The sequence below is a fragment of the Macaca fascicularis genome, chromosome 10, assembly GCF_037993035.2.
Source record: "Macaca fascicularis isolate 582-1 chromosome 10, T2T-MFA8v1.1".
Lineage (NCBI taxonomy): Eukaryota > Metazoa > Chordata > Mammalia > Primates > Cercopithecidae > Macaca > Macaca fascicularis.
The window spans coordinates 16,072,913-16,143,323 of record NC_088384.1 but is presented as its reverse complement, the minus strand read 5'-3'; the positions used below and the strand labels follow the sequence as shown (position 1 = coordinate 16,143,323).

The window sequence follows — 70,411 nt, the reverse complement described above, 5'->3', positions numbered from 1 at the left end:
AGGTATTCATGGGGCTGGTATGTGAGTCTGAGCCAGGCAGGGAACAGTTTGCAAATGAAGCTCAGCTGGGAGACTGGGAGCAGGGTCTTTGGATCTGGAGGCCCCTCTCTGAGGCCTGGCAGTGCTTGCTCTCTCAACAGGCCTCAGCCTCTACTGGAGGCACATCTGTGAAGTGATCAAATTCAGGATTACAGGAGTGTGCCAGTCCCAGGGAGGGGCAGAGAGCCCTCCAGGTTCCATGGGGACTCCCAGGGCAGGTGTCTTCCCACCCCGTGCCCTGCAAGAGAGCAGGCAGTAAAGCTTTTAGCTCAACTGCACCTTCATTGTATCATGAATGGTGGTTGATATCAGCAAGAGAATGATTCATGCGTCTTGTAGTTTCTGAAAGATCTAGAAGGCATAAAGTCCCGGCTTAGGACACATCCTAAGAATATGCTGGAAGGGAGTCAGAAACTCATGGGCCTTGTACGTTTTCTCCAAAATTGAGCCAGGATCCTGGGGGAGGAGTGGGATTAACAAAGATCACAGGACTTACTGGGGTGGAACGTGGCTGAGACAGCAAGGACAAGGCACATTTGATAGAAAACAAAAAGTGACTGGATGAAAAAATGACTCCCTGGATGTCTGTGGTTCACCCCAGAATAAGCCGGTTTTTTTCTGTAACCTGATGAACCTGTATATTCGCAGACGTTTTGGTCAAAACTGAAGGTTACAAGACAGAAACAAAGCAAAAGGATCTATTTCTGTTGTCTTTTGTGATATAACAAAGCATCCCAAAACTTTTTTTTTGGAGATGGAGTCGCACTCTGTGGCCCAGGCTAGAGAGTAATGGCATGATCTCGGCTCACTGCAACCTCCACCTCCTGGGTTCAAGCGATTCTCTTGCTTCAGCCTCCCAAGTAGCTGAGACTACAGGCATGCGCCACCACTTCCAGCTAATTTTTGTATTTTTAGTAGAGATGGGGTTTCGCCATGTTGGCCAGGCTGATCCTGAACTCCTGACCTCAGATGATCCACCCACCTTGGCCTCCCCAAGTGCTGGGATTACAGGCATGAGCCACTGCACTAGGCCAGCATTTCAAAACTTCATGGTGTAAAACAATATTTTTATGATTTCCCGTGATTCTGTGGTAAGCTGGGCAAGTCTCCTGCTCCACATGATCATGGCTGGACATGCAGGCAGCTGCATTCAGTTGGTAGCTAGAAGGTTCTAGAAGGGCAGTCAGTTCTCCATATGGCCTTTCTTGCCACATGGTCTTTCCCTCGGGCAGGACAGCCTGAACTTCCTTACATGGTGGTGGCTGGACTCTGAGAGTGAAAGCAGAAGCTTCCAGGAACCCTGTCCTTTTTTTTTTTTCTTTTTTTGAGATGGGGTCCAGCTCTGTTGCCCAGGCTGGAGTGCAGGGATACAACCGTAGATCACTGCAGCCTGAAACTCCTAGGCTCAAGTAATCTTCCCACCTCAGCCTTCTGAGCAGGTAGTACTACAGGTACACACTATCACAACCAGTTAATTTTAAAAAATCTTTTTTTTTTTTAGAGATGGAGTCTTGCTTTATTGCCCAGGCTGATGTCAAACGCATGGACTGAAATGATCTCCTACCTCAGCCTCCCAAAGTGCTGGGATGACAGTTATGAGCCACTTTGCCCAGTCACTTCCAGGATTCTTGGGACCCAGGCCTGGAACTGATACAGCCTCAGCCTCACTTTTGCCACATTCTATTAGTTAAAGCATGTCCCACATTATCTCAGACTCCAGTGCAGAGAAAATAAACTCCATCTCTTGGGAGGCGTCGTCAGTGGCCATATTTGCCGACAAACTTCCGTTGGAAGTTGATGGGATCGTGGAGCCTAGAAAAAAAGTAAGATGTGAATGACACAAGTTTGACCTATGCACAACTTCATGGACACACACTTGGTGCCTAAAGTGAAGCTCATCATACATCAGCTTGGGGCTTAAACCAGTGTTCGGTGCAGCTGACTCTGCCCCTCTTCCACTATGCTGCTTTCCTCTTCATCAAACAACTCCATCAACTGGAGACCACTAAAAGGAAAGAGAAATACACCAAGGCCACAGTCATTAGCATCCTGGAACATTGGATTCTATTTCTGGCGGATCAGAGGTAGTTGGCAAACCTCTGCCCCCGTCTCCCCAGCTCAGCACTCTGAGGTAATGAGCCCACTGTATTATGTGGCATTAGCAGAAGTGCTGGATGCTGATCAAGAGAGGAAATAGACTCCTGTCCTCCATCATCAGCAGCCTGCACCTGGGGCTTGGGGTTCAGCTGTGGCCTCAGGGAAGGCAGCTCCTATACATTGAGGGCCTACTGTGTGCCAAGTGCTGTGCTAGGTGCATCTGGCCTCTGCTTTTTTCTCAAGCCTCATCTTGCACTCTATTCCCTCTCTCTGATTTCCAACTAATCTGGTTCTATTTCAGTGTTTTCAAACAGGCTGGTCTTTCTCTTCCAGGTCTTTGTATGTACTGTCCCCATTGCCCGATGCACTCTCCCTGTCTCTTAGCTGGGTTAACTTGAATGCATCCTCAGACCTTAGGCTCTCTGCTTTCTCTGCTGGGCTGAAGGCTTCTCTGGGGTAGTGCCACCCCCTCCCCCCGCGAAGTACTGCTTGGCTCCCAGCCCAGTGTTCTGTAAGTATTTGTTGAATGACTGAATGACTCCTCACAACAGCCTGCTTTGACAGATGAGGCAACTGAGGCTCAGAGAGAACTAGCTTGTCCAAGGCCAAGATGAGGTGAGAGGCAGAGTCAGGATTTGAACCTGGTCTGTGTGGTGGCCAAGCTTGTGCCCTTTCGACTACACGTGACACTCAGACGTAAACGAAGGAGGGCATGATGGTGATGGGGAGTGGGGAGAAAGTATCTGAGAAAGAGGCAAGAGCAAAGGCACCTCTGTCCCATTGCTTCCAGGTAGTAACACCAGAAATGGAGGTGGAACCTGGGGCTGAGCTACCAAGTCACACAGAGTTCGGCTAAGCCTCTGGGAGCCTGGTCTCCCAGTGTCTCTTAGACTGATGGCTTACAGGTGCCTGCTCTGTAGACAACAGGGGTAAGGCTGGCAGCTCAGCTGCTGCCAGAATCCGGAGGGTTGTGCTAACTCCCAGGGTCTTTGGTGCCCTCTGGTTAAAGGGGCCCACAGAAGATTCCAGGTCAGAAACAGGAGGTGTTACCACCAGGGAGCTGCATGGGAGGTGATTCCTGTAGCAGAGAGAGCACTGACTCCAGAGTCCAAAAAACAGACTAAGAATCCCAACTCCACCAATTATTGCTGAGTGACATTTGCCCAGTTACTCGAATTGTCTGAGCCTCAGTCTCCTTGTCTGGAAAATGGGGATAATAAGACACTCCTCAGACAGTTGTTGAGAAAGTTAAATGAGTTAACTTTGTAGCAGTCTGAGAACAGGGCCTGCCTCCCCAGCTGGAGCCTGGCACAAGGAGAGCAGTTGGTAAATGTTAGGCTAGAAGGCCTATTGTTCCTCCATTGCCATGGAACCTTTGCTGCTTCAGCTTCTCTCCCACATAATAGTTTGCTCTGCATGTTTCCCAGGGCTGTTGGAAGGATCAGATGTGATAGAGGATGGAGGAGACACCTGTCAAATCCTGTCTGAAGGGGGAAAGCTGAAGGAAGTTGTGTTGCCTTTGTGTCTCCATTTGGACCACACCGGGCCCGGGCCAAGGGACCCAACAAGCACCTAAAAAGGAGCAAAAGGTCCATGGGCTTGAGAGAGGATGATGACAACAATGATGATGGCTATGATGATGATGCTGATGATGATGGTGGTGATGATGGTAATAATGATGGTGATGATGGTGATGGTGACAGTAATGATGGTGATGATGATGATGGTGGTGGTGATGGTGGTAATGGTGGTGATGATAACGGTGACAATGGTGATGATGGGAATAATGGGGATGATGACGGTGATGATGATGATGGTGACGATGGTGATGGTGGTGATGATGGTGAGATTGATGATGGTGATGATGATGGTGATGATGGTGATGATGATGATGGTGGTGATGGTGATGGTGATGATGGTGATGATGATGGTGATGATAGTGATGATGATGACAGTGATGATGATGATGGTGGTGATGGTGATGATGGGAGTGACAATGTGATGATGGTGATGATGGCGGTGATGATGGTGAGGATGATGATGGTGGTGATGATGGTGGCGATGATGGTGATGATGACAGTGATGATGATGATGGTGGTGATGGTGGTGGTAATGGTGGTGATGATAATGGTGACAATGGTGATGATGGGAATAATGGGATGATGATGCTGATGATGATGATGATGGTGACGATGGTGATGATGGTGGTGATGATGGTGAGATTGATGGTGATGATGATGACAGTGATGATGATGATAGTGATGATGTGATGGTGGTGATGATGGTGATGATGATGATGATGGTGACGATGATGGTGATGATGGTGATGATGATGGCAGTGATGATGATGGTGATGATGGAAGTGATGATGGTGATGATGATGGTGATGATGATGGTGGTGATGATGGTGAGGATGATGATGGTGATGATGGTGATGGTGGTGGTGATGATTGTGGTGATGGTGATGATGGTGGTGATGATGATGATGATGATGATGGTGATGATGATGACAGTGATGATGATGATGATGGTGGTGATGGTGATGATGGGAGTGATGGTGTGATGATGGTGATGATGGTGGTGATGATGGTGAGGATGATGATGGTGATGATGATGACGGTGATGATTATGGTGATGATGGCAATGGTGATGATGAGGATGATGGTGATAGAGATGCTAATGATGGTGATATGACATTGGATGGAGGGATGCAGGCCAAGCCTTAAGAAGACAACAGGGCATCGTAAAAAGAGATCAAAGGGTAGTTGTTCAAACATCCAAATATCTTTAAGTCCAGGCTCTGCCTTTTACTAGTCAAGTGACTTTGGGCAAGTTGTGGAACATCTCTGAGTGTCAGGTCTGCCACCTGTAAAACAGAAAAAAGAACCCTGCCTTGCATGCTTCACAGGTAGCCTCCATGGGGATCACAAGCATTTTCATACACACAGGCAGCTGTGGTTGCTGCTGCTGTATCTGAGAGCAGATCCTAGCCCAGGCAGCTGTTGTTATCAAGCAGACTTAGTTCAAGCTCTGTTACTTCCTTGCTCAGGTGTTGTCAGCCTTAGTTTTTTCATCTACAAATGACTCTAATAATGCCTCTCCACATAGGGTTGTGGTCTGGCTAAAATAGGTCCATGTAGTTACAGGGACCCACCTAGTGCCTGCAAAGAGTGGGGGCTCCATGAATGGTCCTCATTATGATTGCAAGCCTCTGGTCCACTCTGGCTCTTTCTCTCCTGGCTGCCCACTCAGCTTGGCCCAATCTGGTTGATCACAGTCATCACAGTTCCCTGCAAAAATATTCTGTGGTGAATTCTCAAGGACTGAGATGAGGTCACAAAGGGCTGCCCTGTATGGTTGTGTAGGTTGCTTACTGCTCAAGGGCACTCAGCTGAGGAAATAGCTTGGCCTTTCCCCTCAAAGCTGAGAGCTTTATTTATTTATTTATTTATTTATTTATTTATTTTGGAGATGGAGTCTCGCTCTGTCGCCCAGGCTGGAGTGCAGTGGCAGGATCTCAGCTCACTGCAAGCTTCGCCTCCTGGGTTTACGCCATTCTCCTGCCTCAGCCTCCCAAGTAGCTGGGACTACAGGCGCCCGCCACCTTGCCCGGCTACTTTTTTGTATTTTTTAGTAGAGACAGGGTTTCACTGTGTTAGCCAGGATGGTCTCAATCTCCTGACCTCGTGATCCGCCTGTCTCAGCCTCCCGAAGTGCTGGGATTACAGGCTTGAGCCACCTCGCCCGGTCAGCTGAGAGCTTTAAAGAGGGGCTGCCTCTGCCCAGAAAAGGAATCTTTCTTTTATTTGCATAAAAACAACATATGGGCTGGAAGGCACCTGAATCACCCATGGTGGGATTAAACCAGCTTGGAAATGTAGACTCGGATGGATCTCAGACAGCACCCAACATTCTTGTTGGACAGAAGAAGAAACTGACCACTATTTATTCATTCATCCAAATTTTACTGCACACTAAGTGACAAGTACCACCTCTCCTCTCAAGAGGGCAAGGACACCATGACAGATTATTACATGCTTTTCAAACCCATTTGGATATTGATTCTGGACATCAAAAGTTTACATAGAAAGCTCTGGCCGATGCAGTGGCTCACACCTGTAATCTCAACACATTGGGAGGCCGAGGCAGGAAGCTTGCTTGAGCCCAGGAATTTGAGACCAGCCTGGGCAACAGAGCAAGACCCTGTCTCTACAAAAAAATTACAAATTCGCTGGGTGTGATGATGCGTGCCTGTAGGCCTAGGTATTCAGGAGGCTGAGGCGGGAGGATCACTTGAGCCCAGCAGGTCGAGGCTGCAGTGAGCCATGATCATGACACTGCACTCCAGTGTGAGCTACAGAGCAAGACCCTGTCTCCAAAAAGAAAAAGAAAAAGAAAAAAAAGAGCTTACATAGCAAGTTCAGAGAGTAAAAGATGATGCATTATCCAAATCTATTGGAACCCCAAGTTTCAGATCTGAGTACCAAGAGTTCAGACAGTGAGGGTTTAATCCAAAAGCAAGAGATTTCTGTAAGGCAGCTCCATGGAGCACAGAAGAGAGAGCAACCAAGATTTCCCAGAGGCAGGAATACTTGATGGAAGGAAAACTAGGAGTCTGCTGGCAATCCAGAGACGAGCGGCCCCTCAGGCACAGGCTCTGGCATGTGCAAAGATCTGGGGTACAGAGAGCCTTGCAAGCTCAGGGAACTACAAGTCAGTCTCTTTGGCTGGAGCATAAAGGAGAGGAGGAAGAATGCTTGGCAATGAGGGTCAGAGAGGTTAAGCAGCCCATTCAAGGGTCACACAGCAAACTTCTGTTTAGCTGGGATTAGAACCCAGGCTCTTGACTGAGTTGGGGCTTGCTCAGATCATTGGGCTCAGTAGGTGGGCGGAGAGGCAGCAGGAGGCAGAAATGGTCAGATCCAGGGAAGGGGGCAGGGTGTGGCTGGTTCAGTTGTGCTCCTGTTGACCTTTGGCTTGGGGGGACACCTCTCCTCTCATGTCATTGTCAGTCTGCCTTCGGGGATGTTGGGCGAGGCCCTGAATGTCGGATGAGGTACCAGCCTGTTCCGGCTATGTGCCCTCTGTACTGACTGGCACCTGACCCAGTGCCCCAGTCCAGCTGAGCTTATGCAGCTGATGACCCATTGTCCTCTGCTGAAGTTCAAGGCTGGCACAGGTGCCCGGGCCTGCCAAGGCAAGAGACTCAGTTAGGGATAGTGTAGTCTGGGATGGTGCATTCAGCAGGAAGGAGCGCTGTGCTTGGGTCAATTTCTGGGTTCTGGGTCTAGCCTGTCATGAGCATGTGTTGAACTCGGTCGAGCCACAAACCACCTCTTTGTCTACAAAACAGGAAGGTTGGGCCACATGACCTCTATGGTATTGCCAACTTCAGTCTTTTGGTCAGTGGTTCTCAAACTTTGGCGTGCATCAGAATCACCAGGAGGGCTGGTTAAAACCGGGTGGCCTGGCCTCACTCCCAAAGCTTCAGGTTCATGGGCCTAGGGTGAGGCCTGAGAGTCTGCATTTTCAACAAGTCCCAGATGATGCTGATGCTACTGGTCTAGGGACCACACTTGGAGAATTACTGCTCTAGCAACCCTGGGTGCACATTAGAATTACTTAGGGGAGCTTTAAACCATGTGGTGATGAAACCCAACCCCAGAGCAATTAAATCAGCATCTCTGAGTGGGGAGCCTGGGCTCTGATATCTTTTAAAAGCTCCTCTAGGTGATTCTAATGTGCCGCCAGCGTTAGGAACTGCTGTTCTAGAAAAGCAGCCTGATGTGTGCCTTTTTTCCTGTTGGAATAATTTCTCTTGGACCCCAGCTCAGCCTCTCATTAGCTGCCTGGTTGTGAATAGTCCCTGAACCTCAGTTTCCCCTTCTGTAGGTGGGGCTGTTAGGAGGACTAAATGAAACTCTGCCTCACTGTGTCTGTCCGCCTTTCCCGGTGTCCAAGGAGAGCTTGTACGTTTCTTCTGCTCTGAGACTGTTTGGCTGAACACAATTCAATAAGCATTTATTAAAAACTTACAATGTGTGAGATGCTGCTCTTAATGATGTGGGAATACAAGGATGAATCAGGCTCGGTCCCCACTCAAAAGTGCTCACATGCTAATGGGGGTGACGAGGCATGTGTCCAAAATATGAGGAAGGATGTAACACCGGCTATTGAGGAAGTAATCATGGTGAAGGCCACTATGTGTGAAGCACTTCACAGTTTATTTTAATCCTCCCAACAACTCCATGAGGCAGCTACTTTTGTAACACCCACTTTTTTTTTTTTTTTTTGAGACGGAGTCTCGCTCTGTTGCCCAGGCTGGGGTGCAGTGGCACGATCTCCACTCACTGCAAACTCCAACCCCTGGGTTCACGCCATTCTCCTGCCTCAGCCTCCCATGTAGCTGGGACTACAGGCGCCCGCCACTGCGCCTGGCTAATATTTTGTATTTTTAGTAGAGACGGGGTTTCACTGTGTTAGCCAGGATGGTCTCGATCTCCTGACCTCGTGATCTGCCCTTCTCGGCCTCCCAAAGTGCTGGGATTACAGTCGTGAGCCACTGCGCCTGGCTGTAAGACCCACCTTTACAGGCCAAGAAACTGAGGCTTAAAGAGAGGACCAGTTACCCACAGCACGAGAGCCAGGCTTTGGTGCTGTGGGAACCCAGAGGAGGAGATTCACACCGTTAGAAAGGCTGGGAGTAAGTTTTGTGGGGAGAGGTGTGGACACAGTGCTTTGAAGAATGTGTAGGAGTTTGATGTGTAAATATAGAGAAAAGGGTATCCCTGATAAGAAACCAGCATACACAAGCCCAGAGGAGGGAAAGCCTGGCTTCTTTAGAGACCTGGAAGTGATCTGATTTTGCTGGAATGTAGGTTGGGTACAGGGCATGGTGAGAATCACGTCCTGGTTGGAGGCCTTGTATGCTAGGATAAGGAATTTAGATTTTTAGGTTTTATGTCTTTTTTTTTTTTTTTTTTTGAGACAGAGTCTTGCCCTGTCGCCCAGGCTGGAGCACAGTGACACAATCTCGGCTCACTGCAACCTCTACCTCCTGGGTACAATCAATTCTCATGTCCCAGCCTCCCGAGTAGCTGGAATTACAGGAGCACGCCACCATACCTGGGTAATTTTTATATTTTTAGTATAAAATTATTATATTTTATATTTTTAGTAATAGGGTTTTGCCAACATAGGCCAGGCTTGTCTCAAACTATTGGCCTCAAGTGATTCTCCCATATTGGCCTCCCAAAGTGCTGGGATTATAGGCGTGAGCCACTGTACCTGGCCCAAGATTTTATATCTTAAGCAATGGGGAGCCCTTGAAAATTCTTGAACAGGAAGTGGCAGTTTTAGAACAGGGTTAAAATGGTCTCAGGTTATATGGGAGAGAGAGGGTGACAGGGAGCCCAGGGAACGAAGGGAGAGCTATGGCAAAGGATCTGATGGGGGATGGTGAGGCAAGTGGGCTGTGGGGAGCAGGGAAGGGGAAAATAGGCACATGTGGGAAGTGCGCTGTTGCCACGAAAAGCTTCCTTGGGCATCAGTTGATCCCTTATGTGTACTTGCTTATTGACTGAGCCATACCATACTGGGAGTGGGGGAGGGCAGGAGCAGAACACAGACGCTGGGGCAAGTGGACCTCCCAGGTTTCTCACTCCACATGCAGCTCCCCTCGCGACAGTGATATGGTCAGTGGGGTATGACCCATTCTGTTTTACAACTCTGCAGAATCTGGGAGCAATGGGTTCCTGGGCTGCCTGCCACATTTCCGTGATGGGGGTGGCAGAGCTGGCCCAGCGACCTGAGTCCTCCTGACCCCAGCCTTCCAGATGAAGCGTGCCACCCTGCTCACCTCCCACTGCCAAGTTCACTGCCAGCTCAAGGCTCACAGTCTTTGTGTGTCATGCCCAGCACAAACCCTCCTGGACTGAAGCCAGTTCCCAGAGGCAAACTCTGGATGTGGAAAATGCACCGGGCTGCGATCCTGCCACTTGCCACCAGGTAACCTTGGGCACATCCCCTTAGCCCCTCTGTGGCCTAAATTGGGGCATTAAACACAATCAGGTAGTACAGGTACTGCACCCTCCACCTCCACCTGCCCCATCCTCTCTGGTTAACTTTCCTGGAGAATCTCAAGATGTCACAGAGACAAGCAAAGCAAGTCACTTTCCATATTCAAAATCCCAGGCCATTTTAGTACTTCTGTCATTCTGCGGACCCATCAATATTATACCCATTTTGGAGATGGCACAACCAGGACCCAGAGACTTTTCATGACTGGCCCAAGGTCAGACATCTAGGTAGTTACTGAGACAGGACTTGAATGCCAATCTTTCAGCCAATGGAGCTGGCCCCTCAGGTGCCCTCCCAGACCCCTGCTGCCTTTCATGAGATAGGGAGGCCAGGTCTGGGGTGGGGGTGAGGCTGGCAGACATCCCTGAGGTCCAGGGGTCTGGAACTGAGGGACACAGACACAGCATCGCATTCCTTTGCTGTATCACACAATGAGAACATTCTCTTTTAAGCCTCCTGATACGTGAAGGAGAAAGTCTCTGTTAGGTGCTAATGGGTATTTAACACCTCTCCAAATCTTGCCAATCTCCCTTTTTCACTGAGGGCACATCTCAAGCCTTGGCAGACCACAGTTTCCAGCTAGAATTTAATAACCTTGCTTTGTTTTCACTGTGCTTATTTTAACTCTTACTTTCTATTTATGGCAAGTGATACTGGTTTCCCATTTAAGGCAGTGATATAATGATTCTCTAAAAAAAATGTGTTTAAGGGGTGGGGAAAGTGGATCTGGTATTTAAAAAAATATATTAAGTAATAAGTGATGTGGAGATATGGCCCAGTGAGAAGGTCCGATGTCTGGCCTAGGTCAAGCCCCTCATTTAAAGGTGGGAAGGGAGAATGCAGACAAGAGAGGCAATGCTCAAGGCACCTGGTGTGTCCCCGGGCAGTGCTCTCTGCGACTCGCATGCCTCGAAGACCTCTGGCCACTAAGCCAAGGTGACTCCCCGCCCCCCTGGGCGACACGTGCATGGCCCATGTGCCAGTCCGCAGGGTCCCGTGGGCACTGTGACCTCGGGAGGGAGGCGGCGGCTGGGACAAACAGGTTGGACACCTGGGAGGGCACCCGGGGACTTCTGCGAAGGAGGAGGGCACTGGAGCCGTGGCGCCCTCGGCCTGGCCGGGCGCAAGCCGCTGGGGACCCCGGCCAAGTGGGCAGGCGGCCGGACTCCATGAGGGTCACCTGCGGCCGGGCAGGGCGTGCGTGTGAGCGCGTGCGCAGACGTCAGCCTCCGAGGCCCGTGCCGGCTTCTGGGCAAGGTGCGCGCGCCCAGCGGCCCCGGCCCCACGCGCCGGGACACGCGGAACCGCAGACTGCGGCGCCCCTCAGGCTGCGAACGGGGTGGGCGGGGCCGGGCCGCGGGACCCGCCTCCCATTGGCCGGGCGCCGGGGCGGGGCGGGGCGCCGGGGTGGGGCGGGGCGAGCCGGCTCTGGAGAGCAGACGCTGAAGCTGGGCTGCGGGAGGCGCTGCTCGCTGGGGGCCGAAGGAGCAGGTGGGCGACTCTTGCAGGGGCGCGGGAGGGCGCCGCTGGTACCGCCATCAGGAGCCTGAGGTTCTGCCACCTTTCGGAGGGATCAGCGACCTCTTCACCCTGCGGGTGACAGTGGGGCATCTGCCTGCGAGAGGGGGAAGGAGGGAGAACCCAGGGCCACACACAAAGTTCTCCTCATCTGGGGACAGGAGGAGGTGAAGGAGGAGGAGGAGCTGGGTTGGTGCTAACTTGGAGCTGCGAAACCTTGGGGCGGCGTTCAAGGCCCCCTCCCACACGTGCGCAGAGCAGAGCAGAGCGCCCTGCTCCTCCTTCAGCTGCTGGCGTCGCCGCGCGGGGAGAAAGAAGCCGTCGCTCCAGCGCGGGGAGAGCTGCACAGACGCGGGCAGAGGAGGAGGCCGCGGCCGAGCCCCGCAGCCCGATACCCCCGATCCGAGCGACCTCCTTTGGAGCAGGCGGAGAAGGTGGCATAGGCGACCAGGAGGTTTCGCCCACCCGGGACACGCACCCACAGTCACCTCCAAAGGATCCCCCTCCCCGAGTCTCTAGAGGCTGCTCCTTCATCACCGGAGTCGCCCCTACCTCTCCGCTCCCAACCCCAGAGCCGCAGGCGGGGACCCCCGGATCGGACGTCCCCAAGCCTCCGGGCACCTGGCTCAGCAGGAGGCTCCCGGCTCGGGGCAGGGCAGGGCCGGCGGCGGCGAGCCGGAGCCCGCCCCCTGCCCGGGCCCCGCCGAGCCCTCGGAGCCCACCCATGGGGCACCTGCCCCTTGCGCCTCCTTGCCCGGCCGCGCCCAGCCCGGCGTCCCGAGCCGCGCAGGGGAGGATCCCCGCGCAGTGACCCGGGAGTCACCACAGAGTCTGGGAGGCTCGGCGGCTGGAGCAGCAGGCGGCTCCCCGCAGCTCTCAGCGCTTCCAGGCAGCTCTCCCAGCCGTGCCAGAGGCCGGGCCCGCCACTCCCAGGTAGGAGACACCCCAGTAGAGCTGGGGATCTGGGGGAAGTGGAGCAGCCGGGAAGAAAGGGTAGAGGCTTGGAGGAGGAAAGCTCAGTGATTCCTTAGATGACCAGAGAAAGTGAAATTGATTGAGCACCTACTGTGTGCCGGGATCGTCTGGCAACTTTACATACCCGGAGAAAATTAAATTCGTTGAGCACCTACTATATGTGTCAAACTGGGTGCTATACCCTTTACTTATCCCAGGAAAGAAAGATTTATTGAGCTTCTACTATGTTCTAGTTTTGGTGCCAGAGGCTTTCCATTTAAAGAGCTAGAGTAATAGCCCATTTAAATAGGAGGAAACCGGGGCTCAGGGAAGACGAGTCAACTTCCCCAAACACTCCTGTCCCCCTTCTGGAGCTGGCTGCAGCCTGCATACCTGGAGGTGGGGAAGGAAGATTAAGAAGTGCCTTCCTTATCCAGAGTTCTTGAGCTTTTTCTGGGTTGGTGCTGAGTGAGTTTCCTGAATGATCCCCTTCCCAGGAGGGGTTTCCTGTAACTTAGCTGTCTTAGAGGGCCCAGAAGGCAGCTCTGGAGGCCTCTCTGTGCCCTCCCCTCCTCTTGTCCCCAGCACTGGGAGGATGACAAGGGATGTTGTCCAAGACCTCATGGAAGGTGGGAAGCCAGGCTGGGAGGGAGCAGCCAGGTCAGGAGCTGGTGACTCAGGCCTCCCGTGGTGTCAGAGACAAGATGGGTTCCCTGCAAGACCTGCGCCTGCATTCCAGTCCAGCCTCACTGGGCAGCCCCACGGCTGCCAAGATAAAGTGCCACGAAGAAGAGAACCCAGCATGTGTTCAGGTTTGCTGTGGCTCAGGAGCTGGGTCAGCCTCCAGACTTATTGGAAGCCCAGGGCCACACAGGGAGTTTGTTTCTTACCATTAACAGAGGAATAATCTGAGCCCCAGGGAGCCAAGTCATTTGCCCAGGGCTGCCGGGCTGATGAGAGGCAGAGCTGGCCTGCCGGAAGCAGATGCCTGCCTACCTTCTACCACCTGAGCTGCCAAGGGTGGTGGGGTTGGCTTTGCCAAGCCCCTGGACTCTCAGAGCGGCAGCTGGAGGCCAGTGACGGCAATGTGCGTGTCCAGAGAGGCTGAGTGTGCGCTGATGGAGGAGGCATGGGGGGTGGAGGAGGGGCAGTGCAGTGAAACAGGCTCTGGGGCATACACCGGGAGAACACGTCCAGACTCTTGTCCCGCTGCCTGTGCCTGTGTGACTCTTTCATCTTCCAGGCAGGCCCTGGGGGACAGGCTTAAGGGAGAAGAAGTGTTGAATCCACAGGTGCACTTGCTCGGAGGTGGCTGGCAGGGTTGGGGGAGAATCCTGGGAGGTGCCTGCCCCCTTTCCGCTCTGCTGCCTACAGGGAGAGAAGGAGTGAGAATATAATATGTCTCAGGGGTCATCCCCCAGCATGACGCCAGCTGAGGCTTCACTGAGATAGACAGTGTTTTGGAAAAGACCGGTTTTGGCCAGGAGTGGGTTTTCATAGAGTTAAGAGCCCAGACTTTGGAGCCAAACAACCTGGTTCTGATCCCAGCCCAGCTAGTCATCTGCTGTGTCAAGTGGGGCAAGTGACTTAACCTCTCTGAGCGTCAACGTCCCCATCAGTTAAGTGGGCTGATGGATGCCTTCCTGGCTGTGATTACTGTGCCCCCAGGATGGCGCCCCCTCATCTCTGCTCTGGGAACTTTCTGGCTTCCACCTGTCCTCAGAATGGCCCTGTGGCGGGGTCAGTAGTCACAGTATGTGCATTCGGATACCTGTGTTGTTAGGGGGTCTCTGTTGAATTTCCTGCCTCTCAGCGCCTCGTCTCTCTGATTCCCTACTTCCCCTCTCTGATTCCCTGCCTCCTCTCTCTGACTTCCTGAAATCCATTCAGTTATTGATATTGGACTCCAAATTCCCAAAGGGCCCTTCAAACTCATCCCTGTCTGCTCCTTGCTGTGTGAGGTCAGCCTGGCTGAGGATGGAGAAGGGAGAACAGGCTGCAGAGGAGAGACGTGCCCACAAGGGTGCCCATGGTGCCACCTCTGGGGGAGGAGAGGGAAGAAAGATGTGGAGGCAGGAGGCAGAGCCCACAGAGGCACTGTCACCTGGCGTCCAGGTGTCCAGATGTCTCACACAGCCCCACGTGGCTCAGGCCATGTGAAGAATCAGTCTTCTCTCAGAGATAAAAACCACAGAGGATTTTTTTTCTCCTTTTTTGCCCTCCCTGATTCCCTGTCTCTTATTTCTGACTCCTTGCTTCCTCTATCTGTCACCTTGCCTCCTCTCTCTGACCCTTTGCCTCCTCTCTGACACCCGGCCTCCTCTTTCTGACTCCCTGCCTCCTCTCTCTGTCTCCCTCCCTCCTCTGTCTGACTCCCTGCCTCCTCTGTCTGACTCCCTGCCTCCCCTCTCTGTCTCCCTGCCTCCTCTCTCTGACTCCTTGCTCCTCTCTCTGATTCCCTGCCTGCTCTCTCTGACTCCCTGCCTCCTCTCTCTGATTCCCTGCCTCTTTGACCCTCTGCCTCCTCTCTTTGACTCCTTGCCTCCTTTCTCTGATTCCCTGCCTCTTTGACTCCCTGCCTCCTCTCTCTGACTCCCTGCCTCCTCTCTCTGACTCCCTGCCTCCTCTCTTTGACTCCCTGCCTCCTCTCTCTGATTCTCTGCCTCTTTGACTCCTGCCTCCTCTCTCTGACTCCCTGAAGCTCATTAAGTCATTGCTATCAGCTCGTCTGTACCAAGCTCTGGGCTGGAGGCTGGGCAGGGCAGTGATGGAGACACATACTATCCCTGGGAGCTTCTGGCCCCTTTCCCGTCCTGTCTAGACAGAAGTGACCACCAGCAGAGTCAAGCTGTCTGCAGAGGGACTTGGGGAGGGGGCTGTCATGGGGTAGGGCTTCTTTCCCCCCCATCTCTGCTGAAGGCCCAGGCTGGCTGAGACAGCCTGGCAGAGACTGAGAAGGGCTCCCCGGCAGAGACTGAGAAGGGCTCCCCTGCTGTGGTCTGGCAGCCCTCTCTCCACCCTCCTCTCTCTCACTTCCTGCCTCCCACACGCATGCCCTGGGCACCTCATCAGGGCTGCCCTAGGGGAGGGCCCTCCTTAGCACGGCCCCTGGGCCAGTCAGGTGGTTGAGGCTGAGGAAAGAAGGTCCCAGAGGGGGGCTTCAGGCAAACCCAAAGAGAGAGCCATTTACCATTTGATGAATGCACAGACCGTTTATTGAGCCCCTGCTGTGTACATGGCATGGCAGTTTTGTGGGATAAATTCAAAGACAGCTGTAGGTGGGAGCTGGGTGGGGGACGTGGGGGTCTTAGGCTTGAACTACTGCCCAGGCTCCCTTATTAACCAAGTAGGCTAGTCACAGAGCCTTCTGAGCTCAGAGCAGACCACCGGGGATCAAACCTCTCCTCTGCTGGTTACTGGCTGTGCAACTGTAAGCAAGTAATTTAACCTCTCTGTGCCTCAGTTGCCTCATCTGTAAATTGGAGAATAACACCACCTGTTTTCTGGGGTTACTGAAGGGAGAAATAGGTTAACATGTGTGCAGCACTTAGAACACTCTGGCATATTTTAGCTGCAAAATAAATGCCAGCTATGATTATTTCTATACTTAGTGCGGGGCTTGGCACACTGCATGGGCTCAAGTGGCAGCAGTTGCCGTCCTTGTGGCTCCAGGCCTGGGGTCCGCCGTGTGCTGAGCTGGCTTATTGTGTGCGTCCCTTTGTGATTCATTCATCGAAGTCACATTGGTAGCTTAGAATTGACCGTGGTGGGAGCATTTACGCCATGGAAATTGGCAAATACCACCAATCAGGACTTATAACAAAGGTATTTTTGAGAGGCGGTTTCCTGCACAGAGGCTGGTAGTTGGGCAGGATGAGCAGATCCAGATGTGTGCCAGGGACTCACATGCAGGCAACCTCTCCACCTCGAGTGGCCATCTCAGACCTTAGCATCGTGATAGCCAGGAAGCGATGGTGTTGGAAAGCACCTTGGGTTAATGGAGGAGGCACTCAAGGAAACCGACTTGGGGCATCCTGGGGTGGGGACCAAGTATGGGCACATACAGCTTTTTGTGTGAATTTAAAAACAATGCGTCTTCCTCTACACAAAATGCCCCTTCCTCTGGGATGCAGCCCCCACCTCTGGGATGCAGCCCCCACTTGCCCACCCAGCCATGTGCCTTGTGCAGTGGCCAACCTGCACAACCTGTGGCAGCCTGCAGAGGACCGAGGGAATTGACATTTCAGCAGGCCTGTGCCCATCTGCAGTTCAGGAGCTGAAAAGAGAGGAGGGATTCCTGCTAGGGTGGGGACATCAGAGAGGCCTTCAGAGAGCAGGTGGCACTTGAGCCAGATCCTGAAACTTAAGGGGAGGAGGGTGTTCTGCAGAGGGGTGGCATGAGCAAAGGAGTGGAGGCCGATCTCAGCAGAGCTCAAACTAACTAGGGTGACTGGGGTCAGGGGTTCTGGGGTAGGGATTCTGGTGGGCACTGAGGTAGGAAAGGAAGGAGGGCTGGGCTGTAAAGAGCCTTTGGGATGAGCCTGGTGGAGCCTGTGGGTTTGCTTATACAAGAGCTTGGATCCATGTCGGCCTCTTTCATGAGGTCAAGAGGCTCCCATAGAAAGCTCTGGGTTTGCCCCAGAACCATTAACCTTTGGAGTTGGGCAGGAAACTTGAGCCAGCCATGAGTTATTCCCCATTCCACATCCTCTACTCCGGGCCTCTGGGTCTCCTGGAGGCAAGTAAACACCTAGGGCCTGGGAGGCAAAAATATCCGGGAGGCCATGGAGCGGAGGGAGCCCGCCAGATGCAGAGCACAGGTCTAAAGGTGGGTGGCTGCAGGAGCAACCCCAGGCATCCAGCTTGGAGCATGTGGTGTGGACCTAGCCTTCCCTTCTTCCCAGGAGGGCTGAATGACCACAGAACCGCTTCCTGCCTCAGGCTTAAGAAATGCATGCTAGTGCCTTCCCCGTGTCTTATCCTAGACTCACAGGCTCCTGGAAAGCCAGATGGATGAACCAGGGAAAGAACGGATTCTCACGATAGATACCCTTTTTGAGACTTCACCATGTGCTGAGCCTTTTGCAACAACTCTATGACTTGGGCTCATTTTGTAGATGAGAAAAGTGACTTCTAGAGAGGTTAAGCTACTTGCCCAAGGTCAGTAGCTAGAGGGAAGGCAAGGATTCAAATCCCAGGAGTCCGGGGCTTGCATAAACGAAAGGATGAATGAACGGACGGTAAGTGAGTGAGTGGATGAAGGAAGGAGTAAAGAAGAGGGCATGAATGAATGAGAGGGTAGAACTCCAAGGCCCCTTAGAACCTCGTCGGAGGTTCCCATTGACCTAGACAGAGGCCCTAGAGAGGAGGCCAAGGCCTCTAACAAGAGGTGGCAGGGCCAGGTCGAGGGTCCCCTGACGTCTGCTTCTCTCGCTTTGTCACAGCCCCGAGCCATGATGAAGACTTTGTCCAGCGGGAACTGCACGCTCAGTGTGCCCGCCAAGAACTCATACCGTATGGTGGTGCTGGGCGCCTCTCGGGTGGGCAAGAGCTCCATTGTGTCTCGCTTTCTCAATGGGCGCTTCGAGGACCAGTACACACCCACCATTGAGGACTTCCACCGCAAGGTGTACAACATCCGCGGCGACATGTACCAGCTGGACATCCTGGATACCTCCGGCAACCACCCCTTCCCCGCCATGCGCAGACTCTCCATCCTCACAGGTGAGGCCCACCGGTGCTTGGGCTGGGGTGGCAGGGCCGGGGCATGGGTGTGGAGTGTGCTGGGCACTTGGCAGTTTGCATAGTACTTGCATAGCCATCGTCTGAGACAGGCGTCATCCCTGCACAGTGAGGCTCGGAGAGATTTTGCCACTTGCTAGAACTAGTGATGGAGTCTGGGCCCCCCAATTCCATTCTGTTAGACTCCGGATCGATTACTCATGGCTGTCGGGGCCGCCTTCCAGATCAGGAGCTGATACCAGCATGCCCCAGGGATATTCCTTTCTAGCGAACAGAATGATGCCCTGGCTGCTGCTTTCCTCCTCTAGGAGATCACGCACCAGAGCTCCGGGGCCCACAGTCAGTCCTCGGGGCTCAGGTCTCCCACACCCCAGGCCTTTGCCACCTCCTAGAGAGGTAAGGGCAGGATCCTGGCAGTGGTCACCAAAGGGAAGGGGGCTTGGTCATAGTAATAGTGACGGTGATGGCAGTAGCTGACACTTATCAGAAGCTATGGGCCTGACCCTGTTCTTAGAGCTTGGCATGTAGTGTATTTTATTTTATTTTTTTTGAGACGGAGTCTCGCTCTGTCACCCAGGCTGGAGTACAGTGGTGCGATCTTAGCTCACTTCAACCTCCGCCTCCCGGGTCCAAGCGATTCTCCTGCCTCAGCCCCCCAAGTAGCTGGGACTACAGGCACGTGCCACCACGCCCGGCTAACTTTTTGTCTTTTTAGTAGAGATGGGGTTTCACCATGTTAGCCAGGATGGTCTTGATCTCCCGACCTCGTGATCTGCCCACCTCGGCCTCCCAAAGTACTGGGATTACAGGCGTGAGCCCCCTTGTCCGGCATGTAGTTATTTAGCCCTCACAAATAGTTATTCGTTCCCTTTTTACAAGTGAGGAAACCGAAGCCCAGAGAGGTTAAGTAACTCACTCCAATGGCAGCACAGCTCGAAAAGGGAGTCTGCTCTTGTGCTTTCAGACAAAGCCACACCGCAGCCTCTCAGCCCTGCTGGGAGGGGTGAGGAGGGACAGGGAGGTTGTGGGGGGCGGGGGTGAGGGGGAAGAAAGGGTGAGTGGAGCTGAGGGGCTGTGCACTAGCATGGTAACTAAGAGGACAAGCCCGGGACCCAGCACCTGGGTCTGAGTCCTGGTTCTGCTGCTTCCCGGCTTTGTACCTCGAGGCAAGGGATTTTATCTCTTTGTGTCTCAGCATTCTCATGTAAAGTTGCATCGCATCAACACTCATCCTAAAGGCACTGTGAGAATTAAATGAATTAATATACATAAGGCGCTTGGTGAGCAGATAGTAAGTGCACAATAAATCCCTGAGTCTTCTGTTGAGTCAGCATTTGTAGTGGGTCTACTCCCAGCTACACAATCATTTCCCAAGTCACTCCCCTCAAGTTGCTGAGCAGGGATAAGGGAAGGAGTGAGCAGGCAACTCTCTAGGCATCATTAAGATAACCCTTCAACTGAGATACTTCTATATGGAGAAACCCATGCTATGCCCAGCCCTGCCGCTGCCTCGAGGCCAAGACTGAGGCTGCTGGGTGGCCCCTCATTGAGTGCTTTCTCTTCCAGGCTGGCTTTTCAGAGCATCTGACCCAGATAGCAGTCAAGCTCCCCACTCCACCCCCAGTTTTGGAGAAGGGGCATGTAGATAGGAGAGCCCTGGGTCGACTTGTGTTCGAATCCTCTCTGGGCCTCTTGGCTTAAATGTGTGAACAGAGGCACATGCATCCCGTCTGAGTCAGCCTCCCCAGCCACACAGTGGGCTTATACCCTGCAGGGAGGCTGTGAGGACTGCAAGAAGGCTTGTAGCAGGAGCTTCCAGCAGTGACGGGTATTGCATTGGTGTCAGCCCTCTCAGCCTCGGGGAGGGGACTGGGTACCCACTGCTATGAATAAGGCTAATGACAGAGGGAAAGAGAGGGGAGATGTAGAGAGGAAGCACGTGCATATTTTCAGCATGAATTTTCAGTGACACAAGTAATACACAAACACACCCTCCTGCAAACGCTACAGATAAAGCTAATGCCCCTTTGACCCGTGTCCCCAATCCCACGCTCCTGCCCCTGCCCCGGAGGTGGCCACCCTGGCAGTCTGGCATGGAGCCTTCCGGGCCTCCGTGACTACATTGGCATTCGTATTTGTATTCCCACAATGGAGAGTATTTTTGTCTGTCTCTTTTTTACAGCGCATATCATTCTGAGTACATCTGTCTGATGCTTGTTTTTTTCACACACCAACCCGTGCCTCATTTTCCAACCTGGTGGAACCTCATTTTTTCAACCTCATTTTCCTGCTGCTCAGGAAATTCTGAAAGCCATTAATTCCACCACCAGCTCTTCTTCCAGCTGCCAGACAGGCATCTCTGATGCTTGGCATCGCAGTCTCGCATTTGAATATGTCAAGGCCACGAGTCCTCAGGGGCCCCGGATTAGCCTAATGGGATGGGGTTTGGCAGCCCAAGAAGGAAGAGTTGCCAAGCTGACGCTGCCTTGCAAGTGCCTTTCAGAAGAGCCCACACTGCAGTTTCTTCCATCACCTCACATCCCTTCAGCCTGCCTCGGTGAACACTGTGTGCCAGGCCCTGGGGAGACCAGGATGAGTGGGTGATGGAACCCTCCTCTGTGCCTGAGCTCACTGTTTGGAGCACACCCTTGGCCTGGACACCATTCTGAATGTGCCATGTGCCATGAAGTGGGAGCAAATGATGTGCTCTGGGGGTGCAGAGGAAGGTGGCAGCCGTTCTGCCAGAAGCTGGAGCTGCTTGCTTCTCTTCTCGAGAACTTGGGCCAGTTGCTGACTCCTCTGGGCCTCAGTTTCCTCATCTGTGAGACAGGGATCTTGTCACACCACAAGGCTATCAAGAGTTTGAGCAAAAGTGGTTGGATGCAGTGGCTCACGCCTGTAATTCCAGCACGTTGGGAGGCCGAGGTGGGTAGATCTCTTGAGGTCAGGAGTTCGAGACCAGCCTGGCTAACACAGTGAAACCCTGTCTACTAAAAATACAAAAAATTAGCCAGGTGTGGTCTCAAAATTACAGGGCGCCTGTAATCCCAGCTACTCAGGAGGCTGAGGCAGGAGAATCGCTTGAACCCGGGAGGCGGAGGTTGCAGTGAGCTGAGATCACGCCATTGCACTCCAGGCTGGGCAACAAGAGTGAAACTCTGTCTCAAAAAAAAAAAAAAAAAAGCCAGACGTGGTGACAGGCGCCTGAAATCCCAGCTGCTCCGGAGGCTGAGGCAGGAGAATCACTTAAATCCAGGAGGCGGAAGTTGCAGTGAGCCAAGATCACACCACTGCACTCCAGCCTGGGCCTCAGAGCAAGACTTCATCTCAAAAAAAAAAAAGAAAGAAAAAAAGGAGTTTAAGCAAAAGTGAGGAAGGTGCTTGTTAAGAGCTGGAAATCGGGATGGAGGCACCAGTCCAGACAGCCTCCTCACCACCCCACCATCTCCACAGCAGCCCCTGTTTCAGATTCACAACCCTGCCTTGAGTGATGTGGTGAGTTATCCTGGAGGCAGTGTGGGCCTTGGAGGCCAGCGCTCACTTTTTCATCCCATGATTTATTTGAGAAGCAGAGAGCATCCACCGGGTGCCAGGCACTAGCTAGGTGAGGACAGAATCAGGTAGAAATCTCAGCCTAGCCACGCGGAAGCTGTGTGATCTTGGACAGGCGGCATGCCCTTTCTGAGCCTCAGTTTGCTCACCTGTAACGCAAAGGTAACAAAATCTCCTTGACAGAGGCATAGTGAGGAATCAAGAGAACAATGGGCCTGGAGCACATACCCGGTGCTTGGCCCCCAGTAGGCCTTCATTCTCATCGTTACTGACACCTGAGGCCACTGAGCATGTACCACTGTCCATTCATTATCTTGCATAACTCTCAAAATTATCCTGCAAGGTAATATTTCATCTGCATGAAACAGACAGAGAAACTGAGGTTACAGAGGTTTCGTGATCTGCTCAAGTCTGCTGGCAGCTAAGTGGATGAGGCCAGATGCAAACTAGGCATTGAGCAAAACAGGCAGGCCACCTGCGCTCATAGAAATGATTCTTATTATCTGAACACAGTCCACACAAATCACCCACCCCTCTGCAGCCCTGCAAGGAAATGTGAAGTGAGTTGACTGTATTTGAACCAAGTGGTCCACGTGTTAGCTATACGACTGTGAACAGAGGCTTCAACCCCCTCAGCCTCAGTTTCCTGCCCTGGAAAACGGGGAGAATAATCGCAGCTACCCCAAAGACTCGCTGCGTAGGTTAAGTCAGTTACGCCGCATAACTGCTTCAGGGCACCTGTGACTCCCAGCTGTTAGGACTGGTGTTCTGTGGCCAGAGGAGGGCAGGCGTCACAGCTGGCCGGTGAACTCACTGCCTGGGCTCTCTCCCTGCAGGGGATGTCTTCATCCTGGTGTTCAGCCTGGATAACCGGGAGTCCTTCGATGAGGTCAAGCGCCTCCAGAAGCAGATCCTAGAGGTCAAGTCCTGCCTGAAGAACAAGACCAAGGAGGCGGCAGAGCTGCCCATGGTCATCTGTGGCAACAAGAACGACCATGGCGAGCTTTGCCGCCAGGTGCCCACCACCGAGGCCGAGCTGCTGGTGTCCGGCGACGAGAACTGCGCCTACTTCGAGGTGTCGGCCAAGAAGAACACCAATGTGGACGAGATGTTCTACGTGCTCTTCAGCATGGCCAAGCTGCCGCACGAGATGAGCCCCGCCCTGCATCGCAAGATCTCCGTGCAGTACGGTGACGCCTTCCACCCCAGGCCCTTCTGCATGCGCCGCGTCAAGGAGATGGACGCCTATGGCATGGTCTCGCCCTTCGCCCGCCGCCCCAGCGTCAACAGTGACCTCAAGTACATCAAGGCCAAGGTCCTTCGAGAAGGCCAGGCCCGCGAGAGGGACAAGTGCACCATCCAGTGAGCGAGGGATGCTGGGGCGGGGCTTGGCCAGTGCCTTCAGGGAGGTGGCCCCAGATGCCCGCTGTGCGCATCCCCCCACCGAGGCCCCCGCAGCAGTCTTGTTCACAGACCTTAGGCACAGATTGGAGGCCCCCGGGCGCTGGCCTCCGCACATCCGTCTGCCTTCTCACAGCTTTCCTGAGTCCCCTTGTCCACAGCTCCTTGGTGGTTTCAGCTCCTCTTTGGGAGGACACATCTCTGCAGCCTCACACCTTCCTCTCCTGGGGTTGGAAGGAATGTTGATCCCAGAGGGGTGAGGATTGCTGCGTCATATGGAGCCTCCTGGGACAAGTCTCAGGATGCAAAGGACACGGAAGGCCAGATGAGAAAGGTCTCCTCTCTCCTGGCATAACACCCAGCTTGGTTTGGGTGGCAGCTGGGAGAACTTCTCTCCCAGCCCTGCAACTCCTACCCTCTGGGTTAGCTGCCTCTGCACCCCCTCCCACCCCCAGCACACACACAAGTTAGCCCTCAGCTGCCCCTGACATTGAGCCAGTGGCGTCTGTGTGTTTGAAGGGGGCGTGGCCACGCCTCCTAGACCACGCCCACCCCTAGACCACGTTCCTCAGCCTCCTCTCCCAGGTCCCTCCGCCCGACAGTTGTGCTTTGTTGTGGTTGCAGCTGTTTTCATGTCATGTATAGCAGTAGAAATGGAAATCATTGTACTGTAAAAGCCTAGTGACTCCCTTCTTGGCCAGGCCCTCACCCAGTTCAGATCCACGGCCTCCTCTGGGGATGCCTTCCTCCTCTATTCCCAAACAGGGTTTCCATGGCCTGTCTGCACCTAGACATTGACCTCCGCCATTGAACTCCACGGTTTACAGACAATTGCACAAGCGTGGGGTGGACAGGCCAGGGCTGCTTTTTTTAATGCTCCCATTTCACAGAGGATACCACTGAGACTCGGAGGGGACATGATGAGCCCCAAGCCACAACCCTGTCCCCTAGCAAGTTCAGGGTACAGCTCCACCTAGAACCAGGCTGTCCTCTACTGTACTCATTCCTCAAGCATTTATTAAGCACCTACTGGGTGCTGGGTTCACTGTGTCCTAGGAAACCAAGAGGGTCCCCAGCCCTGGCCCCTGCTGCCCCACCACCTTCTGCACACACAGCGGTGGGGAGGCAGGGAGGAGCAGCTGGGACCCAGAACTGAGCCTGGGAGGGGTCCAACAGAAAAGCTCAGGGCAGGTCTTCTCCTTGTGCCCGGGATTGGGCTATGCTGGGTCCAACCATGTACTCAGGCATGGTGGGTTTGAACCCATAAACCAAAGGCCCTTGTCATCAGCTCTTAACAAGTATATTTTGTATTTTAATCTCTCTAAACATATGGAAGTTTTCGGGCCCTAAGGAACCTTAGTGATCATATAATGGGTCTTTCTGAGGTCCAGAGAGGGTTAGTAACTTCCCCCAGGTCACACAGCAAGTCTGTGGGTGGCAGAAGCAAGCTAGTGCTGGGCATTCGGTACCTACCACGATGTGCCCCCTCTCTTGATGCTTGGCCCCTGGGGCCTTCAGGGCTTTGGGACATCTTGTCCTCAACCCTCTCCCTAGATCAGTCTGTGAGGGTCCCTGTAGATATTGTGTACCCCATGCCAATGTACATACAAGTACACACAGATGTACACACAGATGTACACATGCTCCAGCCCCAGCTCTGCATACCTGCACCTGCATCTCAGCCTTGGCCCCTGCCTGCGTCTGTGCTGAACGCAGCAGCTCCAACCCCGCCTCTGTCCTCTTCCCCACCCCGCGCCTGAGCCCTCTGAGCAGACCAGGCACCTTGGCTGCACCAGTGTGTGGCCCGCTGTCTCCCAGGCACAGCCCCGCTGCCATGGATCTCCGTGTACACTATCAATAAAAGTGAGTTTGTTACAAAGCCGTGTCCTTGCCCATGTGTATTTTTCGTGTGTCCAAGAGGAGGTGTGCCCCCTCCCCGATCAAAGCTGGCCTTTCCCGCCCAAAATGCACCTGCTGAGAGCCCTGGCCCTGAGGGTCAGCACTGAGTCCACCTTCAAGTTTAAGTGTCGGGGGAGGGGGATAAGACCCCCAGATGGAAGGTGATGCTCTCCTTCAGCTTGGTCCTCCTGGGTCCTCCAGGTTTGTGTACCGAGGTGTCTGTGTCCACACAGGAGGGGCCCCTGTGGACCATTAGCTCCAGGAGGTTCTCTGTGTCTTAGTTCTTCATGGTTCCTGTACAGCAGCAATTTCACCTCCAGGGCACAGTTGGCAATCTCTGGAAACCTTTTCCGAGCCTGGGGCTAGGGCTGCTGCTCTCACCTGGTGGGTGGAGGCCAGGAACACCGTTCAGTATCCTCCAGTGCACAGGCTGCCCCTCCACCCCCACCGCACTGAGAATTATCTGGCCTCAAATACTGAGTGTGGGCAGCCTCACTTAGACTCAACCCCGGGGGCCAGGACACGACCCCCACCTGCGTGTGGTGGATTTGTTGGACCGCATTCTGGACGGAACCCAGTAGACACGGGGCTCACAGCATGAGCCCTCCTGTGAAGTGAGACAGGATGTAGGTGAGGATGGCAAGTGGAGGCTGAGGGAGAAGGTCTGGGTCCTGACCGACACCGAACGTGCCCCTGGGACTGAGAGGTTTCCCTGGGCAGAGGGAAAGGAGAAAGTCATGAGTGTCCACTGTGTGTTTTACCCGGCGGGTCTCACGCCATCCTATCACCCAGCCCTGAAGGAAGCCCACTCATGTTCACCCAATCTGAGCATTTAGGTTCAGAGAGCTCCATATTTTGTCCAAGATGGCACAGCTGGTGAAGTGGCAGATGAGGGATTCAACACCAGAGGCTGTCTGATCTCCGTCTGGATGAAGAAAGAGTTTGCATCCAGGAGGTGGAAACAGTCTGTTCTTTTGATCAGCAAATGCCACCAGCAGGATCAGGGAGCCAGGCCCTAAAGGAGGTTGAGAGACAGTCAGTATAAGGTCCACTGGGAACCACATTGTCCATTGAGAAGCCACAACCTCTGCACAGACATCCACAAAACAAACAGAGCCAGGCAGTGGTGGAGGCAAGACCACGCAAGTCCGTGGTGTGGGGAGCTGGAGAACTCACAGCCTCTGCCTACCTGGGGGCCCCACTCCCAGCCTCTGCATATCTGGGGGCCCTGCTTTCAGCCTCTGCCTACCTGGGGGACCCTGCTTCTAGTCTCTGCCTACCTGGGGGCTCGGCTCCTAACCTCTGCCTACCTGGGGACATATCTCCTAACTTCTGCCTACCTGGGGGCCCCTCTCCCAGCTTCTGATAATCTAGCAGCCCAGCTTCCCTCCAATCCTTTGCCCACACCAGCCACAGAAGGTCAGTGTGTCCCTCGGACACTTTCTAGATCCTGGTTCTCATACACATGAAGCATGGAGGCAAATGCTCCTTTCTGCATCGCAGTCAGCGCTGCACCATAACAAGGGCGCTGGTGCACAAAGCCAGGACTCCACAGTGTCCCGCTGGAGCCCAGCCCGCCGCTGCCACTCCCTTTCTCTATGTGGGTCTGCAAATAAGTCTCGTCCCCTCCCAGGCCTCCTTTTCTTCATGAGTAAATGGGAGGCAGGAGGAAGGCATCAGGACCGGATACACACCAACAGCCTCTCGCAGCCCTGATGGTCTCTGCTAGAAGGAATTGATATTCCTATTGCATAACTCACAGCATTCCAATCATCACCAAACAGAACATGCTCACCCCAGCCCCAGCTCTAGCCCCACTCCTTGTTCCCTGCATCCCACAGTCCTTGCCCTGGAATGGGGTTAACAGTGACGGGCTGCCACAGAGGAGAAAGACACGTGTCTCCTTAGCCCTGGGACAGCAGGTAGGTTAAGATTGTAGGAAAATTCCCTTCACGGTGAGACCATTTAGAGCCAAGCCCAGGATAGCCGGCTAATCCCCCGACCCTAGGAAGGGAGCATTGAGATTATGATTTCAAAGAATTCTGTGCTGTGAACTCTAAGTACTTGTTCTGTTCCGCCTCCCTGAACCTGTCACTTACTCGAAAGAAAAACTTCAGTCTGCGTCACGGTTTGGTGGGGGCTGATGGGAGGCCTGCCAGGGGCTCAGCAGTGAAGGCTGCCGGGAATGGGGGAAGGGAAAGAAGCTGACCTTTGCGAAGACCTTACTCTGTGCCAAGCACTGTGCTGAGCTTTTTACCTGCATCCTCTCATTGGATCCTCATGGCAGAGCTAGCTGGAATCCCTTTTTGGATAAGAGGGAATGGAGTTCAGAGAGGTTAAATCACTTGTCCAAAGTTGCACAGCCAGGAAGGAGCAGAGCTGGATGAGAAACCATGTCTGATTCCAAAGCACATTTTTGTCTCCAGGGCTGTTAAAACCGAGCCAGCTGAGGGGTTGCTCTCTGGCGGGAGAGTCCAGTGAGTTGGGGTGCAGTGTCTGGATGTGGTTCAGGGAACTCAGAAAATGGGGTGCTCTTCTGCTCACAATAAAAGGCTGAGCTGCTGTCACAAGAGAAGAACCCAACTTATTTTTCATGGTGAAGTCACTCTGCTCCACCTGGTTTCTTCAGTCTTCAGGTTCTTCCATCTCTAGGACCTTGTCACCATCTGCATGGTTGAAGCCACTGCAACATTCAGGTTCAGCAGAAGAAATAGGGGAAAAGAGTGTGGAAGAGGTACACCTGCTGTTTTCAGGGCGATGGACTTATCACTTCCGCTTTCTAGCAATGGCAAGAGCCCAGCCGTGTGACTGTACCTACCTATGAGAAGGCCTGAGAGATGCAGTCCTTTGCTAGGTGGCCCCATGCCCAGCAGTGACTCCACTGTGGAAAAGAGGAGGGACCTGGTTGACCAGTCGGTTATCTCCAAGCAGCCACCCTAATGCAATGGACCAGCCTTGGGACACCACGGGCGGTCTGACTTCAAACAAGCTCCACTTAGCAGATGAAATCAGAAAGCAGCTCTAGGCTCCCAAGGCTGCTTTAAATTGGCTCTGAGCATGCCAGGCGCTGTGGCTCATGCCTGTAACCCCAGCACCTTGGGAGGCTAAGGCAGGCAGATCGAGCCCAGCCTGACCAACATGGAGAAACCTTGTCTCTACTAAAAATACAAAATTAACCAAGCACGGTGGTGCATGCCTGTAATCCCAGCTACTTGGGAGGCTTAAGGCAGGAGAATCGCTTGAACCCGGGAGGTGGAGGTTGCAATGAGCCGAGATCATGCCATCGCACTCTTGCCTGGGCAACAAGACCGAAACTCCGCCTCAAAAATAAATAAAGAAATAAATAAAAATTAAAATAATTGACTCTGAGCACTTATTCACATCCAACCCCCATCCCCAGATGAAAACTTGGACTATCCCATGATTTTCCCCATCTCTCTTGAAAAACAGAATATACCATAGGCATTTTAACTAATAAGTACAGTCTCAACTAAAATTCCTTGGCCAGTGTGATCATCAAATTTCCAGTCTTCATTCTAAAGAGTTTCCTTCCCTCCCCTAGCGGTGGTCTACTGCACACAAAAAGCTGGAGACTCGGGAAGAGAAGGGTGGACAGTTCACTTTTCTCACTTGCCTTCTCTCCCTTTAGCTACTTCTGGTTCCTCTCTCCTCCATTCTTGGGAGGTGGGTTTGGGGGTGGAGGGAGAAGAGGCTGAGAACGGGTGGAGGGAGAAGAGCAGGGAGGTTCTTCTTCGCCTAGTTACTACGGCACTTTGGGAAGATGGTGTCATACTCCAAGTATGGCCAATGGTTAACGATAGCATTAAAATCTCATGGATTATTTTGGAGATTGTTTCCTGCTGTCAGTAGGAACCTGTCATCTGCAGAGGCCTCTATGCAGTTCTATGCATCCCTATCTTCCAGGTGTACCTCTTCCACACTCTCTCCCCCTATCCCTTCGACTGAACCTGAATGGGGCAGTGGCTTCAACCAGGCAGATGGAGACAAGGTCCTAGAGATGGAGGAACTTGAAGACAGAAGAAAACTAGGTTAGTTGCTTCGTCCCTCTGCAGCCCCAAGGAATCTTCTGACACCTTTTGACTCTCTGTGCAAAGGCTTTTTGCCTCTCTGGGGTGTTCTACTGGACAGGGCCTAAGGCACTGCCATGCCTACTTCCTGTTGTGGTCAGTCCACATTAGGTGCATATGAAACTCACACCCTCTACCCCAATCAACTCTAGAAGTGTAAGTTGTTCTGAGTTTACCGGGATCTTTAGCATCTAACCCAGTCAGTCTGTCACACGCGAGATTTATCAGGCAGAGGACAGTGGCCCACAGAGCCACTCCGCTCAGGGAAACATGTCTAGCTAGCTCTTTAGGCTTGAGCTAAGGGCAGTCCCTTTCACAGCATACTATAGTGTGCCACAGCGATTCTCTTTCGCAGGAAATCCTCCTGCTGACTATTGTATATCTTCGACAAACGTGAGAAGTACAAGAGTCAAGGAGCCAGTTCTTGGCCAAATGCTTTGAAAATTTTGCTCTTGGTTTGACACCTTACTTTAGAAACTGAGGTCAACCTTCTTAAAGTGTCAGCCAAAATGAAGAGGCCATGGTCATCCACCAGATAAAGGGATCTGGGGGATGCCACCCACAGAGGGACCCCTACCTCATCTAGGAAGAGAAACACTGAGCAGGAAAGTGAGTTAGAGAGTTCAGGATTGAACCTACCCAGGTATCCTAGGTGCACACCTAAATGTGCCCCTCAATAAGAGAGGCAGAACATTTGACTTGTTCATAACATAGACTCTGGTCTAAGGCTGCCTGAGTTCAAATTTCACGTCTACCATTTGCTCATCTGCTAAAAGGCAAATGACTTTTTGTATTGGTCAGCTATTGCTGCAATAGTGCCGTGTAACAAACCATGCCAAAATTCAGTAGTTCTCAAAAACAAGCATTTCTTCTTAGGTTTACAGGTCCCTAGGTCAATTGCAGTTTGAGTGGACTAGGCTGAATATAACCTCAGTATTGATCTTATCTCTCTTTACATTTTGACATTTTGTTCATTATGTATTTTCTGCATTAATTTTTCTTTAAAAAATATTACATGAGTCTGCGAACCATGGCTCCGAAGGCCGAGGCAGGAGGATTGCTTGAGGCCAGGTGTTTGAGACCAGCCTAGGCAACATGAAGAAACCCCATCTCTACGAAAACTATAAAAAAATTAGCGAAGTGTGGTGGCACATGCCTGTGGTCCCAGCTACTAGGGAGGCTGAGATGGGGGAATCACTTGAGTTCAGGAGGCTGAGGCTGCAGTAAGCCATGGTCACACCACTGCACTCCAGCCTAGGCAACAGAGTAAGACCCTGTCTCAAAAAATTTTATATAGATATATATAAATGATAGCATTAAATATCGTTAATTTATAATGATAATATATAAATAATAAATAAATATAATTAAAATAATTATAATATAAATTAATACAAATATAATATTATATATTATAAAAATTATAATAAATAGAAATATTAATGATAGCATGATATATATATATAATATGAAAATGTTATCTACCTTGATTCTTGGGGGTTTTGGGGAGTAAGGGGGCATCTGAAATGTTGTGCTTAAGATAATCGCCTCCCTTGCTTCACCCTAGTTCTGGCCCTGGCTCCTCCATATCTTCTCCATGACTCAGCATCTTCATTTGTAAAATAGGAATAATTACACCACCTCATTGGATGGTTATGAGAACTAAATGACTTAATACTTGCGAAACATTTAGAATGGTGCCTGGCACATAATAAGCACCAGCCATAATTATTTCTGTGCCACTGAGGCTCCTCACAGGTCCACCTGGGGGTGAGCAGCACTCCCCCTGGGGCCCCCGCCCTGGTCAGCATGGTCTCTGACTGTGTGCCTTTTGTTAGGACACAACTCATTCTCTGAGCCTCCATTTCTTCATCCTGGAATCTCAGTGAGGACCACACAAGGTGTACATCAAAGCACTTGGTGATTTGTCATATGGGGTACAGACGTTGGCCATCAGGATCATTTGACACACGTTCAATATCGGGTTTTAAGACACAGCCCCTACATTCTTTGGTGTGCCTCCCACCAAAAGGCGGGGTCTGTACCCCTCCCCTTGATCAGGGCGAGATGCTGATTGCTTTGACCAATGGTGTGCACTGGAGTAATGCTCTGTGACTTCTAGGGCCAGGTCAGAAGAGGTCACACAGCTCTGACTGGTTTTCTAAGGGTGTTCTGTCACTGTCAGGATGTTCCTGCTAAGAATCCCGATGCTGTGCTATGAGAAGCCCATTTCATGAGGAGAGGCCGTGTGGGGGTGCTCAGGACACAGTCCCAGCTGCAACCAGCCCGAAGGCCAGGCACGGTGGTGCAGGAGCCTCCAGCCCCAGCCATGGGTGTCCTCCAGCCACAGCAGAGCAGAGATGAGCCATTCCTGATGTGCGTGGGCCAAATTCCTGACCACAGAATCTAACAGCAGGATAAAGTGGTGGTTTTATGCTACCAAATTTGGGGCGGTTAGGCAGCAACATATTCAGAACATTCACCAAAGCCTTCTTCATTGTCAGAATCTCAGGACACAGAAATGAATGTCTCTGCTCCACAAAGAACCAAAAAGCAGCCCCTGAACTGTCCATTGTAATATAATCTGTCCATGCTATAACAGGTGCTCTGGAAGCTCGAGGAGGAGCCTCTAACTGAGCCAGGGTGAGGTTCTGGACCAACCTCCCTGGTTGGGGAGATGATGCTGGAGTTGAATATAACAGATTAATAAAGGCTAACTAGAAGAATGAGGGAGGATGTTTCTAAATGGAATGTGCAAGGGACTAGAGGCAAGACAGTGCCTACTGAAAGTTCAATGTAGCTGGAGCACAGAAGGAAAAAACCTACTGGTTCTTGAAATACTGGAGATATCCAGCTGCCACAGGACCTTTGCACATGCTGTTCTCTCTTCCTGGAATGTGCTTCCTTTAGGGACTGTGCTGGCTTACTTGCTCACTTCATTCCTATTGCAGCTCAATGTCACCTACTCAGTGAAGCCTCCCCTGACCTCTCTACTGAAAATTCCTCCCTAATCCATCTTTCTCCCCACTCCCCTGCCTTCTCTTTCCTCATAGCGTTGATCATCACTTGACTGTTTTGGGGTTTTTTTTGTTTTTTTTTTTCACTCTTGTTGTCCAAGCTGGAGTACAATGGTGCAATGTCAGCTCACTGCAACCTCTGTCTCCCAGGTTCAAGTGATTCTCCAGCCTTGCCTCCCGAGTAGCTGGGATTACAGGCATGCACCACTACGCCCAGCTAATTTTTTTATTTTTAATAGAGACAGGGTCTCACTATGTTGGCCAGTCTGGTCTCGAACTCCTGACCTCAGGTGATCCACCCGCCTTGTCCTCTCAAAGTGCTGGGATTACAGGCATGAGCCACTGTGCCTGGCTAATCACTTGACTTCTTATAATGTGCTTATGATATGTTTCTTCTGCTAAAATGTGAATTACAGAAGACTAAGACACACTTCTCCCAGCGTAGCGTAGTGCCTGGCAGACAGTAGGTCTTGGATAAATATATCAAGAGTTGGATGGATGAATGAAGGGAGAGGCGTGATCAGATACACCTTTTGGAAGCCCCCTCTGGCTGCTGGGAGTGGGTTGGAAGGGTGTTTGAAAGGAGGCCGGGAGAGGGGATTTCAGCTATCCACGTGGGAGCTGATGGCAGGAGTCTCTCTGGAGAGCCGACATGAGGATGATGAAGGGTCGGATTTGAGGAGGGAGACAGAAGAGCTGGAATCTCCCAGGTGGAGGGCGTGGCATTGGGTGGGGAGGCGAAGGTGGGGCTCAGGATTGCCATGTGAGAAGCTGGTGGATGGTGATGCGCTCACTCAGCTGGGGCTCCAAGAGGAGAGAGTGCACACTGGAAGGCCCCATGAGGTGAGCATCAAGGAGATGAGTCACATCTGTGTTGTGCGGCATTTGAGGCTCCCAGGGGCCCTTGAAGGGCAATCACCTGACAGGAGCCTGGCTGTAAGGGTCTGAAGCTGAGGAGAGAAGGCTGACCAGAGGGAAAATCTGGGGTTCCATCAGCCATGGAGAGGGTGACCACTAAGCCATACAGCGAGAGGAGGACCCGGAGGAACGCCATGACTTAGGGAAAGGCAGAGAGGGGAGGGATGGAGGAAGAAAGGAGAGACGGACAGAAAACAAGATGGTGGGGTCACGGAAGCTGAGGGCAGGGGAAGCTTTGAGAAGAAATAGATGGTCTCTAGTGTCAAAAGCTGCCAAGAAGCAGGTTGAAGGGTGTCCACTAGGCTCGTGACACGAAGGTCACTGGAGGCTTGGAACCCAGGCTGTGGAGATAGGCTGTGTTGCATGGGAAGAGGAGCGGGTGGTGAACAAATACCAAAAGCATTCTTTTCTTTCTTTAAAAAAAAATTTTAGGCCAGGCACGGTGGCTCACGCCTGTAATCCCAGCACTTTGGGAGGCTGAGGCAGGTGGATCACCTGAGGTCAGGAGTTCAAGACCAACATGGAGAAATCCCATCTCTACTAAAAATACAAAATTAGCCGGGTGTGGTGCTCCATGCCTGTAATCCCAGCTACTCGGGAGGCTGAGGCAGGAGAATCACTTGAACCCAGGAGGTGGAGGTTGCGGTGAGCTGAGATCGCGCCACTTCACTCCAGCCTGGGCAACAAGAGCAAAACTCCATCTCGAAAACAAACAAATGAACAAACAAACAAACAAATTTTTTTTTTTTTTTTTTTTTTTTTTTTTTGAGATGGAGTCTTGCTCTGTCACCCAGGCTGGAGTGCTGTGGCCGGATCTCAGCTCACTGCAAGCTCCGCCTCCCGGGTTCACGCCATTCTCCTGCCTCAGCCTCCTGAGTAGCTGGGACTACAGGCGCCCGCCACCTCACCCGGCTAGTTTTTTGTATTTTTTAGTAGAGACAGGGTTTCACCGTGTTAGCCAGGATGGTCTCGATCTCCTGACCTCGTGATCCACCCGTCTCGGCCTCCCAAAGTGCTGGGATTACAGGCTTGAGCCACCGCGCCCAGCCGCAAACAAATTTCAATAAGGGCCAGATGCAGTGGTGCACACCTGGAGTCCCAGCACTTTGGGAGGCCTAAGCGGGTGGATCATTTGAGGCCAGGAGTTCGAGACCAGCCTGGCCAACATGGTGAAACTCCGTCTCTATTAAAAATTACAAAAATTAGCCAGATGTGGTGGCACACACCTGTAATCCCAGCTACTTGGGAGGCTGAGGCACGAGAATCGCTTGAACCCAGGAGGCAGAGGTTGCAGTGAGCCTAGATCAAGGCACTGCATTCCAGCCTGGATGACAGAGCAAGACTTCATCTCAAAAAAAAAAAAAAAAAAAAAGGAAATTTCAGTAAGCATAATTGTAAAACTGAAAGGGAAACATGAGGTGAAAAAGAAGGGAATGAGGTGTTCTAGAAGGGTGGCTGTTAGCATTATCACCATTCTTTAAGAGGGCGAGACCTCAACTCACTGAAATGCTGTTAAGAAAGATCAGGAAGAGAAGGAGGAGGATGCTTTGGGGAGAAGGAAGGGGTGACTGCTGGAGAGGGGACACTGGAGACAGGGGAAGGGCTGGGACCCAGGCGTAGGCAGAGGGGTGTGACCATCAGAAGAGATGGTGATCTCCAAGGAGAAGGCTGGGAGGGGAGACTGCAGTGGACTGAGCTGAGCCTGGGCTGCGGGGAAGCCATTGTCCTGCCGTCCAAGGCTCTTGGCTTCCTGGTGTGTTGCCTGTTGGAGACGGAGCTCGGGCTCCAAGAGAGGACGTTCTCAACCCTCTAGTGTTTTTATGAGACGTTAAACTTGAATTCGAAAAGTCCCAAATCAATTTTCTCTCAAATGAGAAGTGGACAGAGACAAAGGCTTTGGTCCAGAAAGGGCGGGGAGTGGAATTCATAAGATATGGAATATTCACTCCACAAACACAGAGCTCTCTCTGGGCCCTGGCGGCTCTGGGTGCTGGAGCAGATGAATAAAGTTCTCAAAGAATCTGGGGGGCAAGAGGGAAACAGACAGGCATTACAATTAAGGAATGTAATTGCTAACATGAATAGGAAAGTTTCTCAGAGGAGGTAACACTTCTAGCTGCCTCTTAAGGATTTAGAGTTTTACCAGAAAATACTCCTAGAAGCGAAGAATCTTATTATTCTACTCAATGTGTCATTTTACTTAATATAAAAGCCCTTGGCTCAGTACCGACATACCATCAGCTTTCAATATCAATGAGCTATTAAAATATTATTATTATTTATTATTATTATTTTTTAGACAGGGTCTTGCTCTGTTGCCCAGGCTGGAGTGCAGTGGTGCAATTATGGCTCAGTGCAGTCTCGACCTCCTGGGCCCAAATGATCCCTTCCCACCCACCTCAGCCTCCCCAAGTAGCTGGGACTCTAGGCATGCACTCCCATGCCTGGCTAGTTTTTGTTGTATTTGTAGAGATGGAGTTTTGCCATGTAGCCCAGGCTGGTCTCAAACTTCTGGGTGCAAGTGATCCATCTGCCTCGGCCTCCCAAAGTGCTGGGATTACAGGCGTGAGCCACCGCACCTGTGTCCCCATTTTTTCCTGATACTTACAATTACCGTGAGCCCTTAACATTCACATGAAATAAGACAAGATCTCTAACAACCTCACGCTGGGAAATACTGTCTTCTGCATAAACTATCCCTCTTTAAAAGGAGCAGAGTATAACTGAAATGTTAAGCTACTATCTTGGACATTTAACAACTATAAGAACGGGACCAAAGCCATTTCCACAGTTATTAACTGAAGCCTCCAATCTCACTTGAGTTGTTCTTTGCTGGCTCCAGAGGCTCTCTTGAGCTGCGTAGGGAATCACTTTCCCTGATTTCCACTGAGAGCAGCATATGGTGGGCTCATTTGGAGCCAAAGATTCAAGCCAGGGCCAAGTTCAACTCTCCACTCTTTAATCCACTCCTTGCTCCTACTTTTCAGATTAAAAGCCAAGAGATTCCCAGATATCTTCATCTTTCTCTCCATTATTAGCACTAGCAATTGGAGTTCTGAGGTCATTTTCCAGAAAGAAGCTGTGGTTATTGCTGGGTATTCAGCTGGTTTCACTCACTAGCTGAGTTCCATGCTGACATTTTTGCCCTAGCAAAATTACGAATTAGTACCAGCCATGGACTGGTTTGAAACGACTCAAAACTGCATGTTAAATTCTTGAATGTCAAGGATTTCCTGGGCTTTCCAAGTCTCTACCACTCCTGAACTCAAGCTTTAAGTACACATGTACATGTATACACCCCCATACATGCTCATTGCATGAACACATTCATGCATGGTATACACGCACACGTCTACCCTCTGTCGTCACACATGCATACATGCACATAATGCATATACACAAATGCATAACACCATACACACATACGCATGCATTTACAGCCATGCACACACAGACATACAAATGCTTGCACACACATGTGTATAAGCACACACAACATGCATGCATACAGAGGCCCAGCAGGCACAGGCTTGCCCACACACTCTGCCAAGAACAAGTCAGGAGGAGGAAGGTAGACACATCATTCTTCTCTCTCTAGTTCAAATGACTTCTCTTCCTTGGCACCAACTTTTGTTTTGATATCTTTTGTTATTTTTTTAGATCGCAAAGACATGGGATGGAAACCAAATCCCCGGGGTTTCCAGATGGAAGATATGATTTCTAACAATGCATCTGCTTAGGCAAACTGGCATAGCAAAAGAATTTGGAGGCCTGTTGGAGTGTTTGTTATATCTGCAGCACCCCCCAACTTCTCCTCCCCCTCTCACCCACCTACCCCACCACAGGGAGGCAATGCAGGGCTGGACGCCCTGCTCTTGCTGCTAACTGCAGCTCTGCCATGATTTTGCTGTGTGAACTCAGTCAATCCACTCCCTATCTCTGGTCCTTCCAGCTTTGATGGGGAGTGGATAGACCGAGGTTCAGTTATCCCCATACACAGATGAAGAAATTGTGGCTGCAATAAGTGCAGAGGGCCTCCTGAAGGTCACACAACCAGAATCCACGTGTTGCAGCTTCCTCCCAGCGCTCATCGCTACAGGGCTTCTCATGCTTGAATGTGCATATGAATCACCCTGGGGTCTTGTTAAAGTGCAGACTCTGATTCAATAGGTCTGAGGTGGACTTAAGCTTCTTTCTAACAAGTTCCAGATTTAAGATTCTTTCTGGCTGGGCGCGGTGGCTCATGCCTATAATCCCAGCACTCTGGGAGTCTGGGCAGATCACCTGAGGTCAGGAGTTCAAGACCAACCTAGCTAACATGGTGAAACACTGTTTCAACTAAAAATACAAAAAATTAGCCAGGCGTGGTGGTGCGCACCTGTAGTCCCAGCTACTTGGGAGGCTGAGGCACGAGAATCACTTGAACCCGGGAGGTGGAGGTTGCAGCGAGCCAAGATCGTGCCATTGCACTCCAGCTTGGGCAACAAGAGAGAAACTCATCTCAAAAAAAAAAAAAAAAAAAAAAAGAAGATTCTTTCTGACAAGGTCCAAGGTGATGCCGATGCTGCTGGCCTATGAATATACCTTTACTAGAAAGTTACGTCACTAAGGCTGGGTGCCGTGGCCCACGCCTGTAATCCCAGTACTTTTGGAGGCTGAGGCAAGCAGATCACTTGAGGCCAGGAGTTTGAGACCAGCCTGTCCAACATGGTGAAACCCTGTCTCTACTAAAAATTAAAAAAATAGCCAGGAGTGGTGGCGTAGGCCTATAATCCCAGCTACTTGGGAGGCAGAGGCAGGAGAATCGCTTGAACCGGGGAGGTGGAGGTTGCGGTGAGCCAAGATCACACTATCACACTCCAGCCTGGGCGACAGAGCAAGACTCTATCTCAAAAAGAAAGAAAGAAAGAGAGAGAGAGAAAGAGAGAAAGAAAGAGAGAAAGAGAGAAAGAGAGAAAGAAAGAAAAGAAAGAAAGAAAGAAAGAAAGAAAGAAAGAAAGAAAGAAAGAAAAGGAAGGAAGGAAAGAAAAAGAAAGAAAGAGAAAGAAAGAAAAAGAAAGAAAGAAAGAAAGAAAGAAAGAAAGAAAGAAAGAAAGAAAGAAAGAAAGAAAAAGAAAGAAAGAAAGAAATTAGTTATATCACTCTTCCATGGTTTTTAAAAGGGTGTAATGGGGCTGAGGTTTGGCTCTCCTGCACTGCTCCCCACACCCCTGGCTGGGACAGTGGTGACAGCATCTCGTGTCCTCCCTTCCTCCTTGGTTCTAGGCCCCATAATGCCGCCCACCTCTCCTTCCTGAGCCATTTTCTCACCTATCCCACCTTTGGAGCTGAGGATGGTCAGTGGGATGGAGATCCGATTCCGCACGCTCTGAGTGCCTTACTACCTGGACGCCTAGGGCACATCCCTTCTCCTCCTGAAACCTCAGTTTCCCCCTCTGTACGGAGAGTGGGTTAGATTTGTCCTCAGACCTGGCTGCACCTCAGAAGCACAGGCAGAGTTCTTATAAAGTACCCTGGCCAGGATGCCACTCAGATTTTATTTAATTGGATGGGGGTGAGGCTCAGACATGGATATTTTTTAAAAGCTGCCCAGGTGATGCCAACGGGGTGCCAGGGTTGAGAAGCACAGATCTGATGGTCATTAAAGGTTAGCCCAGCGCCGGCTGTGAGGGTGTGTGGTCCCATGGCCAGGGCTGCACACCGACACCATGCTGTCCTATGCAGAGCTCAGAAGCAGCTTGGAAAAGTCTCCAAAAGATCTCAGTGCAGCTATTAGACAAGGTCACGCACCCCCTCATGGGAAACGGCTCTTGAGTTGATGATCAGGATACAGACCCTGGCATAGAGCTGAACTTTCTTTTCTGCTGACTGACACATGATGAATGCTTTAATTAAAGACTCAACCCCACACATCAATCAGCAGCAGATCTCCCCCACCAATGTGCCCTCCCACGGGAGGGCTGGAAAGGCTGTCTGTGTGTGCCAGGTGGGACAAGGGGAGGGTGCACCCAGGCTGCTGTTGATCGCTGGGAGTTAACCTGACATTATGTCCAAACAGGGGACCCGATGAGCAGGAGGACCCTTGGCTGCCTCACAGCAGAGACAGAACCATGAAAAGGTTTTCTTGAAGCCAGCCGGTTGTACATCTGTACAGTCCAGAGGTTTCCATAGCGACCCGTCTCTTCCTAAGGCTGACAATGGGCTCCAGCACCAGGGGAAGGCTTTCGATGTCTGAGGAGCCCAGCCCGAAAAGGATGGGCTGAGACTGTCTAATCTTGGCTCCACTGGTCCCTTGAGGCACGTTTTTTTCAGAAAGGACACTGAACAGGCAGCAGCCCCGCCCCCACTGACCCCTCAGAGGATGGGAAAGCAATCTTTAGGATGAGAACAGTTAGCGGGTTCCTCTCCACTGTCCCTCTCCACCAATTAGGGCAGTGGATGGGCAGCTGTACCCTGAAGCTAGACCTCCCAGGATTCAAATCCCGGCTCTGCCACCTGGGTAACTATGGGCAAGTAACTTGATAGCTGCCTGCCTCAGTCTCCCCAACTGTGAAATAGGGATAATAATACTATCCTCTTCATAGGACTCTTTTGAGGATTACCTGAGTTCATTAAGGGAAGTCCTTACTACAGAATCTGGAACATTTCTCTCCTTTTTTATAGCCCAGTAGTCGTAGATTATGACACGGTCTTGGTCCCCAGGCTAGAAGGGCTATGCCAGGCCCCTGGTCTCCTCACTACCCAGGGCAGTGGTTCTGAGGCTTGTCCTGGAGGATTTTTAGTCACCCCAATGTCCAGTGCACCCTCAATCTGTGCGCCAGGATCTCTGAGGGTGGGACCCAGGCATCTCTTTTTTGGAAAACTTTGCAGGTAGTTTCAATGCTTAAGCAAAGTTAATAACAATGAAAATCTGTCAGCATTTGTGCCTGTAAGGTTTATTCGGCCTGAGTCCTGAGATCCCATGGAGCTCCTGCAGCCTGTGTGGAATCAGGGGAGGGAGGAGTGGACACGACCAACGATTTGCACAGTACTAGGCACCCTTTGTGTGCTCATTCATTCATTCATTCATTCCACACAAGCATTTATGCACTTACAATGTGACCATGCTGTGCCTATAGCCAGGAATGAGACAGAGGGGCCCTGCCCCTGTGGCACTTACTGACCCATAGGGGAGGCAGACATTCACGGTTTATCACCCAAACACACTGGCAATGATGACAGGCACACAGAGCAGCTGAAGCGGTCAGGTGACTTCCCATTCCAGGTGAGATCTGGAGGTTGCGGGGTAGTTAGCAAGTGGGAGAGAGCTGCGTGCGGAAAATGTGGGAGGGGTTGCGGGAAAGGTGAGGGAGGCATAGCTGAGCTGCGGTGCTGGCCAGCTGGGGCCTTGCGTTTTATCTGGACAATGTGACGGCCGCTAACAGGTTTTAAGCACGGGAATGATATGATCGGATTTGCAATTTAACTAGATCCTTCTGACTGCTGTTGGGGGAACAGACTGTCAACCTCATAACAGCACTGTCAGCTGAGTATTAGAGAAAGAACCTGGGCCCAGGGAGCTGAGTCATTCATCAGAAACGTGTGGCTAGCAAGCAACAGAGGCCAGGCCCACCTCAGGCCCCTACTCTCAGATCTAGGTTCTTTGCACCCTCTTCCTGCTGTGTCCATCTCTCTCTGCTCCCCGTTTCGTCCCCATTATCTCAGGATCAACTCCAAACTCCCCGTGAGACAACACGACCATCCACATTGGAGGACAGCCTTTCTCAAAGCCTCCGTGAGCACAAATCTGCATTCTTTAGGGATCACTCTGATTTTGAGAAGCAGCCAAAGGCCTTCCGAGCCAAACTTGGCGGGATAAGGTGGTGATTATATTAGTCAGCTCTTGCTATGTCACAAATTGCCCCAAAACGTAGTGGCTTAAAACAACAATAAACCTTTATTCTCTCATTCACAGGAATTGGGCGCAGCTGAGCTGCAGAGTCTAGTTCTGGTCTCTCCCCTTTCCCAATGCCTCAGTTTCCCCAATTATAAACCAAGATGCTTGAACCAGACCCTAATATCTCTCTTAGCCTTGATGTTTCCAGAAAAGGTTTGATTCTCCCATTCTTGCCAACTCCTCTTCCTCCCTAGGCGGTGGGCCTGGGTTCACACAGACCTGCAGGTCATTGGCCAAAGACTTTTTTTTTTCTTCCACAAAGAGCTTCGGCCTGTAGCTGGGCCCTTCCTACCTACGTGCTGCAAAGTGCCGGAGATGAAACCCTGAACCTGAGATGAGGTCAGAGCAAAAACCCAAAATGACATCCCTCAAGACCCCTGAGCTGCGGCACGGTGCAATGAGAATAGGTTGCAGACTTCCTTGTGGTCGCTGCAGGGCCGCTGACTGCTCTGAAGTGTCTTTGCCCTGAGTTCTCCGAAACACCGAGCAACTAACGGAGAGCAGGCACGCGGCAGATGGGTGACAGCAGTCAGGCACACCTGCCGCACCCTGATCCCTCCTGGCTAGGGGCTAGGCTCTTGGAATGCTTAGGAATGGGGTCTTCAGCTCTGCATCCCCCCCAGTCTCAAGACAGCTGGCTCTGTTCTGCCCATCAGGTCCTGAACCTGGAGGCAGGACCTGAAATACCCCAAGGCAGGGACTCACATCCACTGACCTGCTGTGTATCTGGGATGAACTGGAGTCTGGAAGACAATGGGGAGCCTCCAGCTCACCCCCAAAGTGAAAGACAGCTCCTGGGGAGTTTATCATTTAGTAGCAACAGACGGATAGTTGCCAAATAACCACGCAGGTAAAGGGACCATCACAAGTCTAGCAAGGGCTATCAGGGGCACAGTGGAGCTGGCTCTTAGTAGAGGACCCCTGGCGAGGCCTCCTGGGGAAGGGATGGTTCAGCTGAGCTTACATCACAGGCAAAAATAAAACAGGAAAAAGACTATCCACCCTCCAAGGCCCCATCTAACTTAGCAAGGGAGAAACAGGGCAGGGAGATGAATGGAAAGAAGGAATTTGGTGGCCGTGCAGCTGGGTCCTGAGCATCGGCGGCCCATCATCCCAGTGCTCCTGGGAGGCCAGCACTGGGATACATTGGCATCCCAGCCAGCAGCAAAGGGCAGGATTCCAGCCAAAGAGACCTCTCAGGGCCTTGGCACCACATTGGAGGGACTGCACTGTTCCGCTATCCATTGCTCCTGGAGGTGGGCACGACCCTGCCTCCTGGCTGGTGTCAGCCCCTCTGAGCCTCAGCCTCGCTGCTGCTTCCCTGGCTGCATCAGATGCAAGTAGAACAGCAACAGGCCGGCACCCCCAGGGTTGTCCTCGGTCCCTCCAACAGTCTGCCCTCTGTGGAGTGGAGTCTTGGCCGCATGCTGAAAGCAGCCTCCAACCCCTCTGAGCTATCAACAACCCACCCACCAGCACGTGGTTGAAGCCTGCTTCTTGGGTCTCCCTGTTCTCGGTGCTTCACCCATCCAAGGCAGGTCACACCTCTACCGGAGCCAGACCATCCAAAGGTTTCCAACTTCACCCAGCAACATACCCAAGCTCCTTCTCCAGGCCTCCGAGGCCCTGGTACATCTCTGGTCTCATCTGCTACTCCTCAACCCAGATCTCCTTGCTGTGCCTCCAACACAGGTACAGGCAGCCGTAGGGCCTTGGTACCTGCTTTGTCCACTGACTTTTCTTCCAAATACACATGCGGCTTCATCTGTCACTTCACCCACATCTGTGCTTAAATCCCATCTATTCAAAGAGAGAACTTCCTATCTACTCCATCCAAAATAATGCCTCGAGCACTGTTTACTCCCCCCTCTGCTTTTCTTCTTCATAGCACTTATTGCATTACACATAAATAAAATAAACATTTTATTTACTATTTGTGTCTCCCCTAGAATGTAAATCTCAAAGCTCAGAACACTGATTTTGTTCACTGCTATATCCCCAGTGCCGGCCGGACGCAGTGGCCCATGCCTGCAATCCTAGCACTTTGGGAGGCCAAGACAGGTGGATCACAAGGCCAAGAGATCGAGACCATCCTGGCCAACATGATAAGACCTCATCTCTATTAAAAATACAAAAAATTACCTGGGCGTGGTGGCACACGCCTGCAGTCCCGGCTACTCAGGAGGCTGAGGCAGGAGAATCACTTGAACCCAGGAGGCGGAGGTTGCAGTGAGCAGAAATCGTGCCGCTGCACTCCAGCCTGGGCGACAGAGCAAGACTCAGTCTCAAAAATAAATAAATAAATATCCCCAGTGCCTATAGCATAGCCTGACATATAGGAGGTCCTCAGACAATATTTGTTGAATGAACAAATGAATCAAGCACAAATTAGGTTATCAAGATATAGAATGGATGGGAGAGAATGCTATGATTTCCAAAATTGTGCTGAGTTGTCGGGTGGCAAATGTTTGTTGAATGACTATGTGAACACATACTGACTGGGGGTGCCATATGAAGAGGGCTCCTGCTGGGTACATGTCCCAGCTCTGCCACTGATCAGATAGGCCTGTGGTAGGCCTATTCATGCCTATCTCCTTTTGAGGTCTTGATCTTCATCTCTGCAATATGAGAGAATTGTGTTAATATCAGGTCATTTTTTTTTTCCATTTTTTAAAGCAGCTTTTAGGTGAAAACGTAGACGAATCCAACAGATAAAGCTGAGGTGGTGATGTTGAAGGCAGGAGTCTTGGAATCCTGCCCGTTTGGACTCCTTTCTTTCCCTCCTCCCCTGTGTCCCAAGGTGGTTGGAAAGGCCCCAGGAACCCCAAGGCCCTTCTGAGAACAGTTGAACTCCCGTGGACTCACAGTTCCCTAAATCCTGGTAGTAAATTGCATCTTTGTTTAGCAACTATTCATCACCAGCTCTGCCCATTGATGTTGACTTGACTGCGTGACATTATTTTCCCCCAAAATGTGGGCCTGTGTGACAGCGTGATGGATTCCAGCGGAGGCTTTGAGAGGTGTTGCAAGTTCCTCCCACTGCCTTGCACTCCTGCCCTGGGCCCTGGGATGAGAGACACGTGGAGCAGGCCTGACTCTGGTCACAGCCTGGACTGGAGCTTGTGGCAGCGGTTCCCCCTGCCACTGACACACAACATGGGGGAGAAATGAAGATTTATTGCTGCAAGAAACTGAGATCGAGGTTGTTTCTTAAGCAGCATAACCTGGTGAAAACCAATACGAGCCCCTCTAGATTTGCTGTGCCTGCAGCTTAGGTCTGGAGGGGGGTGTTGGCATTATTCACAGAGTATAGGAACCCAAATTTGGAATTTCTTTTGTCAACTTTTCAGCTGTTTCCTCACCTTCTGATCTGCCCCTTAAAATACTACTTTTCCTCCTTACCTTAGTCATAGATCTCAAACTGGTGGTTCCTGGCTACTTGTAACTCAAAGTCATGCCTTGTTGGGCTCCAATTCATTCATTCATTCATTCATTCATTCATTCATTCAACTTACTATCTGCTTATCCACTTACATGTGAATATAGAGGACTGCACAATTGTAGTTTTCTGAGTGGCCATTCAGAAAAAAAATCTCCTTTTCAGTAAATGCTAAAAAGGTACCTACTCTGCCAGGGCTGCATAAATGAAAAAAAAAAAAAAAAAAAAGGTCCCTGCCTCGTTGAAATTTAAGCTATTACACTCAGGGTATGAAAAGAGTCTGTCATAAATAAACCACCATCAACAACATTAAAAAAAAAAAAACACCCGTCTTCATCTCGAATTCAAAAAGCAACCCGTCATTTCTACTTAGTGAGGCTGGATAATTTCTGAAATTAACGGATGCTTATAGCAAACCCAAGAAAAGCACTTTTGCAACAACAGAACCTTTAATCTGGCTTACAGGCAGCTAAAAACATCCCCAACCCATCCTTCTTAGCTGTCTTTACTGAGACTAATTTTCACAAACATCATTTTGAAAAGGAGCCGTAGTGTGCCAAAGCAGGAAGCGCGTGCCCTGGATTCAGGCACGCCATGGGGCCGGGTGTCCTCGGGAAACTGGTTCTCCTCTCTGAGCCTCACTTTCTTCATCTGCAACGTGGGCTCTGTGAACAAAGGGGGCTGGGCCAGAGGACCTCTTATTGCCTTAGGGCTTTTTGGCTGAATGCAGAATTTCTTCTCTTTTCCTTCTTTCTTTTTTTTTTTTTTTGGAGACAGAGTCTTGCTCTGTCGCCCAGGCTGGAGTGCAATGGTGCGATCTCGGCTCACTGCAACCTCTACCTCCCAGGTTCAAGTGATTCTCTTGCCTTACCCTCCCAAGTAGCTGGGATTACAGGCCACCACAGCCAGCAATTTTTTTGTATTTTTAGTAGAGACGGGGTTTCACCATGTTGGCCAGGCTGATCTCAAACTTCTGACCTCAGATGATCCACCCGCCTTGGCCTCCCAAAGTGTTGGGATTACAGGCGTGAGCCACCACATCTGGCCGAATGCGGAATTTCAAGAGCGTGTTCTTGTCTATCTGCTAAGTTCAAGTTGTTACTGCCTTTGGGGTCAGGGATCTCAGAGGAGTGATCCCAAAGAATGTCCCCTCTCCCCAGCTCCAAAAGCAAGATGGCCTGAGGGTCCCCTCCCCAGCCCCTCAAGCCCAGGATCCTGAGCCAGGTTCTTTACCATCCCCTGCCCCCACCTTTCCCTCTCTGACCCCACCTGGCTCCTTGCTTGCCAGCCCCAGTGCCCTCTTGCTGGTTCTCAAACACACCAAGTGGGTACAGCCCTGGGCTTTGCACGTACCATGCCCTCCTCCCAGAATGTGTTGGCCCTGATTGTCCATGTGGCTCCCCGCTGACTTCCATCAGGGTCCTGCTCAAATGTCTCCCTGGAAGAGGCCTTCTCTGACCCTCCCACCTCATGAGCAGCCCAGTTACTCCCCATCTCCTTCCCCTGCTTGGTTTTCCTTCACAGTATTCATCATTATCTGCTATCTGGAGTCTGACTGCCTCCACCAGAATAAAGTGGTGGTCTTGCTCATGGCTGTTTCCCCAGCGCCTAGAACCTGGCACGTAGTGGGTACTCACAGGTATTTGTTGAAGGAGGGATTAAATAAGCAAATATGTAGTTCAACGAATATGGACACGTATTTGTCTGCTTCCCCCAACAAATGTGGAGAAGGTTCCCCAAACTTCACCCTCCCCGGCCACTGGTTTTGCCCAGTAGACCCGCCCCCCCACCGCCCCCCGCCCTGGAGGCCTTGCGATGCTCGCCCAGCTCACAGGATGTTAAAGATGGTGCAGGTCTCAGAGATTCAGCTGAGAAAAGAGCAGACCAAGGCCTGGAGTGGGTTTTGAGTCCATTCATTGAGCCCAGGCAGGCGCAGAGTTGGCGCCCTGAGCAGCTGTCCCGATGAAAAGAAACTGAGATTTCTTCCACAGGCTACCGCAGTCCACTCCAAGCCCCTAGTCATGGCCACAGCTAAACTCCTGTCCCTCTGACAAGATGCTGAAGGAGGGCACTTCCTGTCTCAGGCCTGAGTCCCTCTCAGCCTCCAGAGAGGAGCAGGGATGGGGAGGAATTGGTAGTTTTGAGAGTCTGCTAGGGGCTGGGGCTTCCACACACAGCCTCTTCCACTTGTCACCTTCACCACAGCCCCACGCGGAAGGAGCCATTGTCCCCATTTTGTGGATGAGCAAAGTGAGGCCTGGGGAATGAAGATGCTGGCCCAGCTTGTACACAAAGCTAGGAAATGGCCCAGCAAATCATGTCTCTGTGTTCTAGTCTGTTAAAAGCCATCCGGTGCCGAGGACCACAGCTTCAGGAGCTCCCTGCCTTCCCCAGAGAGAAAGCTGTCAGTCAGCGGGGGAGCCCGTCTCCTCCTCCCTCCCACACCACCCGCTGGTGTCACATGGCACTGGGAGGGAGCAGCGCCCACGGGGGTGCCTCCCCCTGGAGGCTGTGCAGGGAGACTTGGGAGCTGCACCTTGTGGGTGGCTGGGGGTTGGGGGGCAGGAGTGCACACATGTTCAGGGCTCTCACGTGTTCCGGCTCTCTGCAGCTTCTCTGGAGACATGTCAGCCTGCTGGGTACGCAGCCCCCAGGCTGAGACTCCTGCAGAGAAGCCTCCAATGCCAGAAATGACAGAGCATCTCACAGACCATCCAGGCCAGCCCCCCGTGACTTTGCCTGGCTCAGACAAGAATAAAATCTAGAGCTTTGTATGCCAGAACTGGGGCAAGGATGGGATCAGGTCAGGGTCCTTTAGAGAACATAGATAGGGTAGGTCGGTTGAGGCAAGGGCTCCAATGTCAGACCACCTGCATCCGAGTCCCGGCTCTCTCCTCAATGGTCGACCCTAGATAAATGCCTTCACCTCTCCAAGCCTCCGTTTCCTCATCTACTTTAACAGATCCTACTTATGGAGCGCTGCTCTGTGACAGGCATGGCTCTAAGCTCTGCTCCCATGTGTCATCCTCCAAGCAACCCTAGGAAGCAGACACTATTGTCATCCTTCTTTAGCGCTGAGGAAACTGACGCACAGAGTGGTTAGCTAACCTGCCCAAGGGCACGCAGCTGGGAAGTGATGGAGCCAGGATTTAATCCCAGACCATGAGGCTTTGGGATCCTGGAGCTCCATCACTATCTGGTCTGCTGTCTACTGAGGATTAAACGAGGCAAGGAATACTAAGAACCTAGGACTGTACTGAGTCAACACTCAAACAATCATTTTTATAATCATGAGGAACAAGGTCATGGACCCCTAGAAGGTCTGATGAAAGGTAAGGACCTTCCTGGTGGAAGATTTCACACACACACACACACACACACACACACACACACACCCCAAACACTGCATGCAATTTCACGGGGCCCCTGTTCCAGAAGTCAACCCACCAGTCCACCTGGGGAAACTGCTCGAGCCAGCCCCATTATTTCCTAAGGAAGGGAGAGGAGAGGGCATGCTGAGCAGGTCCACATGTATGTTCCTTCATTTGATCCTCTGAGGTGGCCATTACTAGCCCATTGCACAGATGAGAAAACCAAGGGCAGCGTTGAGGTCCCAGGCAAGCTGGTGGGCAGATGTGGCTTTCCTCTCCTAGGGGGCCTGCCGCCTTCTCTTTGGCTGGGTGTTACTTAGCCCCGAAGCCATGGTAAGAAATGGCACCCCCAGGGGTAGGGCCTGTTGTACACACTCAGTGAAGATTTGTTGAGTGAGTGAGTGAGTGAGTGAGTGAGTGAGTGAGTGAAAAGGTCAGAGTGGGTCGACATGGGGCCAGGCCATGTCCAAGGTCAGAGCTCCCCTAGCCCAGCTCCTCTCCTGGGCGCTCATGGCTTTTCATGAGGAGGCAGAGGAAGCAGCAAAGGAAGACCTGTAGGAATCCTGGCCTTTCAAAAGCGACTCCTCCAACCTCCAGACAAGAAAATGGGGGCCCCAAGGCTGACTTGATGTACTCAGTCACACCCCAGGATGGCAGGAGCCAGGACTGGAAATCTGGCACCCATGCCAGAGCTCAGGCAGTGGTGGTCGGAGGGAAGGAGTGCTGAACTCGAGTCAGAACGCTTGGTCCATGCCCTGCCTGCCATTCATGAGAGACGTGACTTCAGGCAAACTGCATGACCAGGTCTCTATTTGCAAAATGGCGATTGTATCTACCTTATAAAGCCCCTGTTAGAATCAAACAGTTTGACAATTGTCTATTAAAAGTTGTTTAGCGGCCGGGTGCGGTGGCTCATGCCTGTAATCCCAGCACTTTGGGAGGCCAAGGTGGGCAGATCACGAGGTCAGGAGATGGAGACCATCCTGGCTAACATGGTGAAACCCCGTCTCTACTAAAAATACAAAAAATTAGCTGGACATGATGGCACATGCCTATAGTCCCAGCTATTCGGGAGGCTGAGGCAGAAGAATTGCTTGAACCCAGGAGGCGGAGGTTGCAGTGAGCCAAGGTCGCACCACTGCACTCCAGCCTTGGTGACAGAGTGAGACACCATCTCCAAAAAATAATAATAAATAAAAATAAAAGTTGTTTAGCATTTTTTCCTCATTTCTCAAATGAGGATAGGTTAACGTTAGAAGGTAGAAAATTCCCTGAAGTAAAACAAATGTTCTGTGATTGGTAGATTTTACTATTATTGGCAGCTATTATTACAATGCTGAACATACAGGATAGGCCTCTATAAATGTCCCATGAATGGGTAGATGAAACAACAGACAGGCTAATAAGTTGTTTGGCAGACCAGTGGGAAGTGGGGTGGAGAGATGGATGAATGGGAGAAAGGTAGACAGATGGATGGATGAATGGGAAGTTAGCAAGAGGGTAGGTGGGTGGATGGATAGATAGACCAATTGACAGGCAGAGAGATATGTTTTGGGGAAGACCAATAGGTAGATGAGAGAGAGTGTAAGATGGACAAATGGCTGGCTGGATGAGTGAGAGGATGGACCAATAGCAATCAGACAGAAAGACTGTGGTTTTTCAGAGCATGGAAGGAAGGAAGGAAAGAAAGAAGGAAGGAAAGAAGGAAGGAAGGAAGGCAGGCAGGCGGGAGGGAAGGAAGGAAGGAAGGTGGGAGGGAATGAAGGAAGGAAGGAAGGAAGGAAGGAAGGAAGGAAGGAAGATGGATGGTGGATGGGTGGATGGATGGAAGGAAGGAAGGTGGATAGATGGGTGGATGGATGGATGGATGGTGGGTGGATGGATGGGTGGGTGGGTAGATGGATGGATGGATGGATAGATGGATGGATGGATGGTGAATGGATGGTGGATGCATGATGGGTAGATGGATTGATGGATTGATGAATGGATGGATGGGTGAATAGATAAATGCTGGATGGATGAGTGGATGTATGTATGGATGGATGGATAGATAAGTGCTGGATGGATGAGTGGATGGATGGATGGATGGATAGATAAATGCTGGATGGATGAGTGGATGGATAGATGGGTGGATGATGGATGGATGGGTGGAAGATGGATGGGTGGATGGATGGATGGATGGTGAATGGATGGGTGGATGGATGGATGGATAGATGAATGGATAGATGGATGGATGGATGGATGGATGGATGGATGGGTGGATGGATGGATGGATGGATATGTGAGTGGAATCACTGGTTAGGTTGGTGGAAAGATAAATGCATGGACCAATAAGCAAGCAGATAGACAGGTGGGAGGACAGAAGATCAGGATATGGATGGATGGCGGAAATTCCTTCCCCTTGAATGAAACCAAAGGGCTGATGGCAGCAGCTACAGCCTTACCATGGGCATCCTGAGGGTGGGGAAGAGAGGTAGGAGCTGATTGTTCACTCAGGGCACTCCTGGAGTGGGGTAGTGAGCAGTTGCTTACTGTACCCCAATGTCTAAGGATGGAACAGAAGCCCTAGGAGTGAGATGACTGGGAAGAAGGCGCCCGGGCCCACACTCACACTCACACTCCCCTCAACACGGCGTGCAGCAGGAGGGCAGCCTGGGAGGGGCCCTGCACCCACACCAGAGCAGCAGGCTACATAGCTCTTGCAGACAGCATCGGAGCCACAGCAGAGGAGGACCTCAGCTGCAGAGGCCTTCAGCAGGGCAATCCCAGTGTGCCCCTGGGGACTCCCTGGGTCTCAGCCAGAAGAACAAAGTGTCCCCAGTGGGGGACAGTGGCTGCCTCGTGACCATTCCACTTCTCAGATGGTGACCCAGGGTTCAAGGGCCTATTTTAGGCCTTGTGGGTTTTGTTGACGATGAGGCCACCTTGCGATGGCCCCCGTTTCACGAAAGTGGAAGGTGAAGTCCACCAGTGGGTACTGTGGTCTGCAGGCTTAGTCCTACCCCCACCATCTCTTTGGTTTCTCCTGGGCCTTGCCCAACTGCTCAGCTGACTTGGCCTCTCTGGTGTGGCTTGAACACTCCAGGCAGCCCCACCCCACTTACTCTTCCCTCTACCTGGCGGGCTCCTCCTCCAGGGACCGGGGTGGCCACCCCCTCACTTCCTGCATTGCCTGTTTACGGTGCAAGGACTTTTGTCCGTTGGGTTCCTGACGCCCGGTGCACACTCAGTATCATTTGCGGTAATCCAGTAACCCATGCCGTGATGGTGAGGGTGAGCAATAGTGAAGCATTTCCCGCGTGCCAGGCACAGTGCTCACTCCTTCGTCCACACGGTGCCCCCATGAAGTAGATGTGGTTGCTATCTGCTCCTTTGCAGATGGGAACTCAGGGGCTTAGAGAAGGGGTTTGCTTAAGGTCCCACAGCAAGGCTGCCACTAGAACACGCTAGAGTCAGGTCCGAGGTCTTCCCACGAGAGCTTAGGTTCCAGAGCTAGTGGAGTTCTAGCATTGCCACCATGGGACGTTGACCTTGGAAAGTCCCCTCTTTTCTCTGAGCCTTTTTTCGTTTGTTTGTTTGTTTGTTTGTTTGTTTTTCTGAGATGGAGTCTTGCTCTGTCGCCCAGGCTAGAGTGCAATGGCGCGATCTCGGCTCACTGCAACCTCCGCCTCTCGGGTTCAAGCAATTCTCCTGCCTCGGCCTCCCAAGAAGCTGGGATTACAGATGCCCGCCACCACACCTGGCTAATTTTTGTATTTTTAGTAGAGATGGGGCTTCCCCATGTTGGCCAGGCTGGTCTCAAACTCCTGACCTCAGGTGATCTGCCTGCCTCGGCCTCGTGAGCCACCGCGCCCGGCCCTGAGCCTTGGTTTTTTCATCTGTAAAATGGAACAGTAACAGCCTCTCCTTGGCAGGGCTGTTTTGAGAATCAAGGCTGGCAGTGGTATGAATGCTTTACAGAAAAGAACCGTGCCTGTGTCGCTGGATGTTACGGTGCTACCTGTGTCTCCAGCTGCCTGAGCAGGGAGAGCCCGTGGGGCCCCTTGGTCTGTCACACAAGCCCAGGATTCCAGGCTCAGTTTAGGATAATCCAGGATAATGCTACCAACTGTCTGGGGATCAGAGATCAAGTTCATTCTTTCTGGGCCCCTCTTTCCTCCCAGCTCCACTGGGATGCTGCCTCCAGGGGACTTCTCACAGCTGTCTGGACCAGACCCGCCTGGGAGGAGTAGGGTGGGCGGGGACAGGAAGGCCTCAGACTTTTCCCAGGCTGAAGACCTCTGAGGAGCCGCTCTCCCATTTCCCCACCACAGCTGGGCAGGCTTCTGATGTGGCTTTCCCAGACCCCGCTGGCCCCTGTCTGCAATGGATACACACGGAGGAGCAGTGCTCAAGAGGGGGAGGGAAGGGCGTTTGAATAGGAGGACGCATGAGGGCTCCAGGCCTGCACACACCCTGTCAGCTTGGGGTACAAGTTGCAGATCTCTCAGGCAATGCCGGGCCTCAGCTTCCTCACCTGGAAAACGGGTTTGGACTGGGTGACTTCACCCAGGCTGCCCAGTGCTAGACACTAGAACAGACCAAGCAGCCCAGGACCTTCCCCCAAGATCGCTCCCTGGACCCCTTTCACCTCTGCAAGATAGGGGCCATTCCCTCCTTGGTAAATGGGCAGGCTCCACCTCAGTAAAATGGGCTGGCTGAAGTGGAAGATCCCAGAGCTTCCTTCCTCTCTGCCATTCTGTTGTAGCTGGGAAAGGAAAATGAGGTGGTGCTGGGAAGGAAAGAACATTTGGTGAGCAGCAACTATATACCAGGTGCTTTTTATGCTTTATCTCAGTTGTCTGTGTCTTACTCTCCTATTGCTTCTGTAACAAATTACTGTAAACTTGGTAAATTAAAACAACACATGTTTATTACCTTATAATTCCGGAGGTCAGAAGTCCAAAACTAGTGTCACTGTGTTAATGGCGTCAGCGGGGCTGGTTTTCCTTGTCTTTCAAGAGAGAATCGATGCTCTCTTCATTCCTACATCCCATGGTCTTTTCTCCCATTTCCTCGCTCTCATCTCTTGCTCTCTCTTTTTTGCTTTTTTTTTTTTTAAGATGGAGCTTAGCTCTTGTTGCCCAGCCTGGAGTGCAGCGGCGCAATCTTGGCTCACTGCAACCTCCACCTCTTGGGTTCAAGTGATTCTCCTGCCGCAGCCTCCCAAGTAGCTGGGATTACAGGTGCGTGCCACCACACCCAGCTAATTTTTGTACTTTTAGTAGAGAGAGAGTTTCATCATGTTGGTCAGGCTGGTCTCGAATTCCTGACTTCAGGTGATCTGCCCGCCTTGGCTTCCCAAACTGTTGGGATTACAGGCGTGAGCCACCGCGCCCGGTCGTCTCATCTTTTTTTTCCCACTGCCACATGCCTGCCTCCCTCATAGAAGGATCCCTGTGAGGACATTAGGCTCACCTGGCCAATCCCGGATACTATCCCCACCTCCAGATCCTTAACTTAATTACATCAGCAGAATTCCCTTTGCTCGATAAGGTTAGGACACGGTTATCTTTGGAGGACCCTCACTCAGCTTGTCACATCCATTCACACAAGGCTGTCATGGAGTTCAGCTTCTAAGCCCAGCGCTTGTCACTTTGTAGCTGTGTGACCTTGGGCAACGACCTAACTTCCTTGGCTCTCAGTCTCCTCATCCATAAAACAGAGATAATGATGGAGGATTATTAAGACAGTGCAGGGGCCGAGTGCGGTGGCTCATGCCTGTAACCCCAGAAATGTGGGAGGCCGAGGCGGGCAGATCACCTGAGGTCGGGAGTTGGAGGCCAGCCTGACCAACATGGAGAAACCCTGTCTCTACTAAAAATACAAAAATTAGCCAGGCATGATGGCAGGTGCCTGCAGTCCCAGCTACTCAGGAGGCTGAGGCAGGAGAATCACTTGAACCTGGAAGGTAGAGGTTGCGGTGAGCCGAGATCACACCATTGCGCTCCAGCCTGGGCAACAAGAGCGAAACTCCATCCCAAAAAAAAAAAAAAAAAAAGAGTGCCGAGGAAACTCTGAACACAGGGCCTGCTGCTGCTGCTGCTGAGTGAATATATACAGTGATAGTAACGCTGATAATGAATCGCCCTTGTTTATTGCAGCTACTTGTACCAGACACTGAGCTGAGTGTTGAGTTTATGTAGGTGAGCCACGTTGACATGAGCCTGGCCCTCGTGGAACATCCCAGAGAACAGGGAAGACAGACTTAAAACAAATAGTCACACAAATCATTAGGGAATTATCAGAGCAGCCCAAGGCCACACAGCTGGGAAGAGGAGAAGTGGGCGGGATTCACACCCAAGTCTGTCTGATTCCCAAGCCCTTATTTTTCCATGATACTCCCAGCCTCTTGAGGCTGGCGGAGGCCAAGCCGAGGACCAGAGACGGGAAGTGACTTGCCAAAGGTCACACAGCGAGAGAACAGTCCATTGCAGACCCAGATCTCTGGGCATCCTGCCTAAGGCTCCTCCCAGAGGAGATTCTGAGACATAATACTAAATTTCAAAGTAACACTAATAACTACTGTGGCAGCTAATGCTTGTGGAAGCTTGCTCTGTGCCTGGAGGCAGAATGGACATTTTACGTGCCCAGTATCATTCAGTTTCCATGATGCACAGGAGAAGAGACTTGGTGCCCTGTTTCACAGAGGAAGAACCTGAAGTCTCAAAGGGGTCCTACGACATGCCCAGGGTCACCCAGATAATTAAATGCCAAGCAGAGATCCAGGATGTTCTCTAAGAGCAGGGTCTGGCTCAGAACTCCCCAGTTCAAATTTGTCTGACCCCTACACCTGTCCCTAACTCTGCACATCCTGCCTGCGCCCGTCGGCAGATCTTCGGGGGCTTCTACCAGTGGGAGGAGGGAGGTGGCTGTGGTCCTTAGGGTGTAACCTCACAGGTGGAACGCCTCCTGAGGTCAGCCTGCAGGGAGACGGGTGACCCGCTGGTGCCATCTAGTGGCCGTGAAGAGACATGCGCTTCCCCCGGAAGCCGCAAGGAACCCCCACAGAGACACACGGAGAGATAGTAACACATAAGGATCCTCTACCCAGCTGGATCCTGGTAGCAAACTGACAAAGCTGAGCTAAAAGTGTTCGAAATGATCCTCCTCATTTTGCAGTTGAGGAAACAGAGGTTCAGAGAGGAGACCGACACACCCCAGCCCAGTCAGGGGCAGATGCAGGTGGCTGGAGGGACTGGCAGGGAGGTGGGGCTTGCCCTGAGCCTGAGCAGGGAGTCGTCCAGCCGCTAAGAGGTCAGGACAACCCAAGTGAGCTCTTCGTGGAGACTCCAGATTTGGCCTGGGGATGGCGAGGGGGCACTGGCCTGGGACAAGGAGGAGGGTATGGCTGGTAGGAGCTGGATTATGGGCCAGAGAGTGTCCTGGCTGAAGTGATCACCAAAGCTCCTCCATAGAGAAATCCCATGATCTAAGGTCAAACATGACTGGAGAAACCCCAGGATTCTTAGAAACAAACATGGCTAATGAAATTCCATCACGCTAAAGGATAAACATGGCTGGAAAAATCCCATGATTCTAAGAGGCATAGGAACTTGATACATTGTTCATTCCTTCAACAAACCATGACTGACCATGCACTCTGTGCCTTCCCCATGAGGGGCGCTCAAGACCCACAGACCAACAAGATCTGGTCCCTGCTCTGCAGGATTCCACAGCTCAGTGGGGCAGATAAACAGATGACAGACTCTCAGAACTGGACAAGATAAATTCAAATGGCCTCCCAGAGGGCCATGGGCTCTGCAACCAGACAGATCTAGCTGATGATGTTAGCAAAAATAGTGGAAAGGCCGAGCGTGGTGGTGCATATCTGTAGTCCCAGCTACTCTGCAGGAGGATTACTTGAGCCCAAGAGTCAGAGGCTGTACTGTGCCATGATCACACCGGTGAATAGCCACTGCACTCCAGCTTGGGCAACATAGCAAGATCCTATCTTTTTTTTTTTTTTTTTTTTTGAGACGGAGTCTTGCTCTTTCGCCCAGGCTGGAGTGCAGGGGTATGATCTTGGCTCACTGCAAGCTCCACCTCCTGGGTTCACGCCATTCTCCTGCCTCAGGCTCCCGAATTGCTGGGACTACAGGCACCTGCCACCATGCCCAGCTAATTTTTTGTAGTTTTAGTAGAGATGGGGTTTCACTGTGTTGCCCGGGCTGATCTTGAACTCCTGACCTTGTGATTCGCCCACCTCAGCCTTCCAAAGTGCTGGGATTACAGGCGTGAGCCACCACACCCAGCCCAATCCTATCTCTTTTTTTTTTTTTCTTTTTGAGACAGAGTCTCGCTCTGTCACCCAGGCTGGCATGCAGTGGCTTGATCTCAGCTCACTGCAAGCTCCGTCTCCTGGGTTCACACCATTCTCCTGCCTCAGCCTCCCGAGTAGCTGGGACTACAGGCACCCACCACCATGCCCAACTAATTTTTTGTATTTTTAGTAGAGACGGGGTTTCACCATGTTAGCCAGGATGGTGTCGATCTCCTGACCTCGTGATCTGCCCGCCTCGGACTCCCAAAGTGCTGGGATTACAGGCGTGAGCCACTGTGCCCGGCCCCAGTCCTGTCTCTTAAAAAAATTGTGGTGTGGCTAACATTTATTGAGTGCCTACTATATGCCAGGCACTAGTATAAGCACTTTCGATTAGCTAATTTAGTGAAACCCAGACCGTCTCTGACTAGCAGTGTGACTTTTGGTAAATTACTTAGCCTTTCCAATCCTCAAGATTCTCATCTGTAAAACAGGGGCCATGTGCCTACCTTGCTAGGCTATTTTGAGGTTAAAATGAAGATGTGTGTGTGTGTGTATTTGTGTGTTACCTGGAATACAGTAAGTGCTCTATAAATGGTAGCCACCATTGAATTAGTAAGTGCTGTAATGCAGGAATGCCAAAGAGTTCCCAAAATCTCATGCCTATCTGGAATTACCCTTTTTTTTTTTTTGAGACGGAGTCTTGCTCTGTTGCCCAGGCTGGAGTGCAATGATGTGATCTTAGCTCACTACAACCTCCACCTCCCAGGTTCAAGTGATTCTCCTGAGTAGTTGGGATTACAGGCACCTGCCACCACGCCCTGCTAATTTTTTTATATTTTTTAGTAGAGACAGGGTTTTGCCATGTTGGCCAGGCTGGTCTTGAACTTTTGATCTCAGGTGATCCACCCACCTCGTCCTCCCAAAGTGCTGGGATTACAGGCCTTTGCCATTGCGCCCAGCCCTTCTGGTGTTATCTTAGGGCTGGGGGTAGTTGCATCTGAGGTCAGGGAGAGGAGGGAAGGGGGAAGCTCCCTGGAAAGGAGTGAGGACTTGGCCAGGCTGTGGAATGGGCAGGAGGCACTGCCCTCTTCCCCTCCTCTGCCTCTCCTCTCCTGCTTAGCTCCCCCTTCCCCTGTGGGGCACGCCACCTCCCCTCCCTTCCTACACCCACTGCCGTGGGGCTGACCTCAGCATGCCTTGCTTGGCCTTGTGTTTCCACTGGCCTCCCTGCCTCCACTCCTTCCGCCCTGTAGCCAGAGGAAGACCAAACCTGTCTGTCCCTGCCTCCTCCGGCCCTCCTGCTCGTTGATCCCACCCTACAGGAAAGCCCACTCGACTGTGACGGGCAAGGCCCACCCCATTCATTTACATGAGTCTGTTTCCCCATCTCCTTCCTAGTGTCCACAGAGACCAGAGTTCCAGCCCCCTGGAACTACACGGAGCTAGACTCTGCGCTCCCTCCAGCCCCTATTGGCCGCCTAGAAGGGTCTCTGCCCACTCATCTCTCCAGATGGCTGTGCCGCTCCGGGGGAAGCCTTCCCAGGCACCCCTCCCCCGCAGGGTCAGGGAGCTCACCCTCCTCCCCCTTTCCCTCCCCCAGCTGTGCTCCCAGCCCCTGTCCAGGGTGTTCCAACGCTTGCCTTATGTGCCCATCTCCCATACTAGATCTTTGCCTTCCATTAGGTGAGATCACTGCTAGGAAACACTGAATAGTTCCTCCCTCCATGTTAGGCCCCACAGTTACAATGGGGGCCAGGTCTTTGTCATCTTCGCGTGCCACTGTTGAATCGTGATGATGACAGTCACATTTCTGAGCACTTGGTTCACCAGGCAGTGCACTATGGGCTTTACTCAAAGTATCTCCCTTAATCCCTCCAACCCCGTAGGCGGTAGGACCTGTTATTATCCCCTTTTATAGATGAGGAAGCTGAGGCCAAAGAGGGTGGCCAAGAAGCATTAAAGCCAGGCAGGCCAGCTCCAGGGGCCACCGCATTGCCACCTCTCTGAGTGTGCCTATGCTGTTCCACTCCCTGCAACCCCCTTTCCCACTCCCTGGGCCCTGGTGGGCTCATTTTACCCTCGGACCTCAATCCCAAAGCCCCCTCCTTGGAGAAAACTTTTCTGTAACACCCTGTTGTACAGCATCATGCCACCCTGTCTGTTTGCTTCGTACAATATGTCTCAAGGTATTTCTTTGAGTTTGCTGTCTGTTGTTCTTTTGTACTCAACGTGCACGCACACACACAACCACAAACACACATAGTCGTACTTGACTGTGAGAGCACTCACCGTGATTTTGCTCACTGCTGCATCCCTAAAGCAGAACAGAGTTTAGCCAGCCTCCCAGATCCTGGCTTCTTGGTATGCACATCTTTGTGGAGTCTGCTTCCACACTGAGCAGAGGACCTGTGCTACCGAGAGGACTTTGCATAAATGCCAAAGTGAGACCTCTAAGGCTGGGTCATGAAAGATATTGCACTTCCTCCTTGGCTCTCTTGCACCACGTGCTCTGGGAGAATACAGCTGCCATGTTGGGAGGACACTCAAGCAGCATTGTGGAGAGATCCACATGGTGAGGGACTGAGGCCTCCAGCCCACAGCCAGCATGACCTGGCCAACCATGTGAGGGAGCCACATTGGAAGTGGATCCTCTCTCTCCTGTCCAGCCTTAAAGGACTGCAGCCCTGACCAAATCCTGCCCACAGCTTCATGAGGGATCCCGAGCCAGAACCACCCAGCCAAACCACTCCCACATTCCTGATGCCTCATACATTGTATGTGAGAAGAAATGCTGATAGTTTTAAGCCACTAAGTTTTGGAGTACCTTGTTATGGAGCAGAACTGAATCCAACACTTTCTAAGTAGCTGTTGTATAAAGAGCTGGAGAGATGGATGCTGAATGATAATAACAACAATTGCCACTCCCTGAGCCCTCTCTGTGCGCTAGGCATCGTGCTAAGTACTTTACATGTGCTAATTCATAGGAAACTGACACAACAGCCTTATGAGAAGGTTACTACCCTCTACCCATTTTATAGATGGAGAAATAGGAACAGTGAGGTTAAATAACTCACCCAACATCACACCAGCAGTCCTGGGGCTTGCACCCTGGCAGATGGGGGCCAGAGGCTTCACTGTCACATGGCACTGTCTGGGTGTCTCTTGATTCTTCCCAGACCCCCTCTCAGGCTCACTGGGCACCTGGAAGAGCTCGCTGCCACAGTCCGTGTGGCATGCATGCCCTGCAGAGCTAGGAATGCGTGGCTCATGGCCTGGCACCAGCACCTCTTGTCCCACTGCTGGGAACACTGCCCTGTCACCTACCGGTAGAAGCCAGTTGGACAGAGCAGAGAGAAAAGGATGGCTTCTGTCCAGCCACGCCCCATGGAACCAAGTGGCTGTAGGGGCAGGAGTGGGTGTCAGAGAGCTCAGATTTCAGCCGGCTCGTCTTGCTGGTCTCCTTAGCAAACCTCCTAAGGTTACACACCCCAGGGTTCTGGCTGGACTCAGAGCCTTCGTCCTCTGGATCTGAAATGATACAGTTGGGACAGAGCTGGAAGTAACAATGGAAAACCCCAAGCCCCTCTTGTCCTCTGAGAAATGAAGCCTAAAAGGATGTTGGGGTCCAGGGAGCATGTAGCATTCAGACCCATACCATCGTGAGAAGAGAGTTGGGCTGGCACAGAGCTGGACGCCTTCTGAGAGGGTACAAGGGGTCTGGGCACAGGATGCCTGGGTCCAGGTCTGGTCTCTACCTGTCACACTTACTGTGTGACTTCAGGCAAGTTCCTTAACCTCTCTGTGCCTCTAAATAATTCATCTGAACAAATGCAGGTGGCAGCAGCACCTATTTCCTGAGAATGCATGAGCCTGGTATGAGACAAACACTCATGTGTGCTGGGATGTTTGGTTTTCGTAGCACTAATCTTTCCAACAACCTCGCAAGGCAAGTCTCATTACTGCCATCTGCACATGAAGAAACCGAGGTTTGATTAGGTTAAGTCACTCTCACCGGCCACACACAGCCAGTATGAGGTGGAGACAGTCAGGATTCAAACCCGAACGAGGTCCTTACCTCCGTGCCATTCTGCTCCTGTTCATTTTTGAGACTCAGTACGAGCCACTGTGTGTGATCCCTGTTAGACACAGTCACTGCTGTCTAGCAAACAGACAGAGTGGGTCGCTTGGAGAAGCAGTGAGCTCCCCACCCCTCCAGGGGTATGCAAACATAGCCTGGGTGCAGTGGAGGCCTTAAGCATTGGGTTTGGTGTTGAACCCAGTGCCGCTTGAGACCCCTATTACCCCTAGATCCTGGGGTTCTTCACTATCCTCCCCCAAAGACAAAGAGGGCTCAGCAGGGGAAACTGAGGCCCAGAGCCAGAATATGCCTAAGGTCATTTCATCAAGACACTGTTGAACCCACCCTACATCATGCCAGGAGAAAGGTGGGCTCCTTCCTCCAAGGGCCAGGAGAAGGAAGAAGGGTAAAAAAGAAGCCACAGGACCATGGACAAGGTGAGGGTGAATCCTGAAGACAAAGGTGGCCACTCGGCTGGTGTTCAGAGCCAGGGAGCAGGTGAAGGTTGTCAGAAACAAGGTGAGTGTCGGACACCTTGGACTTCTTTTGGTTCAGTCCCCTCATTCGACAGATGAACAAATCAAGGCCACGGGGGGCCGATTCGCCTGTCCCAGATCTGAGGCCATGCAGGACACAGGCTGCTGAGGAAATAAGAGGAAGGGACATGAAGCGGGTGGACTGGGCTTCACAAAGCCTGCCGCTCTGGCACAAAGTGGATGGGATTCGGGGTCTCTGGTCCACACTCTGCCCCTGCCCATGCTGCCCTCCTGGCAGATGATGAGATATTTTCCAAGCATGCAGGATACACTAAACCCTTCTTAAGGTGTCCTCATAAATTAAGTCGGTTTGAGCCTAACAGCCGCCTGTGAGATAAGGACTGGGAATTTCATCATCTACATTTCTTCAGAAAAAGGAAACTGCTGCCAGAGAGGTGAAATCACTGGCCGGAGGTCACAGAGTCAGCCAGGAAGGATCAAAGCTTAGCAGTGGCCCCTGAGACCTCGGTCACCCTGGGCTGGCATTTCCCTTCCAGGGGGCAGGGGATGAGCACACTGGGTGAGGAAATCTCAGCCTCCACCCTCTGGAAAATGACTCAGCTTCTGGCCCTTGGTCAGGACGTGGGGTAGGTGGCCAGGCAGCCACAAGATTGGGCTGTAAGCCTCCAGCACCCAGGCAGCCCCGCTGCCACCCAGAGCAACTCACACTCATACGCTCTGCTCAGTTAAAGTGCACAGGCTGAGCACGGTGACTCAAGCCTGTAATCCCAGCACTGTGGGAGGCCAAGGCAGGAGGATCGCTTGAGTCCAGGAGTTCAGGACCAGCCTAGGCAACATAGTGAGACTCCCCTCTCTACTAAAAATAAACAAATTTAGCCCGGCATGGTGGCATGCACTTCTAGTCCCAGCTACTTGGAAGGCTGAGGTAGGAAGATTGCTTGAACTTGGGAGGCTGAGATTGCACTACTGCACTCCAGCCTGGGCGGCAGAGTGAGACCCTGTCTCAAAAACAAACAAACAAACAAAAAACCAAAGTGCAGTCTTAGCATATTCACAGGTGTGCAACCAGCACCACATCCATTTTAGAACATTTTCATCACCACAGAAAGAAACCCTGCAGCCCTTAGCCCCCGCCCCCGCTCCCCACCTCACCTCTAGCCCTGGACAACCACGTATCTACTTTCCATCTCTATCGATTTGCCTCTTCTGGGTGTTTTGTATAAATGGAATCACACGATATATGATCTTTTCATACGATATATGGTCTTTTCACACGATATATGGTCTTTTGCAGGCACTGCTTTTTGAAGTCTTATAATAACGTTTTGCAGTAAAAACAGTGTTCTCTCAATTTTATTTTATTTTATTTATTTATTTTTGAGACAGAGTCTTGGTCTGTCACCCAGGCTGGAGTGCAATGGCATGATCTCGGCTCACTGCAACCTCCGTCTCCCGGGCTCAAGTGATTCTCCTACCTCTGCATCCTGAGTAGCTGGGATTACAGGTGCCAGCCACCATGCCCAGTTAATTTGCGTATTTTTAGTAGAGACGGGATTTCGCCATGTTGGCCCAGCTGGTCTCAAATTCCTGACCTCAGGTGATCCACCTGCCTCAGCCTCCCAAAATGCTGGGATTACAGGCATGAGCCACCACACCTGTATAGATGAAAAAACTATATAGATGAAAAACTTTATAGATGTTTTTCTCTCAACTTTATAGATGAAAAAAACTGAGGCTCAGCGTGGTTAAGAGCTTGCCCGAGGTCACCCAGCTCAGAAATGGTGCGTGGGATCTGGAATACGTCTGTCTGACTCCAGAGAACCTCAGCCACCCTTCTTAGGGCCGGAATCCAGAGTAGCCAGACAGCTTCAGGGGCCTAGGCTTAGGGATCTAGGACTGGAAGAAAGGCTGGGAGGGTCGTGGAGTTTGTGAATCCTGACGGCCAGGGCTGGAGGGTGAAGGGCCTGGGGGAGGCACAGGTCTGGCCTCTAGACCCTCGAGTTACAGGGAGAAAAGGAAATACATAAAGCAGCCATTGGGGAAGGGTTGGGGTGGCTAAATTTACCTTTGGGAACTCCTGAGGGCCACCCCTTCTCTGGCACTGATAGACCAAGTCACAGGTTCCTGATAATTCCCCCCTCTCCTGCCCTACCTCCCCCAGGAAAACAGTCCACTCTGCTCACACTCCCAGTCCCCAGCCGCCAGCCTTCCTGCGATGACTCAGCCTGAGCCACTGTCCCCTCTGCCACCTCCACCCTCTCCCGACACCTGTCCCTCTCTAGCTGGAGCTGACCCCCAGGACGTGATTATCACCAGCACCCGGGTGGCTGTGCCAGGACTGGCCTGGCCAGCACCTGTTGGGGCTGGGAGACAGCTCTCCCCAGTCTGTCCTCTGGGTCAGCCTCGGTGGGGGCCCTCACGCCCTCAGGGGGCTCTACTCACCCCATTCCTGGCAAGTCTCCTTAGGATAAATGCAAACATTTCAGGCCCTCTTGAAATGTTCTTTGTATTTGTATTATTTTATTGTATTTTGAGACAGGATCTCACTCTGTCACCCAGGCTGGAGTGCAGTGGTGCGATTATGGCTCACTGCAGCCTCAACTTCCCAGGCTCAGGGGATCTTCCTGCCTCGGCCTCTCAAGTAGCTGGGACTAAAATATTATTTATTTTTGTTTAGAGGCGGGGTCTCACTATGTTGCTCGGGAGAAGTCTCAAACTCCTGAGTTCAAAGGATCCTCCCACCTCGGTCTCCCAAAGTGCCACAGTTATGAGCCACCTCCTGGAACGTTGTATTGTTAAAACGATTACCATACCTCAACCAAAAGAAATAAAATTTGGAACATGCTCTTTCAGGCTGCTCTCTGCTTTGTACCCTCACGTTGACCCATCCCACCAAATTGCCTTGGGGAATGACAAGGAATTATCTGGCTGGGAATGAGATTTAGCGTTTGAAGGAGTGGTTCCACTCCCAGCACCACGGTCCCCTACAAAAGGAACTCCGAGAGTACGGTTTGGGCCCAGCCTACCTGTGTGTGTGGTAGGGAGGACTCTGTGACCTTTGGTGGCCCCAAAATCAAATGACAGCAGCAGCTGTTAGCTATGCTGGAGCACCAAGCCTTTATTTTCCTTTGCATCCATCAATTCGTTTAGAGCCAGACAGCTTGGCTTGGAGTACCAGCCACACCAAACTTCACGCTTTGTGACTCTAGGCAAGTCAGTTAACCTCTCTGGGCCTCAGTCTCCTCATCCGGAAAATGGGTGTGATGGCAGCTTCTGCTTCCTAGGCCTGGTGTGAAGATGAATGGGTGAATATGTGTACAGCACTTGGAAAGCACCCGGCACACCTTGTGAGCTGTTCTTGTTCTTCTTACGCCTGGTAAGTGCATCGCAGGGGGACAGCCCCGCCCATCCCGCCAGGCCTCACAGAGATTACAGGCAGTGGAGACTCAGGTAAGGAAGGCTGTCACCATCTAGAGAGGGGAGGGCCTGCCTCAGGGCCCACAGGGAGGGCTCAGGTACTGTGGAGAATGCCAGCTGGGAGGCCTGGGGCCCCAGCTCCAGCTCTGCTGCCCAACTGCTCTGTGAGCCTGGCCAGGTCACTTGCCCACTCTGGGCTGCAGTTTCCTCCTCTGCTGGAGGCACTGGGCTGACTCTCCAGGATCCTGGGCAGCCAGAGGTCCGGGAGGCCAGCCACCACCCCGGCTCTATTTTTACCGGGACTCTGGACACTGTGCTGTCCTTGGACTCAGAACCTGGATGAGTGCAAGGGAGCCCTGAGGTCATCCAGCCAGCCGGGTCTGAGCTGCGCTCCCTGGGCCTGTAAAGCATGTGTGTGAAGGCCCCTCATTTCAGAGGGCTTTGTGCTGGGGAAGCTGCCCTTGCCCTGTCTCTGCCTCTCTGTCCCTCCTCCATCTTGCTTGCTCTTCTCACTGGTTCTCTCTCTCTGTCTCTCCTTCTCTCTCTCTCTCTCTCTCTCTCTCCCCCCCCCCCACCCCTCTGGTGCATGTGCACAGAACTCCACTCCACTCTCTAAGGCCCCCGGCCTCCCTGCACCCCAGTGAATTACAACCTGTTCTCGTCCCTACTCTGTACTTGTAAACTTTTTTTCTCCTTATTTTAAGCTGTTTATAAAATCTCAGAGAATTTATGGGATTAGAAGTGGGAAAGAGGGAGGGACAGAGGGAGTAATGCGAAAAGCCACGACCCACGGCATCGGAACTCCTGCTTCAGAGACCAACGGGCACACCCACGCTGATGAGAGACTGAGAGACGGAGGGAGAGACGGGTAGGGGAGAGGGAAGGAGGTGGGGGGACAGAGGGAGGGAGAGAGAGATTGACAGAGGGAGAGAGAGGGAAAGAGAGAGGGAGGGATGGAAAGACAGAAAGAAGAAGGAAGATAGGGAGGGAGCGAGAGAGGGCAAGAGAGACAGGGAGAGAGAAAAAGAGAGAGGGGAAGAGAGAGAGAGGGAGGGAGGGAGGGACCAAATAGAGAGAGAGGGAGGAAGAGAGGGAGAGAGAGAAAGGGAAAGAAAGAGAGAAAAGGGAGAGAGAGGTGGGGAAGAAGGAGAGGGAGGGAGAGAGAGGGAGGGAGAGAGAGGGAGGGAGAGAGAGAGAGGGAGAGAGGGAGGGAGAGAGAGGGAGGGAGAGAGGGAGAGAGAGAAAGGGAAAGAAAGAGAGAAAAGGGAGAGAGAGGTGGGGGAGAGGGAGAGAGAGGGAGGGAGAGAGAGGGAGGGAGAGAGAGGGAGGGACAGGTGAGTGGAAGAGAGGGAAAGAGAGCAAAGGGGAAGGAGAGAGAGGGAGAGAAAGAGAGAGGGAAAGAGAGAGAGAAAGGGAAAGAAAGAGAGAAAAGGGGGAGAGAGGTGGGGGAGAGAGAGGGAGGGAGAGAGAGGGAGGGAGAGAGAGGGAGGGACAGGTGAGTGGAAGAGAGGGAAAGAGAGCAAAGGGGAAGGAGAGAGAGGGAGAGAAAGAGAGAGGGAAAGAGAGAGAGAAAGGGAAAGAAAGAGAGAAAAGGGGGAGAGAGGTGGGGGAGAGAGAGGGAGGGAGAGAGAGGGAGGGAGAGAGAGGGAGGGACAGGTGAGTGGAAGAGAGGGAAAGAGAGCAAAGGGGAAGGAGAGAGAGGGAGAGAAAGAGAGAGGGAAAGAGAGAGAGAAAGGGAAAGAAAGAGAGAAAAGGGGGAGAGAGGTGGGGGAGAGGGGGGGAGAGAGAGAGAAAGAGAGAGAGAGAGGAAGAGAGGGAAGGCACAGAGAAAAAAGCAGAAGAGAAGCGAGAACGAGATGGAAGAAACACAGAAACAGAGGTAGAAGGCAATTGCGCCATCCCTAGCATAAATCCTTTGAAAGGGGGAGGTCTTGGCGTGCAGGGGCCTCCCTCTTGCCATGGCAGCCTGTTCAAGGTGTATCTTCTCTGGGCCTCAGCTTCCTCACTTGGAAAAACAAATCTGAGCTACGTGACCACCAAGGGCTTGCGGAACTCTGACGTTCAGATCCTGTGATGCTGAGGCCCCTTGGGAATGGTCCCAGCCTCCTCATTCATCAGATTCGCATAATGCTTTGACACTCAGTGCTCCACTGTTGGCTCAGTATGACTGATCCCATCTAGCATACGGGATGCTGGTGCCCAGAGAGGTGGAGATGTTTTCCCGAGGCCACACAGCAACAGTGGTGGACGGGACCTAGGGGAGCCTGAGTGCTGCAGCAGGACTTTCCACCTCCTTCCTCCCATACTGTGGCTGTCCCATCACCGCGGCTGTCCCCTGGCCACCCGTGCTGCAGCACCTGCACCCCCTCTCTGGCCCTTGGTGTTCCCTGCACGGGGGCAGAGGTGATCCAGCCGAGCACGTTTCCTTCCCATGAGACCTGTGGGCCCTCTCAGCAAAGGGTGAGATGCGGCGCGTGCTCCTTCCCCTAAAACCCCTCCTCCCTTCCTCAGTGAGAAACTGCAGCCTGGGATCCCTTCACTAAAGAAAGAAACACATTCAGGGACCCAGTTCCTGCCGCCGTCCACCCCTAAGGCCGCTCTCACTGATGATGGGGAAGAACAAGGGGTTCCAGGAGCTTGATTTGTATTAATTCATTTGATCCTCACAAATGCCTTTGGTATAAGTAATGAGAAGAAAAAAATATTATTTTCATTTCACAGGTGAGGAAACTGAGGCGCAGAGTAGTGGAACAACATGTCCAAATCACACCTCTGGAAAGAGGCAGATCAGGCTCAGGGGCTTGAGAGAGTGATGATTAAGAGTTGTTTAGCACAGGCTGTTGATTTGACGTTCAGGCATGAGTATGAGTGTCACTGGCATCCCAGCCCTGGGCTAAAGGCTTAGCACGCGCTACCTTATGTCATCCTCACGGCCAACGCCATTGGTTCCCAGCCCTCCCTAGCGGCATCCCATCCGCCCTGCCCGACGAGTCTCCTGTCGGTTTGGAGGTTCACCCCCGATGGTTCTCACGGAAGATGACTTCAGTCTTGCGCCAAGGGTGAGTTATAGTTGCTCCCAGCCCATCATGGTGGTCTTGACTGTGACGGGCTTAGGCATAGGCATGTGACCCAGTCCTGGAAAACGGGAACTTAGAGAGAATCTGCCAGGGAGGAGGAAGGTGGCCTCTGGGAAGTTCTTCCATACCTTCAAATGAGGACATGAAGCAGGAATTGCCTCTTCCTGCCTCTGGATGTTGAGTGACGATGAGACATCTGGAGGTGCAGCAGCCATCTTGGGGCCTTGAGGGAAAGGTGACTTGTGAGGAAGTAGATCGTAAGCCAAAAATAAAATTCTAAGCCATCCCAATGACTGAATGGACCCCGTTCTCAGCCAAGGGCATTCCAAAGTAAGCCTGATAAATTAGCTCCAGCCACGATGGGAAGGAGGAGTCAGACAGGTCTCTTCACACCCTCCTCACTTTGGATTTCAGGTACAGCTGACCAGCACTAACAGTGAAACAGATTTTAAGACTAACAATACAGACTCTTTTTATTTTTTGAGATGGGGTTTTACTCTTGTCACCCAGGCTGGAGTGCAGTGGCGCAATCTTGGCTCACTGCAATCTCTGCTTCCCAGGTTCAAGCGATTCTCCTGCCTCAGCCTCCTGAGTAGCTGGGATAACAGGCTCCTGCCACCATGCCCAGCTAATTTTTGTATTTTTAGTAGAGATGGGGTTTCACCACATTGGGCAGCCTGGTCTCAAACTCCTGACCTCAGGTGATCTTGCTTCAGCCTCCCAAAGTGCTGGGATTGCAGACGCTAGCCACCATGCCTGGCCAATACAGCCTCTTTATAACAGTAAGACACCAAATTCCAATCTGACTCTAGTATTGCATCACGTGACGTAGCAAGCCCAGAAAGAAACTGAAGTGTTTTACCCCCAAAATATATTTCTTTGCCATATTTGAAAGGGCCTTGCAAAACTGTCTCTTACGGGGAAAATCTACAATCTATAGAGAACCCTTCCCTTTCCGGGTCTTGTCCTGATCCAAAAGAGATTAACTAACAGTCTAGCACCTTTTAGAGACATTTGCCATCTATTTGCTCTGAAGCCTGTTACCTGGAGTCTTCATCTGCACAATAAGAACCCTGGTCTCCACAACTCCTTATCTTAACCCAGACACTCCTTTCTATTGATTCCAGGTCTTTAGATAATAGCTGTTTCAACCAATTGCCAATCGGAAAATCTTTGAATCCACCTATGACCTGGCTAGGTCGCGAAAAGCATCCGGCGTCTGCCAGGTTCCTTCTTCTGAGTCCCTTAATTTTGGAACCCAGTCGCCGTGTCAAGAGGAAGTACAGCGGCCACATGTAAGCAATGCAATGGGTGCTTCGAGAAAGGGTTGTGCCAGAGGGAGGAGAGCCAGCTCCAGGCTGGATGGGCAGGGAGGAGAGGAAACACTTCCCAAAGTGAGGCTTCAAGAGTGCAAAGGGGCTGGGCGTGGTGGTTCACACCTGTAATCCCAGCCCTTTGGGAGACCCAGGTGGGTGGATCACCTGAGGTCAGGAGTTCGAGACCAGCCTGACCAACATGGAGAAACCCTGTCTCTACTAAAAATACAAAAATTAACTGGGCATGGTGTCGGGCACCTGTAATCCCAGCTACTCGGGAGGCTGAGGCAGGAGAATCACTTGACCCCAGGAGGTGGAGGTTGCAGTGAGCCAAGATCGCACCATTGCACTCCTGCCTGGGCGACAAGAGTGAAACTCCTTCTCAAAAAACAAACAAACAAACAAACAAATGGACCCCGTCCCGTAAAGGGACACAGACATCCAAGAGCACTGGTAGTCCAGGAACAGCAAACCCAGGGCTCAGACGCTGCAGAGTGCACATCAAAGCAAGGGTCAGGAGGGAAAAGCCGGGGAGAGGTCGGGCCACGTTGTCTGAACTTTTCTCCCATGAACAATGAGGAGGAACCGTTGAAAGATATTTGTGCAGTGACTTGGGCAGAATTGCCAAGTGGTCCGGAGCGTGGCCTTGGGCTGTGTGTGGGTTTTCAAACTGACAGGTGAGTACATGATCCAGGCCAAGGGGGTGGCTCTCGTTCCCGTGTGAGTGACTCTGAGAGAAAACCCGCTTGCTCAGCCTGCTCCCTTCCTAGGGCCAGGAGAGGCAATACTAAGATATAGAACTGTTGTGTTTTAGCCATTATATGTTGGGGTGACTTACTATGCAGCAATAGAAATTGAAAAAATAAGGCCAGGTGCATTGGCTCATGCCTGTAATCCCAGCACTTTGGGAGTCTGAGGCAGGCAGATCACTTGAGGTCAAGAGTTCGAAGCCAGCCTGGCCAACGTGGTGAAACCCTGTCTCTCCTAAAAATACAAAAATTAGCCGGGCATGGTGGTGGGCACCTGTAATCCCAGCTACTCAGGAGGCCGAGGCGGGAGAATTGCTTGAAACCAGGAGGCAGAGGTTGCAGTGAGCTGAGATCATACCACTGCGCTCCAGCCTGGGCGAGCAAGACCCTGTCTCAAGAAAAATAAAAAGGAAAAGAAATGGAAACAATAGGCCGGGCGCGGTGGCTCACGCCTGTAATCCCAGCACTTTGGGAGGCCGAGGCGGGCGGATCACAAGGTCAGGAGATCGAGACCACGGTGAAACCCCGTCTCTACTAAAAATACAAAAAATTAGCCGGGTGCGGTTGTGGGCGCCTGTAGTCCCAGCTACTCGGGAGGCTGAGGCAGGAGAATGGCGTGAACCCGGGAGGCGGAGCTTGCAGTGAGCCGAGATTGCGCCACTGCACTCCAGCCTGGGCGACAGAGCGAGACTCCGTCTCAAAAAAAAAAAAAAAAAAAAAAAAAAAGAAATGGAAACAATAAGTGTTTCACAGGTATTTGGTGAATGAAATGTATTCGGCACCTGATTAGGTGGAATTGAAAAAATATGTTTTTTTTGTTGTTGTTTGTTTGTTTGTTTGGAGAGAAGCTGCCATTGAAAAGCATCCAAGAGTTTCAACTGAATGGCAGTGACCTCAGGTTGCCCGGAACACTCACCTCTGC

At 51.8% G+C, this 70,411-nt stretch overlaps 1 protein-coding gene and 2 long non-coding RNA genes across 3 annotated transcripts in view; 2 read left to right on the top strand and 1 right to left on the bottom strand.

The window, feature by feature from the left end:
• The first annotated feature begins 12,018 nt into the window (after positions 1 to 12,018).
• Positions 12,019 to 25,261, top strand: RASD2 (RASD family member 2). The gene is made up of 3 exons (XM_045363730.2): positions 12,019 to 12,666; positions 18,132 to 18,411; positions 22,818 to 25,261. The coding sequence occupies exons 2-3, from the start codon at positions 18,141 to 18,143 to the stop codon at positions 23,345 to 23,347; spliced, it is 801 nt and encodes a 266-aa protein (XP_045219665.1). The 5' UTR covers positions 12,019 to 12,666; positions 18,132 to 18,140; the 3' UTR covers positions 23,348 to 25,261.
• LOC141407843 (uncharacterized) lies at positions 21,542 to 59,615 on the bottom strand. The gene is made up of 2 exons (XR_012418797.1): positions 59,430 to 59,615; positions 21,542 to 26,296 (listed from the first exon to the last, which is right to left on the bottom strand). It is a non-coding gene; the product is annotated as an uncharacterized lncRNA (long non-coding RNA).
• Positions 59,616 to 67,275: 7,660 nt separating this feature from the next.
• The window catches only part of LOC123567198 (uncharacterized), a 4,387-nt gene continuing 1,251 nt past the window's right edge, over positions 67,276 to 70,411 (top strand). Inside the window, exons 1-3 of the long non-coding RNA XR_006690047.3 lie at positions 67,276 to 67,406; positions 68,552 to 68,719; positions 70,338 to 70,411. The exon at positions 70,338 to 70,411 is cut by the window's right edge and continues 1,251 nt beyond it. This is a non-coding gene — a long non-coding RNA (uncharacterized lncRNA). The remainder of the gene's footprint in view (positions 67,407 to 68,551; positions 68,720 to 70,337) is intronic.

Bases quoted from the DNA above. Each gene is read 5' to 3' on its own strand.
- RASD2 (XM_045363730.2), top strand. From the start codon at position 18,141: ATGATGAAGACTTTGTCCAGCGGGAACTGCACGCTCAGTGTGCCCGCC. The intron at 18,412-22,817 runs GTGAGGCCCACC...CTCTCCCTGCAG, and splicing joins CAGACTCTCCATCCTCACAG to GGGATGTCTTCATCCTGGTG.